At 37.7% G+C, this 72,089-nt stretch overlaps 1 protein-coding gene and 1 non-coding gene across 5 annotated transcripts; both read right to left on the minus strand.

The window, feature by feature from the left end:
- Positions 1 to 2,739: 2,739 nt before the first annotated feature.
- Positions 2,740 to 51,792, minus strand: NUP107 (nucleoporin 107). Of its 4 annotated transcripts, none has more exons than XM_061416543.1 (28): positions 50,802 to 51,792; positions 48,448 to 48,539; positions 47,646 to 47,732; positions 46,878 to 46,993; positions 44,868 to 45,012; positions 39,784 to 39,887; positions 36,174 to 36,301; positions 35,187 to 35,235; positions 28,772 to 28,843; positions 28,282 to 28,370; positions 26,014 to 26,092; positions 24,375 to 24,488; positions 21,735 to 21,825; positions 21,514 to 21,590; positions 19,359 to 19,418; positions 18,462 to 18,607; positions 18,287 to 18,335; positions 14,381 to 14,450; positions 13,954 to 14,072; positions 13,213 to 13,251; positions 12,744 to 12,894; positions 12,309 to 12,421; positions 11,591 to 11,693; positions 10,845 to 11,005; positions 10,101 to 10,226; positions 9,606 to 9,719; positions 3,665 to 3,832; positions 2,740 to 3,071 (listed from the first exon to the last, which is right to left on the minus strand). In XM_061416543.1, the coding sequence occupies exons 2-28, from the start codon at positions 48,521 to 48,523 to the stop codon at positions 2,964 to 2,966; spliced, it is 2,754 nt and encodes a 917-aa protein (XP_061272527.1). In that variant the 5' UTR covers positions 48,524 to 48,539; positions 50,802 to 51,792; the 3' UTR covers positions 2,740 to 2,963. The 4 variants fall into 4 exon arrangements, with proteins under 4 accessions (XP_061272527.1, XP_061272526.1, XP_061272525.1 ...); XM_061416542.1 differs by having other exon boundaries at positions 50,756 to 51,791; XM_061416541.1 differs by lacking the exon at positions 50,802 to 51,792 and adding an exon at positions 50,062 to 50,735.
- On the minus strand, positions 15,198 to 15,329 carry LOC133249003 (small nucleolar RNA SNORA38). Its single transcript, XR_009736821.1, has one exon. It is a non-coding gene; the product is annotated as a small nucleolar RNA SNORA38 (small nucleolar RNA).
- Positions 51,793 to 72,089: the final 20,297 nt, after the last annotated feature.

Below are 72,089 nucleotides of genomic sequence, written 5' to 3' on the forward strand. Positions count from 1 at the left end.
ATAGAAGCGCAGAGCCCTAACTACTGAGACCGACAGGAAATTGCCCTGAGTTGCACGAGTTCTTTATATATTCTGGAAACTAGTTTTTTTTTTGGCCAGTTATCCTTTGGCAAATATTTTCTCGCACTTTGTGCCTTATATTTTCTTAATGGTATTTTAAGAGTATTGTTGTTGTTCAGCCACTAAGTCATGTCCAACTCTTTGTGCCCTGGTGGACTGCAGTATGCCAGGCCTCCCTGTCCTTCACTATCTCCCAGAGTTTACTCTAACTCATGCCCATTGTCAGTGATGCCACCCAAATATCTCACCCTCTGTCGCCCCCTTCTGTTGCCGTCAGTCTTTCCCAGCATCAAGATTTTTTTCCATTGAGTGGGCTCTTTGCCTCAGGTGCCAAAGTATTGGGAGTTTCCGCTTCAGCATCAGTCCTTCCAATGAATATTCAGGGCTGATGCCCTTTAGGATTGACTGGTTGGATCTCCTTGCTGTCCAAGGGACTCCCAAGAATCTATTCCAACACCGTATTTGAAAGGCATCAATTCTTCAGCAGTCTTCTTTATGGTCCAACTCTCACATCCAAACATGACTACTGGAAAAACCTCAGCTTTGACTATATCCATCTTTGTTGGCAAAGTGATGTCTCTGCTTTTTAATACACTGTTTAGGCTTGTCAAAGTTTTTCTTCCAATAAGCAAACATCTTTTAATTTCATGGCTGCAGTCACCATCCGCAGTGGTTTTGGAGCCCAGGAAAATTAAATCTGTCAGTTTCCACTTTTTCCTCCTCTATTTGCCATGAGGGGATCTGATGCCATGATCTTCCTTTTCTGAATGCTGAGTTCTAAGCCAGTTTTTCACTTTCCTCTTTCATGTTTATCAAGAGGCTCTTTAGTTCCTCTTTACTTTCTGCCATTAAAGTGGTATCATCTGCATATCTGAGCTAAATTTTGTATTTTGATGAAGTCTAAGTAATCAATCTTTTTCCTTAATGTAACTGCTTTCTGTCTGTTGTATAGTAAAACTTTACCTACGCTCTAGGTTTCAAAGATATTCTCCATTTTTCTTAAAAGTTTTACAGTTTTAGTGTTTTTATTCAGGTTTATAATCTACCTCTAACTAATTTTTGTGTACAATATCAACTAAGGGTCAAGGTTGACTATTTCCCATACAGATATTCAGTTGTTTTCTTCATAATTTACTAAACTCTACCCCAATTTTTTATTTGGACAAATTTAAATCTTGTGCCCTTCCCATAGATTCACTGGTTAATCTTTTTTCCTATTTGTTTTATCTATGTAGACTTTTATTTTAAAGCTAAACCATTTCAAAGTAAAGTACAGACTTCATGACCTTTCACTTCTAAATATTTCAGTATGTTTCCTACCCAGAACACTCTCCTACCCAGCCACAATACCAGTATCACACCTAAGAAAATTAGCATTAATTTCACCATACCAATTTGCATACTCTGTCTCATGCTAGAATTTCATAGGAATTGTGTTAAACCTGTATACCAACATGGGGAGAATTAAAATTTTTACTATGTTGAATCTCCAATTAATAAACATATCTCTCCGCACTTATTTTGCTCCTTTGGTTTCATTAGCATTTTGTAGTTTTCTGAATAAAATCCGGTACACACTTTGTTAGATTCACACTTTCACGTCAGTTCATACTGCTCTACTGAGGTAAAAGAATTAAAGAGGTTTTGTTAGGTAAACAATTCATCTTTAGAACACTTGAACTAGCATAAATCAAAACTTCAGGCAGAGTCTGAAATCTCTACACCTCTTCCCAAGTGATGCCAGGCCAGTTTCATGGTCAACTCCTGCCGTTTGCCTTGGACACAGAAGGATCAATACCCATCTCTGATTTAAGCCAGGATGTCCTGAACTTAGATCACTTATGGTGTATTATATTTACGCCAAATACAAATTCTATGACTCCCATCCTAGGCTCTTGGGACAGCATCTGTAAATACATATAAGAAACTCACCAGACGAGTCAGATGATCAACCAGCTTTGGGAGCTGCTAATCTACATCTCGTTTCCTCTTAAGAGTCACATTCTCCCTTTTAGTTAATCTCCTATTTATGAGTGCTACATGCTAGTCAATTTGGCGCACATGCTGATTCACAAAAATGCACTCATCATTTGCAGGCCTTGCTCATACTGATTTCTTAAACTTGTAATGCCTTACCTTTCTTGATCTCTGTCTTTGCAAATTCAATGCATTACCCAGACTCCAGCTCAAATACTACTTCCTCACAAATCTCTTAGCTGGAAATAGCTCCTTCCTACTCAGATTACTTGTATTTTTAAATGGCATTTAAAGACATAATTTCCCCTCCTAGAAGGGCTAGATAAGATCTTACTCATTTTATAGTCCCCAATGTATTCAGTGTTTGCTGTGTGCCAGATAGATGCTAAGTCTTTACATGCTGCAACTTATGAGATCAGGTTTACTGAATGAGAATTAATAAACTAGAAGCGGCTTCAAAGTAAAATAACAGCATAATATTATTTTAGAAAACATTCTTGCTTTGTTCACCTAATTGTAATAGTTAAAAAACACTAAATTTTATGATGAGGAATTATGTATCTGGCTTAAAAATGTATCAGGACTTTCTATTTTTATAATTTTAAGATTTCAGAGTACTTATGATCACAGGGAAAAAGTAGAATAGAAAATTTAACTTATTACACCATAGAGGGGCATTCCTGGAATTCATATGAACAAAAATTTTAATTTTTATATAGTTTTATTAATAAACAGGGAAATTATATAATACATTAAATTTTCAAAGTCTCACCATAATATTCTTAAAAGTACAAAATTCAATGCCTAAATTTTACATTTTCCCCATGATAATGCAAAAGAAAAAACCCAGTAATTATAAATACATATATTTTACAAAAAAACTCCATTTATCATGGAAATTATCTAGACTACAAAGAATGAATGAATCATGACTGAATTTCATATCCTAATGGATCAAGGCCCTGGTCGAGGAGCATTAGAGAGGATTCTCTTAACTTCTGTAGCAATTTCCTTAATTCTTCCTTAGAAAACACCTGTTTTTAAAACAGAAAAAATGTTAAGAATGAGAACAAAGAAGAGTGTAAATTTATAGTCACCTAACCAACCTGATTAGCTTAATTCAAGAAGAAATTCCTCTTTAAGATTTATGTAGCCGGAGGTCATTATACTAGCACAGCTCAAAGCTACTTCTCTAGGCCAGTCAATATACTTCTAAATGCTTAGATATGTAAACATATTCCATATTAAAAAGCACAAACATTAAAACTGGATCATTACTTTAAGAAAATCTAAGAACACTTAAAGAATATATACATCTCAGAAAATTAAATATTACTACATGCGTGCATGCTAAGTCACTTCAGTCTTCTCCAACTTTTTGCAACCTTATACACTGTAGCCCACCAGGCCCCTCTGTCCATGGGGATTCTCAGGCAAGAATACTGGAGTGGGTTGCCATGTGCTCATCCAGGGGATCTTCCTGACTCAGAGATTAAACCCGAGTCCCTGTGTCTCCTGCACTGACAGGTGGGATCTTTACCACTAATGCTACCTGGGACGCCCCAAATATTACTACAAAGGACATCAAATCATTAAAATTTAAAAGTGCAAACACTCTGGAACTTACCAGATACAGTTTGTGGCGCTCAGAGGACACCATATCTGCTAACTGCAGGCATTCCTGATACTGACCGGTACTATGCAGTATGGTGTGAAGCAGAAAACACAACATTGGCAGACAAAGCTTTCTCAGTAAAACCATTTGATGTATTCTTTCATGGTCTTCCTCAGCATCCTACACACAAACCAAAATGCAACAAGTAGAAGCTAAAGAGTTTCTGTAAAGCTTATTAGGCCCATTAAAAATAAAACAAGGCAAGGTCTGTTGTTTTTTTTTTTTGGCCGTACCACTCGACTTGTGGGATATTAATTTCCTGACCAAGGATCAAACCTGTGCTCCCTGCAGTGGAAGCTTGGGGTCCTAACCACCGGACCACAAACATATTCCCAAGGTAAGGTTTCAATCACAGTATCGAGTAGACACGATTTTTTGGCAAAAACCATGAAGATGAACAAAATACACTTCAGAGGAGTCACAAGTCTGATAATAAAAACAAAATGCTTCTGAAACTGTATTTACTATGTCTTAAATAAACATCTACATAAAAGGAAAAACGTTAAGACTAGAGCAAAAATCAGAATAGAAAATAATAACTATTCCCCTGGATATACATAGAAGGAAACAGAGGCAGATACCGGGCAGTATGAAAGGGCATTTCATACCCTGTGATTCCTGCCGGGAAGAAGGGTCAGGATGAGGGGAGAGGTGCACAGGGAGGACAACTTCACTGCAAATATTTTTTTTAATACTTAGAATGAATTTATGATGCTTTTGTATAATTTTATAAAAATAGAAAAATTAAAAGAATGCAAAGATTTGAATAATACAGTGAATGGGACAGAACTAACATATATGAGAAAACTTACTGTAGAGAAAACAATGAGCATTTCTTTATAAGTATACAGGGATCTTTCTAAAAAGTTTTGTAGACACTCAAGAGTACAGAAAAAAGAACAGACCTCTTATGTTCACTACATTTTCTTATAACAAAGTTGAAAAGTAAAATAATTTAAATAATAAAAAGGTACCCCAATTCTGAAATAATCTTAAAACTTGAAAGGAAATCCATAGGACTAAGTGTAAAACAAACATAAGGAGTTTCCTGGTGGCCTAGTCAGGGATTTGGATTCTGGGCTTTCACTGCTATGGCCTGGGTTCAGTTCCTGCTTGAGGAACTGAGATCCTGCAAGCTAGGCAAGACAAAAAAGGTAACATGTATCATATGTTGTGTGCTGTGCTTAGTTGCTCAGTAATGTTCGACTCTAGCCCACCAACCTCCTCTGTCCATGGGGATTCTCCAGGCAATAATACTGGAGTGAGTTGCCATGCCCTCCTCCAGGGGATCTTTCCAACCCACACACTGAACCAGGTCTCTCACATTGCAGGAGGATTCTTTACCGTCTGAGCCATCAGGAAAGCCCAAAAATACTGGAGTGGGTAGCCTATCCCTTTTCCAGGGGGTCTTCCCAACTCAGGAATCGAACTGGGGTCAGCCTGCATTGCAGGCAGATTCTTTACCAGCTGAGCTACCAGAGAAGTCCTGTGTAATAGTGTGAAAGAAAACAGGACAAGCAAAAATAACAACTGCTCCTTTGAAAAGCCTAATAAGATACTTAATTAAAATTTTTCCTTATGACAATTATATTCATCATTAAAAATATGTTCACATGAGATATTAAATTGTTAAAACATTTTTCGAAGGTAGATGTAAGTAGAAGTGTGAAGCAACAGAATGTAATCTGGAAATTATACCAAAGAATAACTGTACTAACGCTGACGTACGTCAGGTTTCTATGCATAGGAAAAATTACTATCAACTTTTTGTTCTGTTTTGAGATACAGATACATGGAAGCAAATATTAAAATGCGTGCTTTGTATTTTCTTAGCTTTAAAAGGGAAAGCACCTTCATTTATTTTCTCAAATAAGCACTCATTCCCTTCAGAGGTAGATTTAAAATACCTCGAGGCCTCACTCGTAATTCACACTGGTGAGTCCCACCTGGAGCCTAGGTAAGGATGAGAGGACTGCTGCCTTTTGGGTCATGCCATTTGTGCTCCAATATACTCCTTCCCCTGTGCTGAAGAGGCAAAGTACCTGGGGCTCCTAGATCTCTTACCAACTGAAAGGAGCAGCTGGCTTTTTGATAACCTGGTCTCACAGGATGGATTCTGGCACCTGCCTCTCTTAAATCCTGTTGCTGCCAAGTATTAGGGTGTGATCTCGTCTGCTGACTGCAGGGGACTCCCACACCAGCAGACTGGTTGCCATCAAGTATCCAGAATCATGCCTGATGGGCCCAGCAGTCTCCCTCAAGGAAAACAACAAATCACTCTGCTACTACCTATGATATTTTTCTCATCTGAAATGAACAAAAGCTTTGAAAAATCCTGTAAATATGTATTAAAAAAAAAGATTCTTTCCATCAGGGATGTACAGTGCCTTATATGTGAGAAAAGATCATTAATTGGGATGTGTTGATATGTATATATACGTATGTATCCTATTGAGGACAGGGGGCAGGGCTGCAGCAGGGTCTCTGGAGTACGCTGCTAAGGAAGTAAGGAAGTCATCCGTGCAGATATCTCAGGGAAAGAGCATTATAAGCAGAAGAACAGCAAAGAGGCCGGAAAGTTAGAACAAATGAGGGGAGAAGAATAGGATACAAAGACTGGGGAGGCAGTCAGGACCAGTGTATGTGTGACTTTGTTGGTCAAGAAAAGAACTTTGGTTTTTATTCAAAGTGTAATGGGAAGCCATCAGAAGGATCAGAGTAGGAGAGTAGTATCTCTTTGATTTTAAAAGAAAATACTATACAAAGGGGCTGCATACAGAAGAGTGGAAGCAAGGCAAAGACAGCTGACACTTCAACCAGAATGTGGCTGAGGCAGAGGTGGTGAAGAGTAGATAGAGATGGCCTGCCTGCTCCATTTGCTCTGCCATCCCTGTGTGCCACCAGCCTCCAACATGAATGGGACCATTCTGCAGTTATGTAAAAAGTGAGGTGCAGATGTAAGAGCCAGCATATCAGGTCAGGGCTTTGTTGAACAGCTGCGCCTTGCACAGTGGTGCTGGACAGTAAATGAGTGGCCGCTGAAATCTAATCCGTGCTCCATTCTACAGGTCATGTGCACTTGACATGAAATCTATCTGTGTAAGAGAGTGGGTACCATTTCCTAATCCTTATACAAGTTATGTAAGTGCTAGCAGGAGCCCTGAATAATTTTCTGCTTCACTGAATATGTAAGAGTATTAAGCTAAACTCAACTCAAAATATCATCCTTTATAATTAGTTCAAGAAATCACTTCTTGTTTGGATTAGATTTGAAGAAGTGACTGACACAGAATGTTGATTTAAAAATATTTGTAAACAAAATGGTATCATTCATAATTTTCCATTCCAACTCCATTTTAAAAATATTCCAAAGTGTCTATTCTGTGACTTTCACTATCTAAGATCAATTCTTAGAATAACAAATACATAAGTATAAATATTTATGCATAAATAAGGCATTGAGTCTTTTCAAACCTTAAATACCGATAGCATTTTGCAACATTAACATTTTATCTTCATGAGCACCAACATAAATCAGGAGACAAAAGTTTAACATTAAGGAACCTGTTAAAGATTCAAAACTATTGTACTTCCTTGATAGCTCAATGGTGAGGAGTCCGCCTGCCAGTGCAGGAGACAAGGGTTTTGGTCCCTGGTCCAGGAAGGTCCCACATGCCATGAGCAGCTGAGTCTGTGTGCCGCAACTAAGGAGCCCATACACCTAGAACCTGTGCTCCCCAGTAGAGAAGCCACTGCAGTGAGAAGCTAATGCATAACTAGGGAGTGGCCCTGCTCGCCGAAACTAGAGAAAAGCCCGTGCAACTATGAAGACCCAGCACAGTAAAAAATAAATTAATGAATTAATGACATAATAAAAAGAACCCCCCCACACACATAAAATGGTTCAAAACTATGAAGTTAGCAGGGTTCTATTATGAATTTATATATAAGATGTGGAGACTTTTAAGATCATTAGCAGCAAACAGTAGTAGTAAACTAAAAAAGAGATACTGGGTTTCACCTCCATAGATTCTGATTTAATTGGTCTGAAGTAGGGCTGGCCTTTTTTTTGTTTTTAATTAAATTGCCTAAGAAGCTTTAGTATTTAATTTACCTGGGAAGCTTGAGTATTTTTTAGTATTTAAACAGCTGCTGCTGCTGCTAAGTCACTTCAGTCGTGTCCGACTCTGTGTGACCCCATAGACGGCAGCCCACCAGGCTCCCCCGTCTCTGAGATTCTCCAGGCAAGAACACTGGAGTGGGTTGCCATTTAAACAGCAAGCTGTCCTTAATGTTTTGCTTCTGGCCAGAAAACAGAAGCCAGTAAAGTGAGAAAAAGTGTAGTAGCAAAAAACAAAACAAACAATAAAAAAGAAGTGACTATATTAGGATTCAGGGAATGCAGAAGGAAAGATACCAAAGACACTCTTAGGATTTTTCTATTCAAAATAAGGTTATCCAAGAATCTAGCATTTATAATAATGCACCGTTTCTGTCACGCCCCAGGAGCGAGCCTCAATACCTTTCCCTCACAACGTTATTACTTCCAGCATTCTTCCTTTCGCCCACTTCTACTCATCCAAATCTACCCCTCATTCAAGGTTCAGTCAAATGCTATACCTTTTAAGCATTCTGTCCAGATCTCTTCTGGGTAGAAGCAGCCTTTTCTTTTCCTGAAGTCACAAAATACTTCATCTGTGCTTTTTTTTTTTTTTTTGGCATTTAGTACTTCTGTAACTGATTCTCAACCTAGGCTACACATTAACGCTTTCCAGGTAATTTAAACTTTTTTTTTTTTTAAAGCCCAGCCCTACTTCAGACCAATTAAACCAGAATCTGTGGAGGTGAAACCCAGTATTTCTTTTTTAGTATCTAAAACAAATTTTTAATTGAAAATCATTTCAAACAAACTAAATTACAACAACAGTACAAAGAATATCTCAATACCCTTTACCCTGCTTTGCTCAATCTTTACCCTGTCTACTTTATGATTTGCTTGTGTGTGTGCATCTATAAACACACTTTCTTTTTTTTAAACCCTTTGAGGGCAAGTTGCATAATCATGTTCCATTACATCTAAATGTTTCAGAGTTTATTTCCTAACAAAGAGAATTTTTTTCTAATATAGTCACAGTGCAGTTAACGACTTCAGAAAATTTAACAGTGATATAATACCTTAACATCACTGACTCAACACTGTCCTTTATAGCATCTTTTTTTCGCCAACACAGGATCCAGTTCAGAATCACATATTGTATTTAATTGTCATGTCTTTTTGGGACTCTTTAAAAGGTTTTTTTGTTTTAATACAATCTTGAAAGGTCACAATCCATTTAGCTATTACAAAATACTGGCTTTACTGCCCATGTTGTACAATATGTCCTCGTAGCCTACTTTACACCCAATGGTTTGTACCTCCCACCCCACAACCCCTATGTTGCTTCTCCTTCCTTCTCCCCACTGGTAGCCACTAATGGAATCAACCCAGTATTGTTTAAAAGTTCTCCAGGTCACTTAAATGGATAGTTCAGAGGCAAGAGCCACTGCTTTATGTATGTCTTACTCACTCTACTAGACTTACCTTCACCTCTACAGACGGAGTTGAATACATGAATAGTTGATTTTTGGTCCAGAATTTTAAAAAATTAGATTTTACTATACTATACTGAGTGAACATATTAAATATGGAGAAACAGTTTACCTAGGAATCAGACATTCATATATTCCCTAACTAGTATTTCAGGTTAGACTTAAATTATGGGATGTTCAGTTATAATATAGAACAAAGGTTATATAAGATCCGTAACTGCTCCTATTCAGAGAAAGAGGTTTAAAAAAAAAGATGTAGCTTGTTTGTTTTTGCTTTTAGCTATAAACAATGCACAGAGCTTACCTCTCTAACATCCACCATCCACCCTCCATCAACAAACAACAAGACATTGTACATTTTTTCCTTCACATCAGCAGTTAGGGCATCCAAATGCCCTTTCCAAATACCATAATCCATCTGGAAAACAGATATAAGGCAGATATATAATGGACTATATTTGCAAAGTACAAAGATGTACATATATGGAACATCATTCTAAAGAACTAACATTCAGTAAGCCAAATACAAAATAAACATCAACAGATTGAAGTTCAATACAAGACTAAAATGTTTACCATGTAAATGAACACTACTGTCACCTGAAGGTACATTTCATGTTTGGTTAATTATCTACAAAAAGGTAACTAACAGATTTCTTCCTTCAAAGTAGAACAGTAATAAGGAACATCAACTCTTATCTTATAGTAGGAATATAACTGTGGAAGAAATGATCTCCTTACATATATGACTTGTATTTTTGAGATGCAATGAGACATGTCTCATCTACATTTAACTTACTTCATATTTCTTTTCTTTGTGTTCATGAGCCACTTTCTCAGTAAAAGTTGCTTGAGTTGTCAAAGTAGGTTTTTGTGGAGCTGAATTCATATGCTTAAACCACTCATTAAAGGTTTCATGGGCTTCCTAAAATGTAAAGTAAAATAGAAAAATACAAAAAATGAAAACTTTTCACATATATTCAATAAAATTTTTAAAAATTTTGTTCTTAGAAGTAATTTTGCAGCAGTTAAGAAATAAAATTGTATGATATTTCTTTTTTATACAAAAAAATTACAGTGAATAAGTATTTTGTTTGTGATATTCACGTGCTTATCCGTGTCCTTGATGAGCCTATTAGCTTCCAGAGGGAAGGAAAGAAATTCAGACTTAGTCCTAAAACCTAGCTAATCACTTCATTATTTATTGAATGAATTTTGAATGAGTATGTTGTTATTTTAGTCATAATACAGATTATCTTGCTTTTTTTCAGTTGTTGCCAAAAGCAGAAATGCTAAAGTTGAGTTAAGAATTCAAAGAATCTTAAGGAACACATTGTGTGCTGGTTAACAATGATTAGAGGGTCTCGCACATGAAGACAAGGTCAGGACTTCCAAGTTCTTAGGGATCGGTGATTCCCAGAGTCACAAGGGAGGTAAGATAGTAAGTCAATCACCACTTTTCAAAAAAGTAGTTTAAGGTTTGAGAGTTAATCAGGAAGTCATCATAAAGGAGGACACTTCATGGTTTTCTCTACAATCTCACCAAGTAAGCTCTGATGCACAGATGTTCTCGGATAGCATTATCATCTTCAGCAGGAAGTGGGCTGTCCATTCCTTGTTCCTCCCACTGGTTATAGATCTCTGCTATTGAATCCTGAGGAATTTTCACAAATACTTCTTTTGCAGCTTCGTGCTTCTTTGAGGCTGTGAAAAAGATATATAGTTTTCCAATATATATGGATTTCTGTGTAGTAGTTTCTAAAGCAGTCAAATTATTAGTCTGTGACTTTCACAATGACCTGTAACCATTTCAGGGCCCAAGGTACTTCTGTTAAAGGTTTGGGTGATCTTTCTACCTAATGGCTGGGCTTTTCCTTATTTCAGTGTGACAGTCACATAAAGGATTAATTAAATGTAATTACTTTTGTTTTCATTGTTTATTTCAATTTTTGGCTGCACTGCAGAGCATGCCAAATCTTACTTCCCCAACCAGGGACTGAATCCAAATCCACTGCAATGAAACACGGAGTCTTAAACACTGGATCACCAGGAAATCCTACAGTTACTTTTACATACTGTCTTAAAAAAAAAATTCCATCTTTCAAAACATTGAGATTATATATAAAATTGAGTGGGACATAGTAAGTCACTATTAAATATGTTTTGTTTCACAATATCAGCCATAAGAGTGCGTATTTTGTACCTTACCCTACTGGAAGGGTTAGAAAAACAACAAAATTTAAGAACAGAAAAAAAAACTTTGAAAAAAGAATATAAAATAGAGCATACCCAAGAATTTCCTCATTATCGCATTGCCTTGTTTCAGTGCTTCTGCTCTCTGTGCTGGGTCGAATACCAACCAGTCAATTACATCAATTTTTAATCGGTCTTCCTATTCATTTAATTGGAAAAAAAAAATGTCAATTGTGCTTTTTTCCTAAGATATTCTGCACATTAATAGAATTGGCTTACATCTGTACTACTAATGAATATTTTCCTTCAGGTTATACAAAATTATTAAAGAAAATAGCTTTTCTTAGTTTATTTTCACATTTAATAGCTCTCTATTAAATTATAGAAAAAACTTACTGGACTGTCAGTCTGGAATTATATATCTGATGTGCCACCAATTTAATTATCTGACTCCTTTAAGTGCTATTCTACAACTTTTTCTTTCCTAGATAAAACTTTCTATTCTTTTCTGAAAATAAGGAATAAGTAAACTACATAAAAATTAGTTAACTGATCAAGTATCTAGAATAATCTGATGAGTAAAAATTCAATGCTCAAGTTTTTACTATTAAAGAAGCTTCCTTTAACATATAACTACTACTAAGCAATTCCTTACACAGACCTTAAGTTTGCTGTCAATTTTCATAACTTAGCTAATAAAGAAAAATTCTTAAAAAAAGAAAGAAGCCAGAGTATTTTAAAGTAGACATTTAGAAAAAGCTGAACATGAGGGATTATTCAGTTACATAATACACTTCTTTTACCCTCATATTACCTCAGTAGTACCCGTATCCAGTGCTGGGGACAGGTCATGATGACTGAATTCACCATCATCTTTCTTTCGAATATTCTCAACTACAGTTTTTGTTATAGCTGCAATATCCAAATCTAAAGAATTTTTTGAAAGGACGAAAACAAGAATTAATCATTCACACTAATATTCTTTAAATAATCACAATGATTCAGTAAATCTGGGATAACAATTCATTAAAATATGAAAGAAATTATAAAAGAAAATGCCAAAATTAAAATATATTTTACACAAGATACAGTATAAGTTATTTCATTCCAAAACAGAATTTCATTGAAAACTTCATTCCTTCTTTTCCTCTCAAGAGAAAACAGGATTTAAAACTAGAAGGATATATGTTACTAAGACAAAATGATAATCTGCCTACAGAGCCCAACAGGTGAAGCCTTCCATTTTTACCTGCCTCTTTAGCCAGCTCCAGGCAATGGTGGCGCTGTTCAAACTCTGTAACACCTTCCAAAAACAATGCATACTGGGCAACAGCAAGGTCTTGAGGCAAATGACAGGTATAAAATGCTATGAGATTTGTATGTTTCTCATTTATTAAAAGCTGAAAAATACAAAAAGATCAAAATGTTAATATGTCAATAATAAAGCAAGTTCTAGGAATAACAGCATTATTCAATTCAAAATTTTAAACATATTTAGGAGAGATGCATACAGACATAGAGTTGTACTGCTAAACAGGATTAATTTAAAATTCCAAAAGAAAGTGTTTATGATAATTAAGATATTTATGTATTTTGATAACCTTTCTGCCACTAGATATTAAAATACTATCATTCTGATTTATGTTTTCATTAAAATAGTCAAAGGAAAAAAAGAATCAAACTGTGGGTTTGATTTTACCTGTTTTACTAGAATTTACCTGTATGTATGTCTTTAAAACATCAATGGAAATTTCTTCCTTCATAGGAAAAAAAAAAGATATAATTAAATTATAAACACAGCTGTTTATATGTACCACCAATATATTTAATAAAAATCCCGCCATAATGATTTTTAGTATTTACCACTGAGCAATTACTACATGCCAGGCTAACTGCTTAACAAATTTCTTGTATTAACTTACCCTAACTCTTTGTGAGTAATTACTATTGTTGTTCACATTTCAGAGGAAGAAAGTAGTAAGACTTAAAGAGATTTTATTTACCCAGATTTACACCACTAGAAGCTTCTGAGTAAGATGTGAATCCAAGATTTTTAATCCAAAACCCCAGCTTTCAACTACTACATCATTCTGCCTTCTATGCATACTCTGCCCAAAATGTTACCAATCATTTAGGACAGAAGAGAAAGAAAGAAAACAAAGGTTTAAAACCCCACAGAAAACTTAGTCTGGTTCAGTTAGCTTAGCTGGTTGATTTAGAGTTGGGTACTGATGAGGACTGAAGTTATAAACTGTCTCCAAACTAGGTAACCATCAGCACTCTGTACTCACAGATTAGAACATTAATGAGTCATCTGCAGTGAGTTATCACTGAGCGACAATGTGAGACTATGGTCACCATTTCTAGAAAACAAAACCCCAAAGTAGCATGTTTTCCTGACAATAGATGTATGAAGCGTCAGCCTCGCAGAGAAGAGTATACAGCTCATTTTTATTTACTTTGGTCTGTAGTCCCAGAGTGCGGAAAAACAAAATGAGGTGAGTCATGAAGCGGAGGAGGTGTCCAGGTAGACTGTTCCTGCTTTTGGAAAGCCATTTGCTAAATTCATCCATCAAACCTACAAACCATTAAAGCAAAGATTTAGATGGATACAAATCAAAAAAGAGATATAAACACTATCCAAGGACATTTATTATATTCATATAGCATTCTATCAATTCACTGTCTTATTGTTATGAACTACCACATAAAACAGCCTCTGGATTAAATTAAAACTTTATTTTCTAAAAATTATATAGTTGAAGTCAAATAGGTTGAAAGAGACGACAAGATGTGGTAAGTCATATGCACTGCTTTGATAACTTTTTAGAAAATTACTTTAAAAAACCAAAGAACTCATGCAAAGTAAAATAAAATATATCTTACCATCAATGTCTCCCAGGATAAGGAATTTTTGAACTATATGATAATGTTCTTGATTCTCTTCTAGAACTCTCTGAAAAAATTTTTACATTTTCTATAAATTTATTATGGTCATTCTGTAGCATATACTCATTGGTAAGCTAAAAACATAAAGTGTTGAAGGAACATATACAAACAAAGGGCTTCCCCGGTGGCTCAGCAGTAAAACAATCACCCTGCAACTCAGGAGCCACAGGAGACATGGGTTCGATCCCCGGGTCAGGAGGATCTCCTGGAGCAGGGCATGACAACCCACACCAGTACTCTTGCCTGGAGAATCCCAGGGACAGAGGAGCCTGGCAGGCTACAGTCCATGGGGACGCAAAGAGTCAGACACGACTGAAGCCACTTAGCACACATGCATTCAGACAAAGAAAAAGCTAGAAATGAAGGGTATTAGGAAACTTAAATAAAGTATGAGAAAGATACTGCCGTTGGGACTCAAGGTTGAACATTATTTTTTGAAACAGAGAACTGTGATAAAACAATTTAATCTCTGTGAATGTTATGAAACTTTTATTTGTATTAATGTATTTTACTGTTTTCCTTGACCATCCATGATGAACCAGAAGAGAAGGGGACAGGTGACCAAAGCAAAATAAACTATAAGATTTCCTTCAACATAAACAGTGGTCTTTGAAAGCATTCATCTGCAAATGGCACCAATAAAATCCATCAAAATAGTGATTAGGCACAGAGTAGAAAAAATTTACAAGTTACCTGCTGTTAGATTTTTTTCCTAAAGAAAATAATTCCTGTATTTTTGGTCAATTTTTTTTTTCTATGTGGGATGGTTAATCTTGAGCTTGCAGCAAGGAAGCTGGCACCAGACTTCTCCAAATCCACATTTCCTTGCCTCCAGTTCTTATGTGTCCAAAAGATAGGAAACCATAGACCTGCCTTTGTAGGAGGGTTTTAATTTCTATTTGTCTAAATTTTCTCCCAGCAGTCTTTCTGTCTTTTTTACAAATATTTGCTCCACCTGGAACTGACTGTAATGCATGTCACGAGACAGAGATCTAGCTTTGTTTTATTTCAGATGGAAAATCAATTATGTCCATACCATATATGTAAATAAACCACCCCTCTTTGTCTGAAAGGAAAGGTCATCTGTCTTTTATTAGGTTCTCATATATATTTGAATCTAATACAGACTTTTATGTTCTGATGATCTATTTATTCCTGTGACAATTCCATTCTGTTTTATTAAATCTTTTTATTATTTTATTATTAAGGAACAACATAACTACTATTCTTTTCTAAATCTTATTTCTATTCTCACTTACTCTTTTACATGGAAATTTTCTGTCCAGAAATAATACCCCAAAGCAATAGGTTTCAATGTTAACTTTGGAATGACTGATATTAACAACAAATCATCTCATCTAGGAATCTGCTAAATCTATTTATTTGTGTCTTTCAATAAGATTCTATAGTTTTTTATGGAGGTACTCAAACCCTTGGCTATTTATTCCTAGGCATCTTACAGTTTCGGTCAGTAATTTAAATGAGACTTTGGGGGGATATTTAACTTACATGCAGAGTACATCATGAGAAACACTGGGCTGGAGGAAGCACAAGCTGGAATCAAGATTGCCAGGAAAACTATCACCTCAGATATGCAGATGATACCACCCTTATGGCAGAAAGCGAAGAAGAACTAAAGAGCCTCTTAATCAAAGTCAAAGAGGAGAGTGAAAAAGTTGGCTTAAAGCTCAACATTCAGAAAACTAAGATCATGGCATCCGGTCCCATCACTTCATGGCAAATAGATGGAGAAACAGTGAAAACAGTGGCTGACTTTATTTTGGGGGGCTCCAAAATTACTGTAGATGGTGATTGCAGCCATGAAATTAAAGGACGCTTACTCCTTGAAAGGAAAGTAATGACCAACCTAGATAGCGTATTCAAAAGCAGAAACATTAACTTTGCCAACAAAGGTCCATCTAGTCGAGGCTATGGTTTTTCCAGTAGTCATGTATGGATGTGAGAGTTGGACTATAAAGAAAGCTGAACACCGAAGAATTGATGCTTTTGAACTGTGGTGTTAGAAAAAGACTCTTGAGAGTCCCTGCAAGAGACTGCAAGGAGATGCAACCAGTCTATCCTAAAGGAGATCAGTCCTGGGTGTTCATTGGAAGGACTGATGCTGAAGCTGAAACTCCAATACTCTGGCAATCTGATGCGAAGAGCTGACTCATTTGAAAAGACCCTGATGCTGGGAAAGATTGAGGGCAGGAGGAAAAGGGGACGACAGAGGATGAGATGGCTGGATGGCATCACCAACTCAATGAATATGAGTTTGGGTAGGCTCCAGGAGTTGGTGATGGACAGTCAGGCCTGGTGTGCTGCAGTTGATGGAGTCACAAAGAGTCAGACACGACTGAGTGACTGAACTGAACTGAAATCCTTTTCTTACTAGCTGTAGCAAGTACAAAAAGGCTATAATTTTTTCATAACTGTATCTTGAATTTAGATACTTTAAAAATGCTCTTAATTATAGTAACTTATTGAGTCACAAATTTTCTAGATTTATACTTTTATCATATGTAAATGTTCCCCTCTTTTTAGATTTGTATTTATTCCTTGACTTTCATTTGCTGGAAAATAAAATGACTTATTTTCATTTCCTAGAATCTCCAAAACAGACTGATTTAAAAAAAAGAAAAATTTGATAGAGAAAGTAACTTTTTTCACTATACAAAGAGATCTTATACAATAAAAAGGAAAAGATAAAATTCAACAGAAAAATTAGTGAAAGTTCTAAGTAGGAAATTAAAAAATGGTCAATAAACACAGGAAAACTTGCTCAGCCTTATGAATAGACAGGGAAATATGAGAAGAACAGTGAGTTTCTACTTCCCACCTCATCTGATGGGTTGGCAAAAACAAAGTATGACATGTGGGGCTAGTGAGAAGGCAGGGAAATGGCCATATCAATAAATTATTTGTAGGAATATGAATTAATTGCTACAACCGGGGAATTAATATAAAATACATATACCCTTTAACTCAGCAGCCCTGCTTTCAGAAAACTTATTGTAAAGAAACAGGACTCGTAGATAAGCATAAATAAGACTAACAAGAACATTCATTGCAATGCTAGAAGTAACCCAAATGATTACCAAAAGGGGAATGATTAAAAAAGGATATATAATTCTATAGAATATTATATACCTATTAAAAATAATAAGTTAGGTTGTTAAATTTATATGCATTAACTCAAAGACAGTCTCATTAAACAGGGGTGGAGGGGGTGGGGCAAAGGAGGGAGCCATAAACGAATGCAGGTAGAATGACACGAAAAACAACCTCAAAAACTAAAATCCTATATTGGAATATCTACATATATTTCTAAGAGTGTGGAGAAGGATACAAAGGATACATATCCATGTTTTATCATCTCAGTGAATGAGAATAATCAAAAAGAGGCTGGGAGGAAATTTTATAAAGGTCTTATATAATACATTTTTAGATTATTTTGTTTCAAGTATATACTAAGGTCATTTTTTAAAAGTTTTAAGAATATTACTTTAAAAAATACTAGATTGTTTTGAGATCTAGGAAAATAAAGTTTTGTTAACTTTCCATTCCAATTTAATTTTTCAAGAAGAAAGAAATGAACTAGCCTACATGCATGCCATATATTTCAATGAAATAAATTCTAAACCAAATAAACAGAAATGATATATCATTTAAATATGCAATTAAATTTCTTCCTTTCAAAGCAATCTCTTACTTGAGTAAGCTGTGAGGAAAGAAAGAGAGAATATAACAAGATTCCACATACTTTTGTGCCTTTCAGCTACAGTACACAACAATGTAACATTTAGTTTCCGATTCCAATTATCCTGAAACATTAATATTTACCTTTTTATCAGTAGCTTGAAGTTCTTCAAAAACCTTTTCTAAGGTCCAACTTTTGAAAGAAAAATCAAGAAAACGGATAAAGTAACATTAATATATAATATGAACAAAGACTATAGAATAAAACTTTAGCGCATACTACAAATCCTCATGATGAAAAAAAAGCCAACAGACTCACTTTGCTTCCAAATATTCTCTAGGGAGTTCTTCAGTTTCATCCAGAGTCATGACCGATGTCCTGATCTCCTGTTCGACCAGACTGTCCACCATCACCCTAAAGTAGGCCCACACTGTGTCCTCCCAGCTGTCACAGACAGGAAGCAGCTTCACCCGTTCCAAAAGAGAAACGTGCAGACACAGTCAACAAAAAAAGGAAAAGCAGCGGAACCTCTTGATGTGAACTATAAAATCACTATAATAACATAAAACATATGGATTATAAACTATCACACCAAATAACCCTGTGTCTCCAATTTCTCCCCAAACCACAACTTTTTTTGGTGGAGGGGCACATTGGGCAGCATGTGGGATCTTAGTTCCCACATGGAAACAGTGGGATGGAACCAGCAGCTCCTATAGTGGAAGCGCAGAGTCTTAACCACCATCAGGGAGATCCCTCAAGCCACATCTTCTAAGAAGTCTGGACTCTTATAGCATCAATTTTCCATGCTGATATAAGATGGTGTTTCAACTAATTAAAATAACATCCCTCAAAATAGCTATAAAATGTAGGGGATCGAGGGGGTTGTGAGAAGCACACATACGTGAGACAATTCAAAGTCATACTGTGCCTTGGTGACACATTTCTGGATAAAGCTATGGTAACAAAAGTTATAAATGTGTATTGTAATTATATTTACAATTCTGAGAAACTGAAGTCTGACTGCACAGATTAAAACATCATATGGTATATGGGATACATCAAATTAAGTAGCTCAAGTTACCATTCTATTTCATAATAATCTTATCATTGCTATTCTTAGAAACTAGCTTAAGCTTATATGATTACTATATTAGAATATTTTATTCAGCTGATTCCATTCCATAGGAAAAAAGATTAAGATACATTGCATACCTGCTTGAGATTCCCACTTAGAGCTGCATAAATTGCTCTCTCATATCTATTAAAAAGCTCCTGAAATACAATGAATATAAATAAAATTAACTACTGTTTATCTTAGTATGTCAATTTTTTTCATAATCTGGAATTCTGCAGTATCTTCTAAACTGAACTTATTTGTTCCGGAACAGTTTCTAAACTTTAGTAAAAGATCTCCTAGGGGACTAAGAAGGAAGGATCCCTTAGTTTGATGTAGTCAATAATGAAATCTTCCAGAAAAGTCAAACAGCTAAATTTCAAATACAGAGTGAAAGCAGATTCAACTCTAATGGATGCTTTGATTATTTTATAGTCAAATTTTATTCCAGATAGAATCCGCATAGACGTTTTCTCCTATAAAATTTCTAAATACCTAACACTACCTGATACTGTTCTAAGAACATCAAACAAGGCCCTTGGAGCCTGACATGTACCAGTTTGCATCAAATTCCTAAGCAGAATTAATTATTTTCACCAAATTATCCCATTTTACTTTTGGATTCTATTAATGACATTTCCTGTTTTCTCATCATCCAAACAAGAGACTTCAGAGACTCTCACTACATAATTGAGTCTTCCTCTGCCTTCTATTTCCAGTTTCTGGTCCTGACCAAAATTGTTCCTTTCTTTTCTACTCGCCAAAGTAACCTAGGACAGGCCCTTATTTCTTAGTGTCTGAATAATTCTGACAGGCTTCTAACTAGTTTCTCAGTCTTTAGTTCATTCAATTTTAAGCCTATTTTCCACTGCCATGCTAATCTTCTTAAAGTACTGCTGTCACGTGCCCTCAAGGTTTAGATGGTTCACTACTATCTACGGTACAAAGTTCCCATTCCTTGGAGCAACATTTGAGGACCACCATTGCCTGCTCTTAATCTTTTTCAGTCATCTTAGAGCAGCATTTGAGGATCACCACTGCCTGCCCAGTCAGTTCGGCTACAGTGCTTGTTTTGAAAATGTGAATTTGTTTCAATGCAATTGATTTATCAAGGAACAATTTGAACATAATACAAACTTCCCATTTCTTTATGCACAATTTCATCCAGAACAAACACTGGTTGAATACAGGAAACAACACCTAACTGAACCAAGCCACTTAGAAATACACAAAACTGACACTCCTCAAACATCTACCAGCCCCCTGGGCTGTCGAGGTGTGTGTTAAATTAAATCCTTTTGCATCAATTGTTACAATTTTGTTTGACTTCAGATAGCAACCTCCTATCACTTCTCAGTAACTCACAAGCTGCAACCCTCTGATATCCAGTACCACAAGCTAACTCCAGTTCTTTTTTAAGGTAAACTGCCTATTGCAGTTACTTATGTATTTCCTGTTTATTTAACAGAGTGAAACTGTGTGGCTTTTATTAAGTTTTTATCTTTTTAAGCATTACTGATGGTTTTTGAGTACTGTGCTCTTAACTCCATTTTCCCTCAAAGCTCTGGATTTTCTGCACCATTTGCCCTGCTGCAATGACTGCTAGGAATGCCTGGGTCATGTCACAACAGAAATGACAATATTTCCTTTCGTGAGCTTTCTGCTCCAACCTGACAGACCTGCCTTCCCTTGAGTTTTCCCAACCTAGGCATCCTATTTAGAATTCCCTCCTCTGTTTTTCATGACCAACAACTCAAATTTTTAAAAGATCGATTCAGTGCTCTCTTGGGAACCCAGCCTAGTGCTTATTCTGTGACTTCATTTGCTACTCTTTCTTTTTTTTTGGTATTTTTGTCTTATTTCAGCACTTAACTCTTAGTACTCAGTGTCTGAATGTGAAAGTGAAGTTGCTCAGTTGTGTCCAACTCTTTGTGACCCCGTGGACTGTAGCCCACCAAGCTCCTCTGTCCATGGGATTCTCCAGGCAAGAATACTGGAGTGGGTTGCCATTTCCTTCTCCAGGGGATCTTCCCGACCCAGGGATTGAACCCAGGTCTCCCGCATTGAAGGCAGATGCTTTATACTCTGAGCCTCTGATTAATAAAGCCTACCCTATTCTTCAGTCTGATTGAAAGTTTTAAAAAACAGGAACTTTAGTTCTTAACTACTCTCAAAATTCCACAGCATTTTCAGCAGGCCTTCCGTGTATTAAAAGTAAAAATCAGTATCAGTAAATATTTTATTATATCTTACATCTTCTGCCATTCTCCAACAACTTATTTTCCAAATGCATCTATATGGATTCCCTTCAACAGGTTCTAATTCTGTTCCTATAAAATAGTAAAAGAAATAAAGTTTACAGTTTAAAATGATATCTTACTTCAATAATTTCTAAAAACAAAAGCTATACTTCACAAAATTGTTATTTACAGTTAAATATATCCCAACTCTCAGAATAAAATCTATTAAAATACCTCCATTAACATTGGGGTCATGATAGAGTTTCCAGCCTTCAAGTGTTGCAGCTCTCCATGCCTGGCCACAGCGTTTGCAGAGTCGCTGTGCCTTTAGAAACAAGAAAAAGATGGTTGGCCATATAACCAATGCAGTACCAAAGAAATACGTGTGCTTTGTAGAAAAATATAAGTGATTTAACAAAGGATTATATAACTTACGGCACAGATGTCACAAAAGGACGGTGTAGACAAATTAGTAATGGCACTTCACACATGCATGTCTTTCTGTGGTCCCTATCTTTCTTTCCCTAATAATCCTTTTGCTCTTTGATTTTGGGCTCACCACTAGATGCTCATGGTGCCCGCAAGCATTTAGTTCTGCTAAAGACAAATGGGTTAAGAAGGTTGATGACCCCTGATTTATGTAAAAATAGTCTCTATAATGACAGGGGTGCTACTGATCATTCAGGCCATAAACATGATATGTCTTTATGTTAAATGTGACCAATCAGATGCACCTGATGAACTACTGAGATAAGACACATGTTTGTTGGTCCAGAATCTCTTCAGGAACCATCTCTCCCCCATTTAGTTCACATGGTTTGAGTAGATCATATGATTCCACCTCTGAACTCAACCATTAGGCATGTGATCTAACAAGAATCACTCCTAGGACTCTTGCCAGAGATACTGGGAAAGAGACAGTCCTTTTGCTAGGGTTGTTCGCTTGCAGGAAGATATAAGGATGGAGCTGCTGGTGGCTGTTATTGACACAAATGGCTTCTTGAGAATGAAATCACTGAGAGGATGCAGAGTCAAGAGCCTGGACAGTATCTAATGACATCTTCTGAGTCCCGGGATCCTGCCAGATATAATGCTCTACACTTCTCTGTTCCAGGAACCAATCAATTCCCTGCTTGTAAGTAATCTGAGTTAGGTTTCTATCATTTGAACCTACAGAATCTGATTAATACAACCAGTTAAAAAGCATAATACTCCGAACATATTTTGAATTTATGGCTCATAAAAGTAATAAAAGCTATAATTAAAGCTACAGTGTAGCAACATGGAAAAATATTTTTAAAATATTTGGTATGTTATGTGAAAAAAGGCAGGACAAAATCTGAACGTAGAATCTTAAAAACATTTGTCTAAGTGAAATTAGCTAGACACAAACGAGCAAGTATTATATGATTCTTACTTACATCATAGCTAAAATAGGCAAATTAACAGAGACAGAAAGTAGATTAGGTTACCAAATATTGAGGGAAAGGAAAAATGGGAAATTACTGCATAATGATTACAGTTTCTGTTTGGAGTGACAAAAAAGTTTTAGAAACAGACAGTGGTAATGATTGCACAACACTATGAAAGTACTTAATGCCACTGAAATTAACATTTGAAAATGGTCACAATGACAAATTTTGTTATATATCTTTTATCATAATGAAAAAAATCAATATTGCAATATACCAAAAAACTACTGAGTTAGTCACTTGAAGTGGGTGAACAGTACAGTATTTGAATTATATCTCCATAAAGATTAAAAAAAAAAAAAAACCTGGAGGTATACTGTGCTTACAATTATGTTAAAAACAGGTACAAAAGCTGTCTCACTCAGTGCCCAGTTGTAACAAGTGCCATCAGTTGAAGGACCAGGGAAAGTCCAAAATATTTCACAAACTGAATAATTCTTGTGTGGTTCATCAAGAGTTGGCTGTGCAATAATTCATTTTATACTGTGAAAAAGAACAATCAGCTTTTCTTTTCTTTTAGAGTCAACTAGGTTCTACTTAATCATAACACAGAAACTAAATCTTCATAAACATAATTATCATTCAAAAGCAATAAAGTATAATTTTATTACAAAAAACATAGGTACAAAAGAAAAAGGGTTGTAAGTAAATTTTTATTTAAAACCTATCTGTGATTATGCAAAAGTAGTAGGACCTTAAAAGTTTTTGTTTTTCAAGCCTCTCAGTCATGTGATTATATTTTTGTTTTCTGTTGTTAAAAACACATCTCGTTTGCCATTGTGACTCCTAATATCCTGCACGTGGCTTGGCACAGTGGCTGGCCGTTAAATATTTTCTGAATAAATGAATATATGTTACTTCTTTTCTTAATTAAAAAATAAGAATGATGTTTAATAATCCAAGGGTTACTACTATAAGAAATTATTTTATATATGCTGGTGGTTTATAACAGAGAAGAACAAACAACACTTTGAACTAACATATTTCTATCTAACTATCACAAAGGAGGTTACATTTTAAAGAGGTGAAGTTAAAAGGAAGAAGTTTGAGGGCATCATAGTCTTCAAATGCTACACAGTGTCAACTAGAAGAGCAATCAGGGTCAGATTTATTCTTAACTCTTAAAAATCCCAACCAGAAATAATGAGGCTATGCTTAGAGTACAAAGTACAAATACGGGAAGCCAAAGCTTAACTTCTTATAAAGAATTTTCTACCAGAGATACGCAAACTAAAGTGCACTGCTTTCTGAAACAATGTGTTCTTTATCATCGAAAATGTTAGGTGTTAGACCCAGAAATACTGTGAAAAACATTAATGCATTGAGGAAGTATACTAAGATCCCTTCTAACTTACAGTCTGTGACTTTTTGACATTGGACAAGCAGGGTATGTATCATTTACCTCTTCTGTCATTCCAGCACGAATTAGAGTAAAAAGATATTTGAGTAATCTGACTTCATCTTCTCTATCCAGATCATCAAGTGGCATCTTCTGTCTTATGGGAGCATCAGGGTCCTACAAAAATTAATCAATCAACTATAAATCCTTGATATACATATATGATTTAAACATTATCGAGACATGATAAACATCTCCTGAGTTTATATACTGAAATAAACTAATTTAATTTAGTTAGGTAACAAACAGAATGAAAAAGTGGTAAGTGGTCCAAATAGACATAACTGTCTGCTGCCCATTCAAAACAGACTCCACTGGTCCACAAAGCTGCATGCCTTAGTCAGGCAAGGCAGAGATATCACTAGCCCAGCCCAGAAACTCTAGAAATTCTACTCATAATTAAGTAGACTTGAACTCTACCCTGCTGTAGCAACTATGTGGCCAAGTTAATCCTAAGTAGAATCAGGCCTAGATGGAGAATGAGCAGAGAAACTCCAGGAATCACAATGCATGCCGTGACTAGAAGGTACATAGCTGATTTTTCCTGAGAATATATGAGAAGAGAGCCCAGTATGGGATTAAAAGTACATAAAAATAAACCCATGTCCAACAAAAGAAATTGTAAAATAGATTTCTGATAAATACCTCTACCCTCCGACAGTTATTCCTAACTACCTTTCATGAATAGAAAGAAATGTGCATTTAAACACTAAGGATGACATTGGCCTTACTTCTGCAGCAAAGAGCACACATTATCTACATGATGAATTTCAGATGAAAAGCTATTTTAATGTGACTTAAAGGGAGGAAGTAATTCTTATTCCAAATGTTACTGAGTAATATGAGTATCAGTTCAAAAAATGGAATGCATAATAGGTCAACTGGCTAGTTCCACAAATATTTTTGCAGATATAATCATTCAATTTTGGAAGATGGTTTCTTTCTGACTAAAGGAAATCACTTTCCAGAAATTAAGGATAAATGATTTTTAGTTGTTTGTTGTGGGATAATTTTGCTACAATTTATTACAAGCACTGTCAGTAGTTTCCAAGTAATTTTTATCAAAATGCACTTTTGTTACAAAATAGTTTTACTCTATTTACTCACAGAGTAGTCCATTTTTTCAGTTCTTACTTACTTCTCTCACTCTTCACTATAAACTTTTAGTTCACATGCCTCCACCTATCACAAAGCTCTGTTTTGTCATTTCTACAATTATTAGACTCTCATTTTTTCAAAGCCACTGTTACTCTCATTACTCATATCCTAGAATGACTTTTTTCTAACCTCAAGCTAATTCACAAAGCTTTATTTTCTCTCCCTGCTTTCTACATAGAAGAACCTTCACAGGTCACCATCTTATAGTTAAAGAGTTAAACCTTGCTATAAGGTCAAAATTAATTTGTTTTAATGCTGGCAAATCAGGAATACTTTCTACACTCTCTTTTACAATTTACAATCCATAGGCCACAGATGGGCTCAATGCATGCCATTAAATTCAAATGCAACTTAGTGCTTTTTAAGAGTTAAACAGTATATGCAGTCCTTCAGAAATCTAAAACAAGGATCCAAGAGAAGAACATTCTGTCTTTAAGAAAATCACTTAACTTTGAGGGCAACTTTCATTTCAAAGAACACTTACCAATTCAGTGACAAGAGGACGGACACTTCCTATATAAGAAGAGAGCTGCCGCTGTTTCAAGGTATGCAGAGTATTTTCCCTGAAAATATACGTACAACTTCTTTTTAGAAGAACTATTTGTATAGGTCTACTTAAAGAATCAAGTCAAGTCACAGTAAGACTACCAACTCAGAAAAAACATGCACAACACTAAATACAAAGGGGCATTTTAGCTCAGATGACTAACAATGTTGAACATTTTTTCATGACTTACTGACCATTTATTTACCTGCTTTTGTAAGGTATCTGTTCAGATCTTTGTCTTTTTTATTGGGTTATCTCTTTGTTACAAGTTGGAGTTCTTTATGAACTACAGGTTCTTTATGTTTCTTCCAATCTGTGGCTTACCACCAGTTCATTTTCTCAATTACGTCTTTTAATAAGAAGTTTTTAATTTTGTTAAAGTCAAATCACTCTTTCCCCTTTACTTTCTGTGACAATCACTTATTCTCCAAGTCACAAAAATGTCCTCTTATATTTTCCTCTAAAAAGCTTTAAGTTTTAGCTTTTACAACTGGGATTATGATCCATCTTGAATTAACTATTGGGTACAGTCCAAGGGGGGCTTCCCACGTGGTGCTAGTGGTAAAGAACCCGCCTGGCAATGCAGGTTAGACCTAACAGATGCAGGTTCGGTGCTTGGGTCAGGAAGATCCCCTGGAGGAGGGCACGACAACCCACTCCCATATGCTTGCCTGGAGAATGCCATAGACAGAGAAGCCTGGCAGGCTACAGTCCACAGGATCATAGTCAGACATGACTGAAGCGACTTAGCATGCGCACACGGTGCAAGGGAGGTATCAAGGTTAATCTTTGTTCACACAGATACACAGTTTTCTCTGTATGGTTGGTTCAAAGAACATTTCTTTCCATCCTGGGCTGCTTCCATGCCTTATTAAAAATCAAATGACCATATATGTGTGGCTTTGTTTTAGGATTCTCTATTCTCTTTTATTGATTGGGAAAAAAAAGAAGACCAACAGGCAAAAACTTGCAAAAATCTTAACAGATATTTTAACTTAAAATTTTTTTTTCTGGGGCTTCTCTGGTGGCCCAATGGCTAAGACTCCACACTCTCAATGCAGCAGGGGGGCCTGGGTTCAATCCCTGGTCATGGAACTAGATTCCATATGCCACACAGTTAAACAAGCATTTTTAAAATTTTTTCTGAAAATGGAAATTTCTTTCAGAAAAGTCAACACGAATCAAGATTTAAAAGTTGTATATATTTGGTAGCATTAATTTTCTAGTTAAGCAGGAAAAAAATTGATTTGCAGACTTTATACACGTTACTGAATTCAAAGGCAAACTAAATGTTTCTCTTTTTTATATTACTTTTTATTGGAGCATAGTTGCTTTACAATATTGTGTGAGTTTCGGATGTACAGCAAAGTAAATCAGCTATATGTGTACATATATCCCCTCTTTTTTGAGTTCCTTCCCATTTAGTGAACTTTTCCTTTAACTCTTGAAATAAACTGTCCCTTTAACCTGGGGGCTGCTTTCTGGTTTCAAGGTTTTAACAATAAATTAGAAGCATTGCAGAATGTAAGGCAAGGGGGAAAAAACACACACATAAGTAGCTAGAAACACAGTAGAATTCTCTTGATGATCAAACTATGATTATTAAGAAAATGAGTGCTTGATCATGATAACATGATCATGTCATTCTTTTATTCTCAAGGCTTCCTATCACATTTAGGATAAAGTTCCAAACCCTGAGCTCAGCTGACTGTCAATATATTAGCTGGCTCTCTTCAATCTCATTAAGTACTATTCTTTTTCTTTGCTGTGTTCACACTGGCCTTCATGTGCAAATGCTTTACCTTCTTAAAGTCTCTGCAGTTCCTGCTCTTGCCCAGAGCACTTGTCACTCAAGTTTTGCATGCCTGACCTCCTTTATTTCTTAAAAGCCTCTTACTCTTACTACCTGTAACCTTATTTCCCTAGAGAGGCTTTCCTTGGTCACCTCTTCTACTTAAAATAACTCCCATTATTATCCTCTATCTATCAACTCTTGATTCCTTTTTCTTTTAAAGCTATTAACACCTAACAGGATATATTTATTTGCTGTCTAACTCTTATACAATTATAAATCCCATAAAGGTAGGGCTGTTATCTGTTTTGCTCACAGACTGAATTCAGCAAGAACTGAATAAATGGTTGTTGAAAGATGGATAAACAAAATCAACATTAAGTGACTTCAGGAATAAAAGTTTAGTAACTTACCAATACACTGACTTTGCATAGAATTCAATATTATCAGAAAAATCTCCAATCTCATCTTTGGCAATGCTTTCTAACCAGTCTACCACCAGCTAGGGAAGGGGATAAAAAAAGAGCATTAACTATAAATTTTGTTAAGGATTTTATTTGAAGTAGTACTACTCCCACAATTAAAACAAAGTTTCTCTTTCAAAAAATACCAAGTAATAACTTTTTCTACCACTATTTTTACTTTTTAAAGATGTATAAATATTATGGCAAAAGAAATTTTCTAGAGGAATATTACAGTTTTTAACAGGCTATTCCTGTAAATGCTAAGGTTATTATTTGAAAACCAAAAAACAAGGTGCTTACTTCCTTTTAATTATAAATTAAAAGATGAAAAAGAAAAAAATTTAAGGAAAAAGTTTCAAATCTAAAAAACTTCATTTTTTAAAGGTCATTTACCTTTTCTCCATATTTCACCCCTAAAATGTAAAAACTCTAGTCATACCTGACTTTGTCGGACAAGTGAATCTCTCTGAAACAATGCTTCCACAACTGCTTTTTCACTGGCATTAAGAGCCTATTTTAAAAATTTGATGGAAAAAAAGAAAAGAAGATGCTCAAGGAACATTATTTCAACAGAATGGTAAAAGAGAATCTGAAATAAGTATATTTTATCACCCATAACTATTTTAAGACAGCAAATCTGTATATTCATCTTTGAAAATTTTTTATAAATAAATTTCAAACTGCTAGATCAATGAGCAGCTACTCTTACTTGATATTTTAATTCTTGGTTACACTTAAAATTTTTAAGTTCTATTTCTCCAAAGATGTTGTTTTAGAGAACAATAAAACAAAATGAAACAATTCACAATAAAGGGCAGGATGCAGTCACGAGGCATATTAGGAAGTTAACATTTAAAATTTTTTAAATCTTTTCATTCTACACTGAAGTTGATGGACGATAAAACTTAGGAATAATCCAAGTTTCTAAAGACTGACTTAGACAACTTGACATAAATATTAACAAGTTAAATCAAGCAATACAGTAAAAGGATAACACACAATGACCAAATCTATTAATTCATCTTATTCATGGTTCAAGGAAAAGAGATACACATGAATCTAGCGAACATGTATGTGTGCTCAGCCGTGTCCAGCTGTTTGTGACGCCATTGACAGTAACCCACCAGGCTCCCCGTCCATGGGATTTTCCAGGCAAGAATACCGGAGTCAGTAGACATTCTCTTCTCCAGGAGATCCTGATAGACGCCAAAATGTCATTTGATAAAAATATCCTTGTAAATTAGAAATAAAAGAATATTTTGCCAATGTAATGGAGTATCTATTAATAGTGAAGCCTATAGCAAATATCGGAGAAGGCGATGGCACCCCACTCCAGTACTCTTGCCTGGAAAATCCCGTGGATGGAGGAGCCCAGTAGGCTGCAGTCCATGGGGTCGCTCAGAGTCGGACAGGACTGAGCGACTTCACTTTCACTTTTCACCTTCATGCATTGGAGAAGGAAATGGCAACCCACTCCAGTATTCTTGCCTGGAGAATCCCAGGGACAGGGGAGCCTGGTGGGCTGCCGTCTATGGGGTCACACAGAGTCGGACACGACTGAAGCGACTGAGCAGTAGCAGCAGCAGTATAGCAAATATCAGATCAGATCAGATCAGTCGCTCAGTCGTGTCCGACTCTTTGCAACCCCACGAATCGCAGCACACCAGGCCTCCCTACTTAACTGTAAAGAGAGACACTCCTTTTAGAATCCAGAAGATGGAAAAAAAATTGCTGAAATCACTCAAATTTACTATTAAAAGTTCTAGCTAATATATAAAACCAGAAGAAGCACTAAGTAGTTAAAAATAGGGAAAAAGAGTCACAGTCATCACTATTGGTAGATTAACAGGAATACCTACCTAGAACAGCATGATAATCAACAAAAAACTATTAAAACATATAAGTGAGTTCAATAAATAGCCAAATACAAGATAAATAATCTTCCAAGATATGCATCTCACTAGCTGGGAATGAAATAAGTATTTGTAGAATAAATAAATTAAAAGATTGAAAAAATATTTTAAAATATTTTAAGATACTTTAAAAAGATACTTGAAAAAGCAAGTTAACAAATGTGGTTAAAATCATTTATTATAAAATAAAAGTATCTTTTCTTCTTTTTTGACTATTCATAGTTGCTTTAAACATAGGTTACTTTTTGTAATGAGAACACAAAAACAGCTAAACCCTAAAAGAGCACCTGGTCTTTATGGTTTTAAAGGCATATTTTTACTAAGGATTCAAAGAACAGGTTAATTACTATAATTTTCAAACAAAGCACACACATGCGTGCACACATACACACACACACACACGCACACAAAGATGGAAGATGTATGAACTTGTTCTGCAGAGCTGGCACAATTCTAGGCACTAGAACTAGATACGAAAAAGTAACTAAAAAAGAAAATATATTTGGGAAACTTCTAAAAAAAATCAGCTAATAAAATTTAGTAGCATATTTAAGAATATATCATGACTTAAAGTTTATTCTGTTTGAGGATAGTTCAACATTAGGAGAACTATTAATGCAAACCATTATGCTAATAAATTAAAACAGTTATCTATAGGACTTCTCTGGTGGTCCAGTGGTTAAGAATCCACCTGCCAATGCAAGGGACATAGGTTTGATCTCTGGTCTGGGAAGATTCCACATGCCACGGAAAACTAAGCCCATGAACTTTAGAGACCATGCGCTGCAACTAGAGAAAACCCACGCAGCAACAAGACCCAGTGCAGCCAAAAATAAAATAAACTTAAAACAGGTATCTACAGAAGATAAAAAGCACTTGACTGCAACTCTTAGCTAGTTAAGAGAAAAAAAAATTCTTATTCTTCACTAACACAAAATCATTCTTATCAAAAGTCAAGTACAAGAAAGGAATACCTGCTATCATTGATATAATTGTATGGGAGTTCTTGGCCCATGATATAAGGCAAGTAAGAAGAATAACAGACTATGGACTTCCTTGGTGGTACAGTGGATAGGAATCCTCCTGAGAATGCAAGGAACATGGGTTTGATCCCTGGTCCAGGAAGATTTCACACGCTGTGGAGCAACTAAGCCCATGTGCCACAACTATTAAGCCTCAGCGCTAGAGCTCCCATGCTGCAACCACAGAGCCTGTGTACCCCAACTACTGAAGCCCACTGGCCTACAGCCCGTGCTCCACAACAAAAGAAGCCAGAGCAATGAGAAGCCCATGCACTGCAACCAAGAGGAGCCCTCGCTCACTCCAACTAGAGAAAGCCCACGCACAGAAAGGAAGACCCAGCACAGTCCAAAAAATTTTTTAAATAAAGAGTAAAACTTTCCTTAAAAATATACCAAATAGAAGGATTAAAAGAAATTAATTATTAGTAGATGATTTCTGCCAACAGGGAAAACCCAATAAAATCAAATTTAAAACTTGCTGGAGCTAATGTCAGGTCCAAAAGATGGTCAAATATGAGCTTTACATGTAAATCATTAGAAAATGCAATAGGAAAGGAAAGTCATTCTCAACAGGATTAATGTAAATCCTTTATAAATGACTTTTATGAAGAGCACAAATCTATATAATCTATAAAAGATCTAAATAATTAGAGATGCCATATTCATTACTAGGAAAATCCAACGTAGTTAAGACGTCAGGTCTTCCCAAATTAATATACAGATTCAATATTATTTCAAAAAATTTCCCAAAAGGATTTTTAAAAAAAGAAATGAAAAAGTTTATCTGGGAAAACGTGGGCAAAAATAACCCCAAATGAAGAGAAAACTTAAAACAGCAAAACTCCTGAGCTAGAGTGACTCAGTTGTGTAGTACTGGTTTTCAAATAAAGCAATCAAAACAAAAAAGATCTATGTATAAATATGATAGGGCTTCCCTGGTAGCTCAGTTGGTAAAGAATCTGCCTGCAATGCAGGAGATCCCAGTTCAATTCCTGGGTTGGAAGATCGACTGGAGAAGGGATAGGCTACCCACTCCAGTATTCTTGGGCTTCCCTGGTGCCTTAACTGCTAAAGAATCCACCTGCAATGCAGGAGATCTGGGTTTGATCCGGGATTGGGAAGATCCTCTGGAGAAGGGAACAGCTACCCACTCCAATATTCTAGCCTGGAGAATTCCATGGACTGTATAGACCAGGGGGTCAGAAAGAGTCAGACACGACTGAACGACTTTTACTTTCATAAATATGATAAAGGGTGTCAGGATAAATGGATATCTATTGAGGAAAAGTTAAATCTCTTGCTCCCTTCACAAACAATCTGGGTGAATTAACTTCTTGTATAGGAAAAAAAACTTCATGTAGAAGAAAACATTGAGAATAATTTTCACATAGGTAAGAAAGGCCTTCCTTAATAACATATGGTGAATGATAAAGGAAAGCAGGATAGATGTTGATCAGTTAAAGAAGGAAATGCCTGCTTGACAAAGACCCCTGAAACAAAGCTGAAAGACAAGTGACAGAAAGACTATCTTTACCATGTTGAGGAAAGAAAAAGAAAATAATGAACAGACAAGTGAGCAAAGAACAGAATTCATATAATATAAATACTTCAGAATGAAAACACTCCATCTTATTAATGATTAATGATATGCATATTAAAGTGAGGTATTTCCCCTCCAACTGGAAAAAATCAAATGATTGATAGCAGAGCAAATATTTTCACATACTATGACAGTGTGAACTAGTACATTTCATTAGGAAGGCAACACGACAATCTCTCAAACTTTGTCCCAATGATTTCACTTCCAGAAATATAGGAAATCCTCAAATATGTAGGTGCGAATGTTCATTGCATTGATTACTATAAGAAAAATACTGGAACAATTTAAGTATGTCCAGCAGAATGTCTGAAAAAAATTATGGTACATTTATACTTAAGCATACTATGAAAAAATAAGGTAAACTTATACAAATTGACATGAAAGTATATATTTATATTGATGAATAATAAAAACTCTCAGTGGACTTTCCTGGGGGATGAGAATTCGCCTGCCAATGCAGGGGACACAGGTTAAATCCAGGAAGATTCCACATGCCACAGAGAAACTAAGACCCTGAGCCACCGCTACTGAGCCTGCAGACTACAACTACTGAAGCCCATGTGCTCAGAACGTGTACTTCTCAACAAGAAAAGTGACCACAGTGAGACGCCTGTTCACCAAAACTAGAGACAGCCCGCACAAAGCAATGAAGACCCAGTGCAGCCAAAAATATAATCAAGTTTTTAAAAATTTAAATAAAAAAAATAAAAACTCTCAGTATAACGTATAAATGAGAGCATACTATATGGTAAAAAAGAAAAAAAAAAAAAGAGAACCCCCGCCCAAACCATCCCTGCCAAACGAAAGCCAGGGAGACTAGACAAAAGTTACTGGCATAATTCCTAAGAAAAATGATGAAAGTTCTGGCTTAAGTGGTGGCAACAGAAACAAGATGAGAGAGCAGAATTGCAACAGAAGAGACAGAGTCAGCAAAGTCTGATACACAACGTGCAGTTGTTTCTGAGATGAGGCAGAGACCAGTCTAGACCCCGGCTACTCAAAGTGCAGTTTACAGACCAACTACACCAGCACCATCTGGGAGCCTGTTAAAAATGCAGACTTGTAGGCCCATCCCAGACCTACCTAATCAGAATCTGCACGTTAACAAGATCCCCAGGTGACTGATGTGCACAGCAAAGTTTGAGAAGTGCTGGCTTAGGGAATGTTCATTGGTCATGGTGCTATCCACTGAAAAACAAGAGTGGGTTTGACTTCTGACAGGTTGGAGTTATTGTACTTGAAAATTATTTTGCTTTAAAAGAAAAAAAGAAATACATTTGACCTTGGAACAATGCAAGGGTTAGTCAGGGTTATCGATCCTCCTTGTACTTGAAAATCCAAATATAATTTTACAGTTGGTTCTCTACACTGCTGGTTTCCTCTGTACTGGAGGTTCTGCACCTGAGAATTCAACCAGCTGCAGACTGCGTAATACTGTAGTATGCGTTTAGTGGGGGAAAAACCGATCTGCATATTAGGTGGACCCATGTTGTTCAGGAGTTAACTGCAGAAGGTGCTGACTTCTGAAGGGGGGCAAAGTGGCTAGGTTCCCACAGGTCTGCTGGGAGGTGAAGAAAACTATGAGAAGATGATTTACAGAATGAGACAGAGTTGGGTGACTCATTCCCTTCAGGCTCTATCTTCTCTCTGCTTGGAGTCTCTAGGAGAGGACAAAATACATTCAGCACTGCAAACAAGTCTGCACAATTTAACAACCTGACTAATACCTGGCATGCTGCAGTCCATGGGGTTGCAAAGAGTTGGACTCGACTTGGCGACTGAACAACAACTAATACCTTTGCTAGGAACCAAGTCACTGCAACACCCCACCCAAATTGCACTAAAAAAAAAAGCTTCTGCTGAATGGCCTAAGGGACAACTCCTTCAAATTTCCTAGAAATTCAATGTTTCAAGTTCAGTGAGACACACCCTTCACTTAGAGGGTCCTTGGTCTGAAGGAAGGCATTTTTAGAACACTGTGACTGCTCTTCCCAAGGTTTAACTAAATATTTCAAAATGACATTCTCAACTTGATCTTAAAAAAACACCCATAAAACTTCTGTGTATATATATGTATAAAGATGCAAAGAAAATGTCTGGTAGGATACGTACTGAATTGTTAGACTGAAAAGCACGAAGGATAAAACAGGATTTACACCTTTCACTCTACAGGGTACATCAGTTTTGCTTACTGTATCTTTTATTTACTTGTAAAAATTTAAAAATGGAGAAACTCTAGAGGAGCATCAAAAATCAAGTTCTATAAAAACCATTTAAATTTTTAAGCATTTATAAGGGAAAAAACAATATAAAACTTACAGTAATTGCAAACATACTTTCATCTTCTAATGCACACTGTATTCGGTCTCTGGGGAAAAACAACACAAAATGAAAAAGCCTTATTTCACAAGAGAAAGGAAATCACCATTAAGCTAACACACGCACAAACTTGCATTCCATCTGGGGTAACTTAGCTAACATGCTTTAAAAACAAGAATCAAGTAGTAAATGCCTTCTGACTCTTATATTGAAAAAAATAAACACAATACAGTCTTTGAAGGCCACCTGCTAATGCATAAACTTAACTTCTGAATGTAACGTTTTCACATGGCCAAAATGAAAAAATACGATTTTCTCTTTAGGTATTCTCACTGGGATGAGAAAGCAACAGAATGAGAGCCAAACCCAAGGAGCATCTAAGAAAAATTTGATTAACTTCTCTCAGACTTTCTACCTGAGATACACTATCAAGTGTATCTGTCACTTTTTTCCTTAATCTATCTTCTTCTAAATATTGCTGTGTTTTTAACACTTTTCTTAAATCTTTACAAATATCCAATTTTTGATAGTTACCAACTTTATGATTTAATATTCCCCTCTTTCCTCCTAACTCACCTCTGACAACTAAAGGCATTAGACATGATAAGCATCATAAAATGGCAGAACTGCTAACTGCTAAGTCGCTTCAGTCGTGTCCGACCCTGTGCGACCCCATAGATGGCAGCCCACCAGGCTCCCCCGTCCCTGGGATTCTCCAGGCAAGAACACTAGAGTGGGTTGCCATTTCCTTCTCCAATGCATGAAAGTGAAAAGCGAAAGTGAAGTTGCTCAGTCGTGTCCGACTCTTAGCGACCCCATGGACTGCAGCCTACCAGGCTCTTCCGTCCATGGGATTTTCCAGGCAAGACTACTGGAGTGGGGTGCCATTGCCTTCTCCGATAAAATGGCAGAACGTATTTCCAAACACACCTCATTCTAACTTCTAAGTTAATCATCAGTTTATTTCTGAGTCCTACACAACTTTACCTATACAAAGAAGCCAGCAGCCTCCATGTGACCATCTCCTGTTGAAGAAGCCAGAGCATACTGGCTGTTTTTGAAAACTTCTGAAGTCCAGGTGTTGCTCGGCTCACTATTTTATTCAGTATATTTACCTGAATTAAAGACACAAATGTAAAGAGGTTTTCTGTAATTCTGAGTCACAACTTTGTATTTTTCAAGTACATAGTGCCAAAAGTATACATTTACATTACAAATTTTTCCTGTCTACTGCCTTTTTAAATTAAATGTAATATAACATTCCCACTAGAAAGGGCCTTACTTTGAAGTGAGGTGTGTCTAGGTGAGTGTGTATGTAGAAGTTTAACATATTCTAGACTTCAGATTCAACAGTAACAGTCATGAGTACATTTTTCTCCCTGTAGATCAACCCAGAAGATAGCTAAATCTAACCTATGCCTGGTAAAATCATATATCATGAACCAACAGAGCAGAATGAACATTAAAAATAAGATACTTTCAAATTATCTGAAAAATTTATACCATATAAAAAACATTAAGAAAAATTCTCCTACTGGTACAAAGACTTTTGTACCAGTCTTTTCCTAAGACTCCTTTTCCTATTTGGAACCAGGCTGTTGTTCCATGTCCAGTTCTAACTGTTGCTTCCTGACCTGCATACAGATTTCTCATTTCTCAAGAGGCAGTCAGGTGATCTGGTATTCCCATCTCTTTCAGAATTTTCCAGTTTGTTGTGATCCACACAGTCAAAGGCTTTGGCATAGTCAATAAAGCAGTTTTTCTGGAACTCTCTTGCTTTTTCGATGATCCAGCAGATGTTGGCAATTTGATCTCTGGTTCCTCTGCATTTTCTAAAACCAGCTTGAACATCTGGAACTTCACAGTTCATGTACTGCTGAAGCCTGGCTTGGAGAATTTTGAGCATTACTTTACTAGCGTGTGAGATGAGTGCAATTATGCAGTAGTTTGAGCATTCTTTGGCATTTCTTTCTTTGTGACTGGAATGAACACTGACCTTTTCCAGTCCTGTGGCCACTGCTGAGTTTTCCAAATTTGCTGGCATATTGAGTGCAGCACTTTCACAGCATCATCTTGCAGGATTTGAAATAGCTCAACTGGAATTCTATCACCTCCACTAGCTTTGGTTGTAGTGATGTTTCCTAAGGCCCATCTGACTTCGCATTCCAGGACGTCTGGCTCTAGGTGAGTGATCACACCTTTGTGATCATCTGGGTCATGAAGATCTTTTTTGTACAGTCCCTCTGTGTATCCTTGCCACCTCTTCTTAATATCTTTGGTTTCTGTTAGGTCCATATCATTTCTGTCCTTTATTGTGCTCATCTTTGCATGAAATATTTCCTTGGTATCTCTAATTTTCTTGAAGAGATCTCTAGTCTTTCCTATTGTTTTCCTCTATTTCTGTACATTGATCGCCGAGGAAGGCTTTCTTATCTCTCCTTGCTATTCTTTGGAACTCTGCATTCAGATGCTTATATCTTTCCTTTTCTCCTTTGCTTTTGGCTTCTCTTCTTTTCACAACTATTTGTAAGGCCTCCTCAGATAGCCATTTTGCTTTTTTGCATTTCTTTTTCTTGGGGATGGTCTTGATCCCTGTCTCCTATACAATATCACAAACCTCCATCCATAGTTCATCAGGCACTCTGTCTATCAGATCTAGTCCCTTAAATTTATTTCTCACTTCCACTGTATAATCGTAAGGGATTTGACTTAGGTCATACATGAATGGTCTAGTGGTTTTCCCTACTTACTTCAATTTAAGTCTGAATTTGGCAGTAATGAGTTCATGATCTGAGCCACAGTCAGCTCTCAGTCTTGTTATTGCTGACTGTATAGAGCTTCTCCATCTTTGGCTGCAAAGAATATAATCAATCTGATTTCGGTGTTGACCATCTGGTGATGTCCATGTGTAGAGTATTCTGTGGTGTTGGAAAGAAGGTGTTTGCTATGACCAGTACATTCTCTTGGCAAAACTCTACTAGCCTTTGCCCTGCTTCATTCTGTACTCCAAGACCAAATTTGCCTGTTACTCCAGATGTTTCTTGATTTAAATGCTCAAAATAGTTGGCTATTACTATTATTTCAATTATTCTTGAAGCTGTTTTCCTTTTCTTTAAAATAGACAACTTTTTGAGCAGTTTTAGATTCACAGCAAAACTGAATAAAGTACAGCGAGTTCTCATTACTTTCTGCCCCATATATACACACTCTTTCCCCCCACTATCAATATCCAGTACCTGAGTGGTACATCTGTTACAGTCAATAAAACTACATTGACATGTCATTATTACATTGACATGTCATTATTACCCAATGTCCATAATTTACAGAAGGGTTCACTCTTGGTGCTGTACATTCTATGGGTTTTGACAAATGTATAATGATGTACCCATCATGTAATATCATTATAATGTGCTCAGTCTCGTACAGCTCTTTGCAACCCAATGGACTATAGCCCACCAGGCTCCTCTATCCCTGGAATTTTCCAGGCAAGAATACTGGAATGGGTTACCATCTCCTACAAATCCTACTTCTACTCATTAAATATCACTCCCCTAAAACTCTACTGTGCTTCATTTTCTATCTTTATCTCTCCTTGAACTCTGGCAACTGCGGATCTTTTTATTCTCTTTAAGTTTTCCCTTTTCCAACATATCATACAGTTGGAATCATGCCATATGGACCTTTGTATATCGGGTTTTTTCACTTAGTGATATACATTCAGGGTCCATCCTCAACTCTTTATGGCTTGATAGCTCATTACTTTTAAGGGCTGTGTAATATTCCACAGACTGGATGAGCCACAGTTGACTTACCCATTCTCTTACTAAAGGACATCTTGATTGCTTCCAAATTCAGGTTACTATGAATAAAGCTGCTATAAACATCTATGTGTAAGCTTTTATGTGGACATAAATCTTTTAATCTTTGGGATAAATATCAAAGAGTATGAATGCTGGATTATATGGCAAGAGTATGTTTAGTTTTCTAAGAAACTGAGAGATTATGCTCCAAAGTGCTATCATTTTGCATCCCCAAAAATAATAAATGAGAATTCATGTTCCACATCTTTGTCAGCATTTGGTTTTGTTAGTGTTTCAGATTTTGCAGATTTTGGTCATTCTAACAGGTGTATAGTAGCATCTTTTTTAAATTTGCAACTCCCTAATGACACACGATGTGTTTTAAAAAATTTTTTTCAATCTTCACTTTATATTAGAGTAGAGTTGATGTTCAATGTCGTGTTAATATTAAACATCTTTTCATATACTTATTTTCCGTCTGCAGATCTTCTCTGATGAGGTGTCTGTTTACATGTTTTGTCCATTTTTTAATTGGATTGTTCATTTTCTTATGGTTGAGTTTTAAGTTCTTGGTATACTTTGGGTTTTCCTTTGTCAAAGTTGCAGAATCCTTCTGTCCTTAAAAGAAATACTGTAAGATTCTCAATGTGTAAAAAGTAGATCTGCTCTGGCTGACTTTCTAACTATCTCTAAGACATCCTCCTTAAACACAGGAAGGAAATTCACAAACTAATGTTGTTCAGAAAAAAACTTGATTACTGAAGTCTGACCAACAATGACGTGAAGTAACTTACCTGACTACTACAAATGTTCTCATACTCTTCTACAAGGTCAAAAACAGTAGTTGAAGAGTGTTTTAAAAAAGACTGCAGGAAATCAGAAAACATACTCATGGATGCTAGAACACAATAAACAGACAAATTAAGTGACATACTTCCAAGTCATTCTGTTTGTTTGAAAACTTAAAACACAGCTCTAAATACTTTCTTGAAACTACTGTGTTTTTAAAAATACATAATTGTGGTAAAATACATGTAACCAAATTTATCATTTTAACCATTTTTAAGTGTTGAGTGGGAGAAAGTACATTCACAGAGCTGTGCCACCATAACCACCATCCGACCACAGAACTCTTTGCTTTTTGCAAACCTAAAACCCCAGAGAGCCAAGGCAATCCTGAGAAAGAACAGAGCTGGAGGCATCACACTTCCTGATTTCACACTACACAACAGAAGCTAGTATTCAAAACAGACACACAAATCAATGGAACAGAACAGAGAGTACAGAAATAAACTCCTACATATATAGTCAAGAAATATTTGACAAGGGAGCCATGAATACTGAATGGAGAAAGAATAGTTTGTTTAAATAAACAGTGCCAAGGAAACTGGAAAATCACATGCAGAAAACCAAAACTGGATCCCTATCTTACACAACTCATAAAACTGAACTTGAAATGGATTAAAGACTTAAATGATGACTTTCCTGGTGGTCAAGTTAAGAATCTGCCTGTCAATGAAGGGGATAGGGATTCAATCCCTGGTCCGGGAAGAATCCACATGACTCTCGACAACTAAGGCTGTGCATCACAGCTACTGAGTCTGCACTCTGGAGCCCATGTGCTGCAACGATTGAACCCTTGAGCGCTAGAGCCCATGCTCTGCAACAAGCAAAGCCATCGAAATGAGAAGCCCATGCATCGCAACTAGAGTGTAGCCCCAGCTTCCCCCAAGTAGAGAAAGCCCATGAGCAGCAATGAAGACCAAGCACAGCCAAAACTTGGAGAGAAAAAAAAAAACTTGTATGAAACCTGAAACTGTATAACGCTTAGAAAAAAACATAGGGAAAAGCTTCTTGACACCTGTCTTGAGAATAATTTTTGGATATGACACCAAAAGCACAAGCAACAAAAGCAAAAACTCAACAGGTGGGACTATATCAACTAAAAAGCTCTGCACAGCAAAAGATACAATCAACAAAATGAACTGGCAACCTATGGAATGAGAGCAAATATCTGCAAACCATATATCTGATAAAAAGTTAATCTTCGAAATATATGAAGAATTCATAAAACTCAAAAACAAACAATACGATTTAAAAATGGGCAGAGGAACTGAACTGACATTTCTCCAAAGATGACATACAAATAGCTAACACATACATGAAAAGATGCTCAACAACACTGATCAGCAGGGAAACACAAAACAAAACCATAGTGAGATATCACCACACATGTATAAGAACAAATATCACCAATCAATAAGAAAGAAATGTCAAGTGTTGGTGAAGATGCAGAGAAAAAGGAACATTTGTGCCCTACTGGTGAGAACGTAAATTAGTTTAGCCACTATGGCAAACAGTATGAAGGTTTCTTAAAAAATTAAAAATAGAACTATCAAATGATCTAGCAATACCACTTCTGGGTATATATTCAAAGGAAATGAAAACAGGCTAACAAAAAGGTATCTATAGGAACTTCCCTATAGATACAGTGGTACAGTGGATGGGAATCTGTCTGCCAATGAAGGAGACACAGGTTGATCCCTTGTCTGGGAAGATTCCACATGCTGTGGAGCAACTAAACCTGTGGACCACAACTACAGAAGCCAATACCTACAGCCTGTGCTCCACGAGAGAAGCTGTGGCAACGAGAAGCCCGTGCACTGCAATGAACAGTAGTCCCAACTCCCTTGCCCCAACTAGAGAAAGCCTGCACATAGCAATGAAGACCCAGTGCAACCAAAAATAATAAATAAAAAGAAAAGGCAGCTGTACTCTCATTTTCACTGTGGCATTGTTCACCACAGCCAAGATAGGGAAAAAACCCAAGTATGCATCACCAGATAAATAGAAAAGCGGGGTGTGTGTGTATACACACACATACACACATACATATATGTATGTATGTGTATGTATATATATACAGGCCTGCCCTGGTGACTCAGAGGTAAAGAATCTGCCTGCTGATGCAGGAGACGTGGGTTCGATCCCTGGGTCAGGAAGATCCCCTGGAGAAAGAAATGGCAACCCACTCCAGTATTCTTGCCTGGGAAACTACACAGCCTATGAGGTCACAGAAAGAGTTGGGCATGACTTAGCAACTAAACAACAAGATATTAATACATACATAAACACACACACACAAAACCAGAATATTTTTCAGCCATGAAAAAGTGATCTGCTATTTGCAACAGGACAGACCCTGGATAAACCCTGAAGCATTAAGTAAAATAAATCTAACAGCTAACAGAGAGACAAATACTGTACTGTATCACTCATGAGCAATCTAAAAAAGCCAAACTCAAAGAACCAGAGCCTGGAACGGTGGTTCGCAGGGTCTCGAGGATAAGGGAATTGTGAGATGTTGGTTAAAGTGTACAAACTTGCAGTGAGCAGATGAGTAAATTCTGAAAATTCAACACACAGCATTGTTATCGTCAATAAATCTGCACTACATAGTTCAAAGTTGCTGAGATGAGATCCTAAATGTTCTTATCACAGAAATGATAATTATATAATGTGAAAGTATCATGGAGGTGTTAGCTAACACTAATAATTATATTACAATACGCGAGTGTATCAAAGCAATATGTCATATACCTTAAACTTACAGAATGTCTATTTCAAAAAAACAAAAACAAAAACTCTAACACTGTAAGTCTCCATTCTCCCCTGTCCCTAGACCTCTGCAATCATTATTCCACTTTCTATGTCTATGAGTTTGACTACTCTAGGTGTCTCATATAAGTGAAATCATACAGTATTTGGTCCCTGTGCTACTGGCTTATATCAGGCATAAAGTCCTCAAAGTTCATTCATGTTGTAGCATGTATCTGAATTATATCCCACTAAAAAGTATTTATCATATTTTATCCTTTACCCATCAATGGGATTTGGGTTCCTTCTATCTTTTGTTCACAGGGCTATGAACGAGGAAATACAAATCTCTTTAAAATCTGGTTTTCACTTCTTTTGGAATACACCCAGAGGTAGAACTGCTAAATCAAAAGATAATTCTGTTTTTAATTTTTTGAGGAACGACCGTATTGTTTGCCATAGTGCTGCACCATTTGCATTCCCACAACTAACACACAAGAGTTCCAATTTTCCCATATCCTTGCCAACATTTACCATTTCCTGTTTATTGGGGGATTTTTTTGTTTTTGAGAGTAGCCATCTTAATGGGTGTGAGGTGCTGTCTCCCTGTGGTTTTGATCTGCATTTCCTTAATGATTACTACCTCCTTCCAGTGCTCAGTCGTGTCTGACTCTTTGTGATTCCCTGGACTACAGCCCACCAGGCTCCTCTGTCCATGGGATTTCCCAGGCAAGAATACTGGAGTGGGCTGCCGTTTCCTTCTCCAGGGCACCTTCCCGACCCAGGGACTGAATCTCCATCTCATGCACTGCAGGTGGATTCTTTACCACTTGAGCTATACTGAGCAAATTTTCATGTTCATGATAGCTACTTTTGTATCTTCTTTGGAGAAATATCTATACAAGTTCTCTGTCCACTTTTTAGGTGGATTGTCTTCTGTTACTGTTGAGTTGTAGTTCTTTTTATATTCTGAATATTAATTTTTTGATATATGACTTGCAAATATATTCTCACATTCTGTGGCGTTTTCACTCTATTGACTATATTTTCTGATCCATATTTTGATGTAGTCCAATTTATCTATTTGGTCTTCTCTCATCTACAAGTCTTTTAAGATTCCAAAGATATATTAGTTATTAGTCTGTCAACAATTACTTCAAAAACATGAGCCAAATTTTAAAACACCTGAATTATATTATAAGTACACCATAACAAAGTAACTGGGAAAGTTATAGCAGATCCTAAAACGACATGCTTTATTCAGGGGAAATATATACATCCTACTATAATACTGTATAATATCTAAGGCCTCAGCCATGGTTCATACTAAACATGAAATTCTTATATTTTATATATTAAGTACACAGCATTTTTGATGCTTATCACCGGCATATACTACAAAGGAGTAGTAGTCACCACATTGTTAAGAGAAGGGTGCTGAAATCAAACTGCTCAGTTTTAAATCCTGGTGCCATCACTTCCCAGGGACGGGGAAGCCTGGTGGGCTGCCGTCTATGGGGTCGCACAGTCAGACATGACTGAAGCGACTTAGCAGCAGCAGCAGCCGCCATCATTTCCTAGCCAGGTGAGCTCAAATAGGTTAATTTTTTTGAGCAGCTGTTTCCTTTCCACGAAAATGAAATCGTTATTGTATCTATCTAATGGACCATGAAATGAGTTAACGTGCACACAGTGGTAGCATACTGACTAGCACTCGTGTATGTTAGTCTGTGATGATAAATTAATGAAGAATCTATGTCCTAATGTGCAGGTACAAACACACTAAAAGCAAATGTTTTTTCCCAAAAGGGAATGGTAATAACCAGCCTAAAGTCAGAATGGTCACAATACTATTTGAAGAAACAGCATTAGCATTCAGGCCAAAATAAAACATGTCAACAATGTCAGATAAAAATTAAACAAAAAGAGAAGCTCTCTCAACAGCACAAGTTTGGAAAGAATAAAAGCATTAACGACTAGTCTAATAACCTAACAGGGAGCTATTTACACTGAAATGATTAAATGGCAGGATGCTGCTCCAACTGAGAACTAAGGTGAGGTTCTCAACTTTCTAGAGTTACTATTGGGTTGGCCAAAAATTTCACTGAAAAACCCAAACAAACTTTTGACTAACCTGTTATCATCAAGTGGCACAGCCATTACCGTAACTAACAAGCATAACAAAAAATATTTTTAAATATTCAGGAATAGGAGATGATTTCCTTGATGTTAGTAAAATGGCAAACTACTGTGTTATAAACAAAGACCAAAGCTATTTTACCAGCTTCTCCAGGATCATCCTCTCGTAGCATAACAGCACTGAGGGTAACGTCCTCGGTTACACTGTGGGGCTCTGCGTTTGTGAACAGCCCTGCACGCTGTGATGAGAAAGCAGTGGCCCAGTTACTGTCATCCAGGTTAGTCACCTAAAAGATAAAGGAGACACAGAAAAGTCATGTAGTTATTGCCACTGAGTGAATAAAGACTTTAATACTATGACATTTTTTTTAAAGCACATGTGTTTTTCACTTTTAAAAGATAGCCACATGATTATGGTTAAGGATATTATGGCTTTGTTTTCTTCTTTGCACTACTCCATGCTTTTATGCTCTAGTGAAAGTGTTAGTCACTCAGTTGTGTCCAATTCTTCATGACCCCATAGACTATAGCCCACCAGGCTCCTCTGTTCATGAATTTTACTCTCTAGGACTACTTCAAATCAATTTTTTAATTTGGGGAAATATTATGGGATGAATGACTCAGTTTCTTAAACATATAAATGGTAATGAAAAAAAAGGATGATTTAGAAACTTACAGATTTAAGTACTGGAGACATACCAAGCAAATGCAATATGTTAAAAGATTCAGGCATGAACAACAATAAAAATTTCCTTTAAATTAGTCTCCCCAAGGGAAAATGCTAAAGATGGGTGCCAGGACCCTATATATTAATGAGATAGTAACTATGGGCTGAGGAGACTTTAGCCTCAGCTATCACAAGACTGATTTCCTTCTGGGTACTCATCATCATTAGCACCCAGATCAAACTGAAAATCTTACACAGTAGTGATATTCTGCATTCATAAAAATGTTTTGTAGGTAGACACATGGTGTACACATGGTGTACTTAAAATCAACCAACGTAACAAATAATTGTACTTCCTTCAAACACCTCTCATAACCGATACTAAAATTGGCAAAACAAAATCAAGAAAACATTTTTTACTACAAAGTAACTTCCAAATACTCTGTGATAATCAATACATATTTACTCTATCCTGGCCTTTAGAAGAGTAATAATTTTACTATTAAACTTGCAGTTCTAAAGCACTAAATAATAAAACTCATCATCTTATGCTGAAACCTAGAAGTAGTCAATTCACTTATGTTTTTAAGTGGAATAAGAATAATTGTTCCCAAAATAAACCAGCTTCATAACCAGAGTAAAACTGTTCAATGACTAGATCACTATCAGATACTAACCCTCTAAAATATTTCAAAGATTGATTTAACCTTCTAAGACAAGGAGAGGTTTAATATGCAAAACCATTCCTTTGAAAACACATAATTTAGACAATTTCTGGTGTGTGTAAAACTGTTTTTTCAGTAACCACAGAGCCATTCCTGGTGTGTGTAAAACTCCGTTTTTTCAATAACCACAGAGCCAAATAAAGAGCCCTTTTCATCTTGTTCTTGGAACTAAATGAGCCATAACACTCTACTAGTCCGACAAAACTCTTTCGTTTTCCTCTTCTCAGTTAGGCACAATTTGTTCTTTCTCTATAGGGTATTTTAAGCACGTAGGTCAGGTCATTCTGGATCACAGTCTATATGACATTTCTTTTGCTATTTTAATACTGTATCATAATGATTCCTGAAGAGTGTCTCACTTAACTTTTCCTCAAATTTTCTCTTTTCTCTCCTTTAATGCTTTGTTCTTCTTCCTTATGACAGTTTTCATTGATTACTCTTGGCCTCCTCTTCTATGCTTCAAAACAGGGCTCAGTTTTTACCGCCACTAGCAACCAATCAGTAAATCTGATCAGTAAACTGTCAGATTAATACATTTTATCTGCATCTAACTGCTGCTGGTGTCACAGTTTCCACCTATGACGTGAGATGCTTACGGGTCTCAGTTTTCTGGAAGTCTAACCAAAAAATGATTTCAACCTACATAACTGAGTTACTTTTATTATGAATAAGACTTCAATTCTCATAAAAAAATTTTTAAGCTAAATATCATACCATAGTTAAAAAAGGGAGAAAATTTCAGCCCCATTTTTCTACATACCATAGACAGATTTCCTAAGAACCCTGAAGACTGTGTAAGCCGGGGAGACCTCCCTCCAGTTGCAAGAATGCAGGATATATCTGGTTGCCTCAGTAAGCTCCGGCTTGGTGGAGTAACTACAAGCAAGAAGTTAGTAAAAAGAATTCGAAGTGCAGGAGCATTGATCATGACAATGAAACAAGCAAATAAAAACAAATAATTTTCATTTTTCAATTATTTAGATTCTAAGTGAATAAATACTTTCAATATTAACATTTCTATAATATAAAGATTTAACTTATTTTTCTAAATACGAACTTTCGGCACTACTGAGCCCACCAAAAAAAACTTTACTGCAAACAGAGATGCTTTCATTATAACATAACTGAACACTAAAAAAAAAAAAAAAAGACACTCATGAGTTCATGAGTTTATCAAATTCTAATTTTATAAAGCATACTATAGTATAGAAGACATGGGCTCTGAAGTAAGCAGATTATGATTTGCATTTTGGTTCCATTACTTACATTCTTACCTAGCTATTTTATCTGCTTTAATCAACTTCTCTAGGTCTCACGTTCAGATTTGGCAAAATAGAGACAATATCTACTTCACAGCTATCATGCAATTAGGTAAAGGCTTACACATGGTAAGAGTTCAACGAACAGTAAGTGCAATCCCTATTATTTGCTCTTAATTAAAAATAACTTAAAAATATAATATATATTATAGTATTAGCTGCTATTACTCTTATCATTATTAAATGCTTTAAAAGCAAAAAAATCTTACAAGGTTGTCGAAATGAGCTGGGAGTTCGGGGCATAACCTGGTTTCTTGGAGTGGTATTAGAAAAAATTTCATCTTGGGCTGCCCGAACTACAGGAAATGTTAAGGAAAAGTTTTTCGTATAGAAAAAAACATCATTAAAGTTAGAATGAACCATATTTCAATTCAGTTCAGTCGCTCAGTCGTGTCCGACTCTTTGCAACCCCATGAATCGCAGCACACCAGGCCTCCCTGTCCATCACCAACTCCTGGAGTTCACTCAGACTCACGTCCATCGAGTTGGTGATGCCATCCAGCCATCTCATCTTCTGTCGTCCCCTTCTCCTCCTGCCCCCAATCCCCCCAGCATGAACCATATTTACACTATACAAAATATGGGAATGTTTTTCAAAGACAAGGTATTTTATAGCTACCATATTTTCTAGGCAAAGAGTAAATAATTCCTTTTCCCCTTTAAATTCTAGTTACCAATTACTACAGTCTTGAACTAAGAGCTCAAGTCTTAGGTTACCACACACTGAACTAAGAGTTCTTAGATCTCAAATAATAAAGAAAATCTAATCTCAGCAAAAGCTAACCACAATATGATAGTTAGCAGTAAAATGGAACATCCTTATTTTCAAGGAAATATGAATCTCACTGAATTTCAGCATTATATTTACCAAATAACACATGGGGAGAGTTAAAAAAATTATTTTCCACAGTATTTTATTACAGTTAGTGTTTAACATCGCTCATGAAGTCTATAATGCTAATTCCAAACATGTTACAATTTCTATAATGATGCTTAAAATGCAAAGGATACGTAAAGCTCTTTTTTGGGCACTCTGTTTGCGTGCAGTCCGAGTCACCTCTGCCTCCCGGATCACAGGAGATGACATCTCTCCAAAGCCACTCCTAAAATGGCAATAACCAAATTCACGTGAATGAAATGAGAATGGAGCATTTGCAAAAAACTTTATCATTATGACTGAAGCAAAGGATCCTAAGTCAGTTAAGGCGCAGATCATCACAACTGCCAAGTCTTTGTTTTTTTGTTGCTAATACTTCTCTGACTCCAAATCCAGCTTCTCTCTCAAAGTCCTGCTTAAATTTTACCTGCATAAAGTCTTCTCTGACTTACCTGTTAATTTTTTCCTCCTCTGGAATTATTTTAACACTTGGAATCTAAATCTATATTCTAACAGTGCTTTAAATAATTGCTTCGTGAAGATAAACCTTTCTTCGTTGGATTGAGGAGGTTCCTAAAGTTGCAGGAACTCTTAAAAGTATGTTCAGTAGTCTCCAAAGTACTTCAAACCATGGATACTTCTATTTAAGCTGGTGACTTGGGAGACTAAGTAAAAAATAAATAATATATTGGAAAGAAATGATCCTTCAAGCTTTTCTTCCCAGAGAACACTAAGGGTGTCTCCTGTCTCAGCACTATTATAGTCACAGACGTATAGCCCAACGTCTAGAAAATAAATTGTATTATGAGATCTGTATCATAAGAATCTAATGTGTATTTCCTCCACTTAAAATCTTCAGATAGATATCTCTGGCCTACAGAATCAACTCCAAATTTCCTACAATGGTTTTTATAATCTGACCCCAGCTTACCAATTCAGCCACAAACATCACTTCCATACAAACACACACTGCATGTGATCATTCAGCTACACGTTCATATCCTTACACCTTTGTACCCATGCTTCTTTTCAGAGGCCTATATTCACCTCTTTGGTCTATCTGGTGAATAAGTCTTACTCATCAAACAGCTCCCTAGAATCTAGAAACACATATCCAGGTTGGCAACTTGGTTCTTAGCTTCCTTTGTTAGCTTCCTAACTGATCAAGTTCCTTAACCTCTTTTAGCTTCAATGTTATGTGTGAAGAGAGGATCACAGTAGCTACCCTCATAGGATTGTTAGAAGGATTAAAATAGCTAATATAGCATCACAAATGCTTACACACACACACACACACACACAGACCCCCCCCCCCCCCCCCCCCCGCCGGCAAAGCAGGAGACGCGAGTTCGATCTCTGGGTCGGGAAGATTCCCTGGAGGAGGACATGGCAACCCACTCCAGTATTCTTGCGTGGAGAATCCCATGGACAGAGCAGCCTGGCCGGCTGCAGTTCACGGGGTCGCAAAAATCGGACACCACTTAGCAACTGAACAACAATAATATATTTAAAGTGGCTAAGGCACTCGACGTAGGCTACTGCCACTATTCAAAGACCACCTAGAATGTACTCTCCTTTGAGAGGTCTTCTTGATACTTTCCATGACAAGGAGACTTCATTGCTCCATTTGTTTCCCAACAAAGTAGTACAAAACATTTATCATTCCGCACTGCTCCGCAATGTCTCCTTCACTATACATTCCCCGAGGCCAAGAACTTTGAATAACTCATCTTTATGCAGGAGCCTACCATAGTTCCGAGGTCACATAAAGATTAACTATCCGGTGTTGAAACCTGTAATCAGGAAGCCTAGGGTGAGAGCCCGTTCCGTCGCTGTCTTGTGATCTCGGGCAGTAACTCAGCATCTCGAATGCCGGGCCACCTCCGACCTCGCCCACCCCTGGAGCGTAAGGTGTTGCGTGAAAAAGAGTAGATGGCAGAGTTGCCGTGGGAACCAGACTGCTATGCTATGCTATGCTGTCACTTCAGTCGTGTCCGACTCTGTGTGACCCCATAGACAGCAGCCCACCAGGCTTCCCTGTCCCTGGAATTCTCCAGGCAAGAACACTGGAGTGGGTTGCCATTTCCTTCTCCAATACATGAAAGTGAAAAGTGAAAGTGAAGTCGCTCAGTCGTCTCCGACTCTCAGCGACCCCATGGACTGCAGCCCACCAGGCTCCTCGGTCCACGGGATTTTCCAGGCAAGAGTACTGGAATGGGGTGCCATTGCCTTCTCCGGGGGAACCAGATTATCATTAACTATATCCGTCCCCGGCCCAAGCAGCCTTTCTCCCTTAGCTGCAGTCTCCTAGCCGGAAAAGGAGGCCTAGGGTCAGCTTCCAGGCCCTCGTCTGCTTCCTCTGAGTCGGGTTTCACCTGTTTCATTCCTCCAACACGCTAGAGAGGAAAGTGACCGACTTCAGCCGTCACCACCAGAACTTACCTGTCCATGGCTACAGCCTTCTCCACCGAGAACTTCGCAAACTCACCTCCAGTTTGGCAACCGCGTTTCAGTCTACCCGCTCACCGGAAGTAAACCCTTCGACCCGGAAGCAAGTTTTCACGTTCTCGCGAGGGGTGGGAGGGGAAAAGAACCAACTTTCCCTTTAGGCGCATGCACAAATTCTTTCGCCGGCAGCCGCACTTTCGGTCTGCGCAGGCGCAAAGTTGGGTCGGCGATTAATGGCTCCGGGCTGGGCAGAACCGGATCAGGGGCGGGGTAGGAGTGGGGTAGGAGGCGGGGCCTGATCGTTTACCCGTGCTGCGCGGCTGCCACTTTGCTTGACTGACACTTGTGGGCGTGGTCCAGGCGCCGGGGTTCTACTGGAGGTCCTGATGTATATTGATGGTATAGAAAAACGTGAAGCCATTTCCTCATACCCTGGACGTTGAATTCAGACGTGCCGGCTCTGCCCTACATCTTGGAGGTTCTTATATCTCTGACTGTATGCACCTTGTTTGAGCTGTAGTGTAAACCGCTTAGTTTTTGAAACTGTTTTCCATAGTGGCTAATTATTCTTTACTTGGTATATTTCCCTATTAAGGAGAAAATGATTAACCTGACTTAAAAAGTATAAAAGGTGTTGGTATCGCCCTCTATTTCAAAATGCAGTAGTCAAAAAGCTGTATATTCTAGCCCTAAGGAATACATTTGCGTTTTCCTTAGGCATTTGTTGATATATTCCACCCTAATCCTGGGCAATGGCGTTCCAGGAGGACTTCATACCTAATTCCTGCTGAGACAGCGTGGGGTTTTGAAAAAACGTGGCGTTGAGCTCCATCTAGGTTAGAAACCCCGGCGCTGCAGATTGCTTGCCTGTAAAACGGAGATAACGCGTTCATCACAGAGTTGTTGGGAGGATTAAAAGGAGATGTCAAATGTGCATTGCACATAGTAGTCATCGAAATGTTAATTTTCTCCTCCATCAATAACTATTTGAGTCTCACTCTAGTACCCTCGTTTTTCCCCATATTCTAATTTTTCTTGTACAAAAGAGTACTTGTCTCTTAATGGAAAATGAAATGCGGCCTTAATGTTTTTTTGTCAGTACTGGAATCAGGTTTATTCAAAGTAGGAGCCTGTTTCAGGTTCTTGCCATGTGTCCCCTGGCAAATGAATTGTAAAGTGTTTTATTTGTAAAATGTATTTGCAGTGATTGACCATAAGGCACACAGTAAAAGGGAAGAGCAGTTTGGAGCAAAGGATTACCTCCAAGGTTCAGTTCATATGTAAAGAGGGATCAGATCAGATCAGTCGCTCAGTCGTGTCCGACTCTTTGCGACTCCATAAATCGCAGCACGCCAGGCCTCCCTGTCCAGAACATTTGTGTAAAAAGTGTACCAGGAAACTACCCTGGAGGTCCAATTGTTAAGACTTTGCCTTCCACTGAAATGGGTGTAGTTTTCATCCCTGGTCAGGGAGCTCAGATCCCACATGCCTCTGAGCCAAAACAGCAACAACAAAAAAAGCCCAGAACATAAACAACAGAAGCAACGCTGTAACAAATTCAATAAAGACTTTAAAAATGGTCCACATCAAAAAATTAACAATTAAAAGTGCCTCATTCAAAAGGCACTAGGAAGCCCAGAAATAAGGAATGATTTCTGTGGGCTGGGTAATTTCATAGACTGGGGCTTTCCAGGTGGCTCAGTGTAAAGAATCTGCCTGCTAAGCAGGAGACGTGGGTTCTATCCCTGGGTCAGGAAGACACCATGGAGAAGGAAATGGCAACCCACTCCAGTATTCTTGCCTGGAGAATCCATAGGCAGAGGAGCCTGTAGAGCTATAGTCTATGAGGTCCCAAAAGATTCAGACATGATTTAGTAACTAATCAGCAGCAGTAATTTCATAGGCTAACAAGTGGAAGAATTATTTCAACTATTTTGGGGAAGGCAGGAGGATTTCGAGGAATTAGGCCACCACCACTTGATGGCCTTTTATGGTGGGTGGGCCTCAGAACTGTCATGGCAACTGTTATTTAGAGACTAATATATCACAATGAGCTTATAAGGCTCAGGCTTCCCTTGTGGCTCAGCTGGCAAAGAATCCACCTGCAATGCGGGAGACCTGGGTTCAATCCCTGGGTTGGGAAGATCCCCTGAAGAAGGGAAAGGCTACCCACTCCAGTATTCTGGCCTGGAGAATTTCATGGATTTGGCCTGGAGAATTTCATGGATTGTATAGTTCATGGGGTAACAAAGAGTCAGAAAAAACTGAATAACTTTCACTTCACTTTATGAGGCTCAGTGTCTACGGGAAATTGAATCTTCTGTCATCTTGGACCTAACTGGTTCTAACAGTTTATGTCATATTCTCAAAGGCTATGTCATTTTTTTAAACAATAATTTTGTTTATTTTTGGCTGTGCTGGGGCTTCACTGCTGAGCAGGATTTTCTCTCTTTGTGGCAAGCAGGGACTGCTCTCTAGTTGTGGTGTGCGGGCTTTCCATTGCAGTGGCTTCTTTTGTTGAGGAGTACAGGCTCTAGAGCACGCCAGCTTCAGTAGTTGGGGCTCCTGGGCTCTAAAGCACAGGCTCAGTTGTTGTGGTGCATGGGCTTAGTTGTTCATGTGGGATCTTCCCAGACCGGGGATGGCACCCAGATGTCCTGCATTGGCAGGTAGATTCTTTACCACTGAGCCACCAGGGAAGTTCAAAGTCTATATCATTTTTTAAAAGGATGTACCCTGCCCCATTCTCTTCTGTTTCAGTTTTACACCACTACATTTGGGGGTTGCTTGTTACATAGCCATAGATAACTGGAACAAATGGGATTAGACTATAACACTGTTTTATAATCTGCTTTTCCACTTAACAGTGTGAACATTTTATCATGTCAAGTATTACTCATCTCCATCATTCTTAAATTAGCCAAATATTTTAAAAGAGGAAACTTTGTCTCTATTTACATTAAAAATACAGCTTAACATAGTCTGACTTCAACACTCACTGCTAAATGAAAACTGCTCCAAGAAAAGTCACCAAAGCTCTCTTTGTCAGTAAAAGTTTACTTTTCATCTCTCATCATCTTGGGTGCATCTGACCCTGTAGACCACTTTCTTGTTTGCCACCTTCTTTACTAATGGGCTTCTCCGGTCTGAGTCCTGTCTGGCTTCTCTTAACTAGTCTCCTATGTGGGCTTTTGAAATCTGCCTTTCCCTTAAATGTTGATTCATTTTCTTCAGAATCCTAACCTAAGCTCTCTTTTTTTCAACCCTGCACAATCCTCAGTCTTTAAACTACCAACTTTTCCCTCCAAGATTCTCAATCTATACTTCTTGTCCATATCTTGCTTTTACTGAACATGTCCACTTTGAGGATACAGAGTACCTGAAATTTAATATGTTCTGATTCTAAGCTTGAACTCAGCAGATCTGCCTCCTTGCTCACGTCCCACCAAAACAACAGAACTACAACCCTATCTCTCATATATTTTGCATCTTCGCAAATGGCCACATGCAGTTGCCCAGGCCAAAAGCTGGGGTTTGATTTCAGTAGGAGGGAAGTTTCACAGGGCAGAGGTATTCATCTCTTCACTGTAGATCCTCCAGCTGAACTTATTTCTTTCTCTTGCTGGGAGAGTGATCTTCTAAAAATATGTCTGATCATGTCACTCAAATTTCAGTTTCTATGTGATCTCAATTTTTAACTTCAAACTATTTGACTCAGCCTTCTGGCATCATTTTACCACTCTCTTTATCTCAAATTCTGTGTTGTAGGCATGTTCAGATACAATTCCACACATTGCCATACGTTCTCCAGGTCTACCAGCAGAGGCAAATAAGGAGTAATCAATGCCCACATCACAAATGCTATGCAGTCATAAAAGGATGTTTAGAGATAGTTCATAATAACCTGGAAATGTTTCTGTTTTAAGTCAGTAAAGTGGGTGGACATGTATTATACATCAGTATGTTCAGAAACAGTGTAAAAATACTAAATAGGGGCTGGGATGATAGTGATCAAGGATGAACTGGTCACAGAGGTTTTTTTAGGGCACTGAAAATATTCTGTATGATAATATAATGGTGGACACGTATCATAAATACTTGTCCAAACCCATAAAATGTACAACACCAAGAGTGAATGAACCTTTATGTCAATATCAGGAGTAAACCCTTTTGGAAACTCTGTGGATGTTGAATGATTATGACGCTAATGCAGGTTCATCAATTGTGAAAAAAATATCCCACTCTGGTGATACAGGCTGATAATGGGAGAGGCACTACATCTGTGAGCGGGGGTCAGGGGGAGATATGGGAAACTTGTGTATTTTCCTCTAACTTTTGCTATGAACCGAAAACTGATCTTAAAAAAAAAAGCAAGTCATTAAAAAAATATCTGAAAGATCACATGAAATGTTGATAGTGGTTGTCTTTGGTGAGATTTGAAACTGTCTTGTTTTTATTGTCTAGTTTACTGTGCCTTTTTATAAAAAGCAGTTTATTTTCATAACATATAACATAGTTGAATTGAAATTCAAAGGAATATTTTAATAAATTCATTAAAAATTCAATAAAAAAACAAAAGGAAAAACAAAATTCCAGTGAGTCAGATATGAATCAGGTGAATTAAACTATGGTAGGTGCTGAAATTTTTTTTGCCATATCCAAAACAGTGAAGAATTTTGAATATAGGTGTAAGATACACTATCAGTCAGTCAGTTCAGTCACTCAGTCCTGACTCTCTGCAACCCCAGGGACTACAGCACGCCAGGCTTCCCTGTCCATCACCAACTCCCAGAGCTTGCTCAAACTCATGTCCATTGAGTCAGTGATGCCATTCAATCATCTCATTCTCCTCCTGCCTTCAATCTTTCCCAGCATCAGGGTCTTTTCCAATGAGTCAGTTCTTTGCATCAGGCAGCCAAAGTATTGGAATTACAGCTTCTGCCTCGGTCCTTCCAATGAATATTCAGGACTGCTTTTCTTTATGATTGACTAGTTGGATCTCCTTGCAGTCCAAGGGACTCTCAAGAGTCTCTCCAACACCATAGTTCAAAAGCATCAATTCTTTGGCACTCAGCTTTTTTTACAGTCCAACTCTCACATCCGTACAAGACTGCTGGAAAAACCATAGCTTTGACTAGATGGACCTTTGTTGGCAAAGTAATGTCTCTCTTTTCTCATATTCTGTCTACTTTGGTCATAGCTTTTCTTCCAAGGAGCAAGCATCTTTTAATTTCATGGCTGCAGTCACCATCTGTAGTGATTTTGGAGCACAAGAAAATAAAGTCTATCACTGTTTCCATTATTTCCCCATCTATTTGCCATGAAGTGATGGGACCAGATGCCATGATCTTAGTTTTCTGAATGTTGAGTTTTAAGCCAACTTTTTCTCTCTCCTCTTTCACTTTCATCAAGGGGCGCTTTAGTTCTTCTTTGCTTTCTGCCATAAGGGTAGTGACATCTGCATATCTAAGGTTATTAATATTTCTCCTAGCAATCTTGATTCCAGCTTGTGCTTCATCCAGCCTGGCATTTCTCATGATGTACTCTGCATATAAGTTAAATAAGCAGAGTAACAGTATACAGTCTTGACGTACTCCTTTCCTGATTTGTAACCAGTCTGTTGTTCCATGTCCAGTTCTAACTGTCGCTTCTTGACCTGCATACCTTACCTGCCTCATGAGAAATCTGTTTGCAGGTCAAGAAGATACTCTGTAGCTTATATAGAACAGTAAGTAATTAACAGGATGTTCAGATATGGTTCAGATAATGGTGGCTTTTGTTTTAATTTTAACATTTGGGGAGCAGTTTTCTTCTCTGAGCTCAAAACATTGCCAGTTCAGTTCAGTTCAGTTGCTCAGTCGTGTCCGACTCTTTGCAACCCCATGAACCGCAGTATGCCAGGCCTCCCTGTCCATCACCAACTCCCAGAGTCCACCCAAACCCATGTCCATTGTGTTGGTGATGCCATCCAGCCATCTCATCCTCTGTCATCCCCTTCTCCTCCTGCCTTCAATCTTTCCCAGCATCAGGGTCTTTTCCAATGAGTCCGCTCTCCGCATCAGATGGCCAAAGTATTGGAGTTTCAACTTCAACATCAGTCCCTCCAGTGAACACCCAGGACTGATATCCTGTAGAATGGACTGGTTGGAGCTCCTTGTAGTCCAAGGGACTCTCAAGAGTCTTCTCCAACACCACAGTTCAAAAGCATCAATTCTTCAGCTCTCAGCTTTCTTTATAGTCCAACTTCACATCCATACATGACTACTGGAAAAACCATAGCCTTGACTAGATGGACCTTTGTTGGCAAAGTAATGTCTCTGCTTTTTAATATGCTGTCTAGGTTGGTCATAACTTTCCTTCCAAGGAATAAGCGTCTTTTAATTTCATGGCTGCAGTCACCATCTGCAGTGATTTTGGAGCCCAGAAAAATAAAGTCAGCCACTGTTTCCCCGTCTATTTGCCATGAAGTGATGGGACCAGATGCCATGATCTTAGTTTTCTGAATGTTGAGCTTTAAGCCAACTTTTTCACTCTCTTCTTTCACTTTCATCAAGAAGCTCTTTATTTCTTCTTCACTTTCTGCCATAAGGGTGGTGTCATCTGCATATCTGAGGTTATTGATATTTCTCCCGGCTTTGATTCCAGCTTGTGGTTTCTCCAGCCCAGCGTTTCTCATGATGTACTCTGCATAGAAGTTAAATAAGCAGGGTGACAATATACAGCCTTGACATACTCTTTTTCCTATTTGGAACCAGTCTGTTTTTCCATGTCCAGTCCTGACGGTTGCTTCCTGACCTGTATACAGGTTTCTCAAGAGGCAGGTCAGGTGATCTGGTATGCCCATCTCTTTCAGAATTTTCCACAGTTTATTGTGATCCACACAGTCAAAGGCTTTGGAGTAGTCAGTAAAGCAGAAATAGATGTTTTTCTGGAACTCTCTTGCTTTTTCGATGATCCAGTGATGTTGGCAATTTGATCTCTGGTTCGTCTGCCTTTTCTAAAACCAGCTTGAACATCTGGAAGTTCACAGTTCACATATTGCTGAAGCCTGGCTTGGAGAATTTTGAGCATTCATTACTTTACTAGCATGTGAGATGAGTGCAATTGTGTGGTAGTTTGAGCATTCTTTGGCATTGCCTTTCTTTGGGATTGGAATGAAAACTGACCTTTTCCAGTCCTGTGGCCACTGCTGAGTTTTCCAAATTTGCTGGCATATTGAGTGCAGCACTTTCACAGCATTATCTTTTAGAATTTGAAATAGCTTAACCGGAATTCCATCGCCCACACTAGCTTTGTTCATAGTGATGCTTCCTAAGGCCCACCTGACTTCACATTCCAGGATGTCCAGCTCTAGGTGAGTGGGAGTGATCAGACCTTCGTGATTATCTTGGTCGTGAAGATCTTTTTTGTACAGTTCTTCTGTGTATTCTTGCCATCTCTTCTTAATATCTTCTGCTTCTCTTAGGTCCATACCATTTCTGTCCTTTATTGAGCCCATCTTTGCATGAAATGCTCCCTTGGTATCTCTAATTGCCAACATGCTATTAAAATTTCCTAATAGTCTTTTTATCTAAAGTAGTAGAATTACAGAAAGATGGAGTGATTTATTTCAGGTCATGGATTTGAGCTAAATTGAATCACAAACCAAAAGTATAGTAAATAACAATGAATCATTAATTGAAGACAAATATCAGTTTTTGGCTGAACCAAAACCACATGTATAAAGAACCCACCTGCCAATGTAGGAGACATAAGAGATGTGGGTACAATCCTCAGGTTGGGAAGATTTCCTGGAGGAGGGCATGGCAACCCTTCTTGCCTAGAGAATCCCACAGACAGAGGAGACTGGCTGGCTACAGTTCATGGGGTCACAAAGAGTTGGACACGACTTAAGTGATTTATCACGCAGCACATTTGCTGTCAGAATGTATATCAAAACTGTGTGCAGGTTTTAAGATCTAGCTCGACTCAGGAGACAATATTGCTTAGAGGAATCAAGAAGGGTCTTGGAATTCAGGTTTCCCAGGTTTGGATGTCAGTTCTGCAATTTATCAGCTATTTTTTCTAACTCTCACCTCTGGAGAAGGAAATGGCAACCCATTCCAGTATTCTTGCCTGGAGAATTCCATGGACGGAGGAGCTTGGTGGGCTACAGTCCATGGGTCACAAAGAGTTGGACACAACTGAGCGACTTCACTTTCACCTCTGAAAATGAAAATATTCTCTTAGGGTAGTTGAGGACTAAACACAAAAACAGCAATAGAGCAAAGTGGTCAAAAGCTCAAATTTGAGAGTTGGATTGCCTGGGGTTACATCCTAGATCCTCTAAGTACTAGCTACGTGACCTTGGGTGCAAGTGTCTGCCTCCATTTAGTTTTTTGGGGTGTAACAGTATACAAGATCATAAGGTTATTAAGAAAATTTAGTGAGTTGGTGACTGCAGCCATGAAATTAAAAGACACTTGCTCCTTGGAAGAAAAGCTATGGCTAACCTAGACAGCATATTAAAAAGCAGAGACATTACTTTGCCAGCAAAGGTCCGTCTAGTCAAAGCTATGGTTTTTCCAGCAGTCTTGTACGGATGTTAGAGTTGAACTGTAAAAAAAAAGCTGAAGAATTGATGCTTTTGAACTGTGGTATTGGAGAAGACTCTTGAGAGTCCCTTGGACTGTAAGGAGATCCAACTAGTCAATCATAAAGGAAATCAGTCCTGAATATTCATTGGAAGGACTGATGGGGAAGCTGAAATTCCAATACTTTGGCCACCTGATGCAAAGAACTGACTCATTGGAAAAGACCCTGATGCTGGGAAAGATTGAAGGCAGGAGGAGAAGGGGACAACAGAGGATGAGATGGTTGAATGGTATCACTGACTCAATGGACATGAGTTTGAGCAAGCTCTGGGAGTTGGTGATGGACAGGGAAGCCTGGCATGTTGTAGTCCCTGGGGTCGCAGAGAGTCGGACATGACTGAGCAACTGAACTGAACTGAATATGTGTAAAGCCTTACAATAGTAGCAGTCATTATATGTGTGGCATGTTATACATATTAAAATTTTTCTTATTCTTACTGATAATAATTATCCATTTGTTTTACAACATCAAACTTGAGATGTAGTGATAGAGGCATTAGTAACGTAGACTGAACTGAACCAATTCCAATCTTTTTTTTTTTCTTGTGATGCATTTTTTTGTGATGCAAAAGAGTTTTCCCGTTTATATAAAAAGCTCAAAATACTTTACATTGATACTTTATATTTAATACTTTATATTAATAAATATGGGCTTAGATTCAGTAAAGAATCTGCCTGCATTGCAGGAGACCCAGGTTCGACCTCTGGGTAGGGAAGATCCCCTGGAGAAGGAAATGGCAACCCACTCCAGTATTCTTGCCTGGAGAATCCCATGGACAGAGGAGCCTGCAAGGCTACAGTCCATGGGGTCTCAAGAGTCAGACACAACTTAGTGAGTAAACCACCACCACCACTGATAAATATAACTGCAAAGCTTCCTTTTATTCTCTGTATAAAGAAGTTCAATAGACATAATCTTGAAGAATCCTTATTCATTCATTCACAAATAATTATAAAGTATCTATTATGTACTAGCACTATGCTTATACCTAGAAGATATTGATTGGGAGATAAAGGACTTTGCTGATTTTTTTTTTTTAAATCATGCAAACTTACCTATTCAAACATCTTTAATTGATAATAAACTTGGAATACATAAATATTTTAGGTCACCATTGTAGTCATAAAATTTGGCCATTATTTTCTTAAAATAGCCTCAAAACCTATTATGAGGTAAAACTGTTAGATCTTGTAAATTGATATTAAGGCTTGGTTGGCAATGTTTTATTCTTTTTTCCCCCTTCTTGACATTGACTAGATCTTTTAGCTTTTATTTATTTTAAAAATTGTGGTGACATACATATCACATAAAACTTAACATTTTAGCCATTTTCATGTGTTCAATTCAGCGGCATTGAATACATTTCACATTGCTGTGCAAAGAAATATTTTAGCCTTAAACATATACACCAAACTATAAGCCAAAATGAACCTTAAATTATTTTTAATTTGGCTTCCTGCTCAAGCTGCATCTTGGTGGTCAGAATCAAATTCTGACACACATTTTATGCATAAGTAGAAGTGATATTGTAAAGCAGTTAAACACTAGTGATGGTAAGCAAAACAGAATTTGAATGGATTTTAGGGAGGAATCTGCAAGATACGAATTTGTTCTGGAGAGATCATGGAGCAAAAAGGACAGAAAAAAAATGTTAAATTTTAAGAAGTTCATAAGTCAGGGAAGGAAAAATATACTTAAGTGTGGAGTGTAAACTGCGTGTGCTCTCGAAGATTCAGATGTATTATTGGAATTTCATGTATAAGAGAAATGCTAATGGAAGGACTCCTTGAGACACTGACAGGAGGCCAGGAAAGGATGTGGTCATTGTGGTGATCATAGAAGCTACGGTTTGAGTACATTATGTTTTTCAGGTATGAATTTTTTTTTTTTTTTGCAGGAGGGGAGGGGTAGTGGTGGTATCTGGTTCGAAGGCAAATGCTTTACCCTGAGGTCAAATGGGGTCAAAGTTTAAATACAGAGCCTAGTTGACCCTTGTTTGTCCATCTTAGGAATGCCGTGTGTGGTGGGTAGGATCTTGTCAGTTAACATTTGATGAGTTATTTCACCTCTTCAGACTTCAGTTTCCTCTTCTGTAAAATTGAGTATTGTCCTCAAAAATTTGCCCTGGTGATTAAATATTATTTGTGTAGCAATTTGAGAGGTGGCAGAGAACACAAAGACTTCTTGGGTTGAATCCTGGCTCCCCTACTTACTCTGTGGAGCTTTGGACAAATTACCTCCCTGTTTCTGTATAATAACAGTACCTACTCAAGAATTCATCATGAGGATTATATAAACTTACATAGACAAGTCACTTAAAACAGTGTTTGGTATATAAAACCACTCAATGCTGTTGCTGCTTAGTTGCTCAGTTGTGTCTGACTCTTGGCCATCTCATGGACTGTAGGCCACCAGGCTCCTCTGTCCATGGGATTTTCCAGGCAAGAATACTGGAGTGGGTTGTCCTGTCATAAGTGAAGTCGCTCAGTCGTATCCAACTCTTTGTGACCCCATGGACTTTAGCCTATCAGGCTCCTCCGACCATGGGATTTTCCAGGCAAGAGTGCTGGGGTGGATTGCCATTTCCTTCTCCAGGGGATCTTCCCGACCCAGGAATCGAACCCAGGTCCCGCATTGCAGGCAGACGCTTTACCTTCTGAGCCACCAGGGAAGCCCTGTCCTTTCATAGGGTAATACAATAACGGATCACATACAGTATTGAATGGATACCATATATGTAGCTATACAAAGGTTCAGTATGTTCAGCTCCAAGAAGCCAGGGACTGTATCTGTTTCATTCATCTCTACCTTTTGTCACTTTGTAGGTGCTCAAACTTTTCTTGAATGAGTGGGTCATCTATAACTGATACAACTACATTCAAAGTCAAAGTGGAAGCTGTTCAGTTGGGTCCAACTTTTTGCGACCCCATGGACTATAGAGTCCATGGAATTCTTCAGGCTACAACTCTGGAGTGGGTAGCCTTTCCCTTCTCCAGGGTATCTTCCCAACCCAGGGATCAAACCCAGGTCTCCCGCATTGCAGGTGGATTCTTTACCAGCTGAGCCACAAGAGAAGCCCAACTGAATGCACTACATTCAATCCCTCAACAAAGAGTATCTACCTTTATATAATCAGACTGAACTTACTTGCATTTATATTATTTTCAGTCATATACAGATATCTCACAGTACTCTCTACCACTTCAAAAGATTTCTTTATCATCTCAATCTTGTGGAGCTTAAAAACAGGAAGAACTCTTGAATAATTTATGTTACAGCTTCTTCTCTTAATCCTTTCAAATTGTGTGCAATGTGAAGAGGAAAATGGAATGGTGAAATGTAAAATTTTGTAATTTCAAGTTACTGGTATTGCTGAATTGTGATTTAAACAGTGATGTCTGAGATATTTTTAACATGAAATCATAAATATATTATTGCTTCTTAGAATTCTGACAGTAAGGGTGAGCTCAGTACAGGTTTCATTGTGGCTTGTGCTTGAAGGCATTGAGTCGTCAGTGACATTTTGAAGGTAGTGGTGAATTTGCTGACAAAAAGTTTGCTGGACAAATAAATCAATTTCAGTGATTTCTTACAGACATCTCAGGCATCAATAGAGAACATGATCTTGGGGGTGATTGAAAAACTAAAATCATTGTTCCCTGTTGATACGGGACATTCTCCAGCTAAATCACAAATTAGTATTGCAGTTTATGCATTTTGCTTTGCTGTTTTTGGATACTTCTCTGCTTGGCATAGAAATCCTGTAAATCAAATACACACTCTCATTTCTGATGAATGATTTCTTAGGGCCCTTGAGACAGCATTGCTTTGTTCTGTTTTCTCTAAATAGCATGATTTACACGCTGTTTAGCTTTTATTGTAAAAAGAAGGGAGCTAGCATGAAACCTACCCCATAAATTTGACTAAGAAAAGTCACGTTAAAATTTTTTTCTTATATGATCTTATTTCTAACTGAGCCCTCATCCTGCCTGGTTTGGAGGTTTGAAGGCAGGAAATTCAACGTCACACATTATAGGGGTTCTTTCCTCTTCTCTAGGGTTTGCATCATCCATAGGGTGGCTTCTATGGTGCTAGGCACACAAATAAAGATATCTAGCCCTCACTCCACTTTACCAAATGCAGGTCACTGTCCAGATCTCTGCGTCTGACAAATTTCAGAAAGATGGGAGGCATATGCAGCATACCCAGTCGAAGAGGGCAAGGAGGGGTTAAAAGAAAACAGGGAAAACAAGCACATTATTATTATGTGACTAAATGGTAATTTTTTTTTAAGAAACAATGTAGCAAATAATTTTAAAATTGTAATGGACACCATATGTGTACAGTTATCTTTTCCTGTAAGTAAATACCTTATTAGTTGTTCTATGGAAATGTATCCTCAAGAGGATGCATCATGCACCCACGATGCTATGAATCTGTTAACAACACAATTTTCAAGGGGTTATTTTCATGACTGAAAATGTAGCATATGTAGTTCATAAATCAAGAGCGGGAACTGACTTTTAAAATACTTTAAGGATATTTTGAGCCACAAACATATTGTCATATAGGAGCCAACTATGCAGGTTCTATAAATAGAAGAACATTTAAAAGCCTAAAATGATATAATGTAAGTATTGGCAGTGGGATATAATGCCAAGAAAAAGCTGTGTCAGTCTGCCCTTGAAATTCGTTAGGAAGCTGGAGTCTGTGCCACAAAAGGGCATTAGGTACGTCTGTGCTTCCAAATCCATCCTGGTTTCCTATTTGCCATCTTTAAATGATTGAGTTTAATTCTTTAGGAAACTGCCTGCCATCCTAGGGGAGTCCTTCTGCTTCTTTGTCCTTCACAAGATCAACTGAAGTTCTTCAGCTATGTAAGAAGGTTGAATTTCAAGTAATAGAAGAAAGCTAAACTCCTTTGGCTTTTTGAACAATGACTTTTTTTTTCCTGATTTAGCTTCATAAAGTTATGACTTTACTCAAATTTTTAAAAATTTATCTTTACTTAGATGTAGCATAAGAATGTTAGGGGGAAAAGGAATAATTTAAGTCATCCATATTACAACTGCTTAGGACAATAATTTTTATTATTGCATGTTATCTACCACATGTTGACACTGATGTTTTACATACAGTAATGATATTCAGATAGCTTTTATATTCCAGAAATTTATTTATGTATTACTGACAATAAGGAATTCTCTATGTCCTTGTGATCCTGATTTGTTTTCCCATAGGTATGTTTTTGCTTTTCTTCCCTTACGTACTCAAATCTCCCTAGCTCTAACTTCCTTAACCTTCCTCTCCTCTATAACCATGTTAACAACCTGGAAGGTATTTTTCAGTACCTTTTCCAGGCTCATGTAATACACACACACACACACACGCCTTCCCTGCATTTTACTTTGTTCACTTTCAATACCTCAGAGAAATCCCTCTAAGTCAAATGAATGGATCAAACATCACATTCATTTTTAATGGATGTATAATATTCTATATGATGAATGCATCATAATTTATTCACTTTTGATGATCATTCACCCTGGTTCTGTTTTTTCTACTACACTGTATCAGCCTTGTATGTGTGTGTGTGTGTGTCTTTGGTGTAGTTATCAGGAATAGGATTGCTTGGTGTAGTTATCAGGAATAGGATTGCTGAGTCAAATATGCCTAGTTTGACTTGTAATAGATAATAGCAGACAGCAAATTAAGATTTTTGCTTACCAAAATCTCTACAAGGCACATTTCCATCAGCCATACATGACTCCTTTCTTGCCCTCTCACCTTCCTTCTCGGATTGTTATCTCCTTTTCAAATTTTGCCTGTGTTTGGGGTTCTTTGGTACATGGTTTTGCATTTCTCTGGCTACTAGTTCCTTTGAGCCACTTTTTATGTTTATGGGCCATTTGAATTTGCTTTCCTCTGAACTGCCTATAACATCTTTCACCCATTTTTCTTTTGGACTGTTTCTTCTCCATTCTTAAGAACCTTTTGTATTTTATAGATATTAACAACTATATATACGGAGAAGGCAATGGCATCCCATTCCAATACTCTTGCCTGGAAAGTCCCATGGACGGAGGAGCCTGGTAGGCTGCAGTCCATGGGGTCGCGAAGAGTCAGACACAACTGAGCGACTTCACTTTCATGCATTGGAGAAGGAAATGGCAACCCATTCCAGTACTCTTGCCTGGAAAATCCCATGGACGGAGGAGCCCGGTAGGCTGCAGTCCATGGGGTCGTGAAGAGTCGGACACGACTGAGCGACTTCACTTTCACTTTTCACTTTCATACATTGGAGAAGGAAATGGCAACCCACTCCAGTGTTCTTGCCTGGAGAATCCCAGGGACCGGGGAGCCTGGTGGGCTGCCGTCTATGGGGTCACACAGAGTTGGACACGACTGATGCGACTTAGCAGCAGCAGCACCAACAATTACATATTTTGTTGTATTTTCCCAAATCAATTGACTTTGTAATGTATTTTGCCAAATTTTAAATTTATAAATTCTTTAATTTCATTAATTTAAATGTATAAAATATTTTCATTTAAAGTAGCTTCTGAGTTTCTTAAATGTGCTAATAAGTTCTCCCTTATCTCCAGACTATACTTCCAGTCTCTTAGCTTTGTTTTACTTTATACTTAATTTAAAAAATTTAATATATCTGGAATTTGCTTTTTGTGTGATAAAGGGGTTGCACTTTCCTTTTCTTCCAACAGATAGCTAGCTGTGTTAGCATTTTCCAAGTAACATTCTTATTGAAATAAAATTTTGTCATAAGAGTAACTCGTTGTATACTAGAAGCTACTTCTGGATTCAGTTCAACTCTACCAATTAAGGTTATTTCTCCTTTCACCTGAACTTTTAAGATCATTTAGGTCAATTTCAATAGTTCACCAGTTGAAATTCAAATTAGAATCGTTATTACATTAAAATGTTAATATGGGGAAATTTTATGATGCTGTCTCCCCATTCAAGAATAAAGAATTTGTTTAGATTTATGATTTATGTTCTTTTTAATAAGCCTTATTTTTTAAAATAGTTTTTAATTTCCTTTTGGCTGTGCTGGATCTTTGCTGCACGGGCTTTTCTCTAGTTGTGGGGAGTGGGGGCCACTCTCCAGCTGCCAGGTGCAAGTCTTATTGTGGTGGCTTCTCCTGTGGAGCACGAGCTCTAGGTGCACGGGCTTCAGTAGTCGTGGCTCGTGGGCTCAGTAGTTGCAGCTCCTGGGCTCCAGAGCACAGTTCTGGAGTTGTGGTGCACCAGCTTAGTTGCTCTGTAGCTTGTGGAACCATCCCAGATCAGGGATTTGAACCTGTCTCCTGCATTGGCAGATTCTCTACCACTGAGCCACCAGGGAAGCCCCAGTAAGACTTTTATATAACTTTGTTTGCTTTATTCCTTGAGACATTTATAATTTTTGTTATAATATTTACCCTCATATCAACTCCTAAGTTGATATGACAGGGATTCCCTGGTGGCTCAGTGTTCTTGCCTGGAGAATCCCAGCCTGATGGGCTGCCATCTATGGGGTCGCACAGAGTCGGACACGACTGAAGCAACTTAGCAGCAGCAGCAGCAGTGAAAGTCGATGAGTCATGTCCAACTCATCGTTACCCTATGGATTATACAGTCCATGGAATTCTCCAGGCCAGAATACTGGAGAGGATAGCCTTTCCCTTCTCCAGGGGATCTTCCCAACCCTGGGATCGAACCCAGGTCTCCTGCATTGCAGGCGGATTCTCTACCAGCTGAGCCACAAGGGAAGCCCTACTTTCCTAAGTTCCTGAATAATTCTAATAAACTTTTTGAGCCTTTAGGGTATTCATTTGTAATACTTTCATTTTCTAGTGTTTCTAATGTTTCAGTCTATTGACAAGACATCCATAAGCACTATTAGGGAACACTAATATTTTATACCATTTTATAGCATTGTTCAAAAAGCTAAGATAAACACCTGAAATTGCTTAGAGCAGTGGGTGGCACATAGTAAGGGGTCCAAGAAATAATTAATAGTTATTACTTCTCAACTATCAAGAGTTTATGAGTTCTTCAATCTCAAGTTTCTCATGGGAACATCATGCCAAAGAATAAGAATTCAGCTATCGCTGATTTTTCTTATTCTTTCATCATTCTCCATTTTAATTGGTTTTGTGGAGCTTGATAACAACTTTCTTAAGCTTTTATTTGTGGTTCTTTCATCATGATACAATGACAGCAAGAGAGCAATTTAGTCTATGTATAGATTGTTATTATGTAATAAATAAAAATTAATACATACTTTTTATAACAACTATCTCAGGAAACATTACCACTTCACAGTTATCTTCCTTTCAAAAAGAGAAGTTACACACTAGGTTTAATGCTAGATATTGAATATATTTTAACTCATGGGGTGTTTTTCAGTTTATTGTTTGCAGGTCAAGGAGACCTGTCACAAAATCTATGGCTTCCTAGAATTTGTTCTCTCTTCTTCAAAGTGAGAGAGAGCAGTTGAGCCAATTTTGACTAATTCTACTGCTCCTCTCAGTGAGTTTCACAAGTAACTGAGCTAAGAAAAAAAGTCCTCCCTTATGCAATAGCCTTGGGGAGATGAGCTGTTGGTATCTTCCAGCAGACAACTGGGGGGAGGTGGCACTGCAAATTGTCTTCACTGTCCAGGGGTGACATGGTTTGACATTTTACTTCTCTCCTATTTGGATGACATCCTGATCTGTTCTCTTTACCCTCCCTGCAGGGAGCCCAGGGCAACAAAATCATTAGTTCTGTATCCAGCATTAGCCACATCCTGACAAGGGGAGGAAGCCCTGACCATCAGAATATCCTATACTGGCTCAGAGGAGAAGGATGAAGGGAGACATGCTGGGTGCCTCTTTCTTCTGTGGTGCCATCCTCTATGACTTGCATGATCCAAGTCATGCTTTAGTGAAGTTTGAAGATCCAAAGGAATAAATGAATGAAACGAGAACATTTTCCACAATAGTTCTGGTAGAGAATGATTCAATCAACTTCTGGGAACTCTAAGTTTGTAAATCTTAAACGTGTAAATCCTACAGATGGTTACTCTCATTTTACCATTACCTCAAATAGTTACCAGAAATAATAAACAGATAAAGCCTATCCGGAGAAGGTCCAAATTCATTTTTGAGAAACCCTGCAGAAACTCAATGCAGTATGTCCTAACAAATATAAAACCCCAAACCCTACTGGGCTGAATTAATCCCTACTTTGCTTGAATGTTCAATGTAGTTTACTCCAACCAAATGAATTTTTACCATTTAATTCTTGTGCCCATCCATTATTCTCATTTCTAAAAACAAAGGCAGTAAACAAACCATTCAATTCAGTGTGGGAGTTGAATAAAACCTAAATCATGACACTGGTTTCAGAAGCACTCATTTTCTTCTCATATGAATCATTCAAGTCTGATTAAAGGTGAGAGGGTGAGGTGGAGGGAAAACCCTTTTTGTTGTGTCTGGAAATGAAAAGCAGAGAAAATAAAGTTTGCTATTTATATCACTCCTAAATCTAAGTCAGTAGAAGGGGGAAGTTTCTGTCATCATTGATCAATGAATAATACAAAACATGTTGCACAGACAGGATGTGTGCTAACCCAAGTGGAAGGTAATTCAGTAATAAGTAATAAAGTAATTCAGGGATAATGGTTAACAGAATTTCACTCTATTGGTTCTAGAATTGTGGAAATAGCCCAGACTGGACCTCGTATTGATTCCTGAAGGTCTCTACTGACTCTCCAGGTTTCCCTTAGAAGGATCTCTGCAGAGTAGCTTTAATTCTGAAGCTTTCGTAGGTAGGATCTCTCTAGAGACCCTTGGGTCTGTTGACTCAATTCGGTACATTTTGGATTATCCTAGAGTAGACCTATGCTGATCTTTGTCATTGCAAAATTAATAACACTGTGTGGTAGGCGGATAATGGCTTCCAAAGGCATGTTCACGTCCTAATCCCCAAACCTGTTAATTTTATCTTTATTTGAAAAAAAAAGGTCTTTGCAGGTGTGATTTAGGATCCTGAGATTATGCTGGATTATTGAGGTGGGTCCTGAATGCCAACACACGTATCTTTAAAAGAGAGGTGAGACACATACAGATATACGGAGACAGAGGCAGTTTGGAGAGACCAAGGCCTCATGCCAAGGAATATGGGCAGGAACGATTTCTCTCTTGGAGCTACTAGAGGGAGCGAGGCTTGCCAACACTTTGATTTTGGACTTTCGGCCTTTAGAACCCTCATAAAGTTTCTGAGTCACCAAATTTGTGGTAATTTGTTACAGTAGTCCTAGGAACTAATATATACTGCCTAGCTAGGACAATAGTATCTTTTTAGAAGATATTAAGAAACATGTTGTAAAAATAATGAGAACCCAGTTAACAGTAATTTACCTTCCTAAGATATTTTTATGGGGTGAAGCACCAAGTTGTCACATTAAAAAAAAATGTCACAAGAAGTCAATTCTGACTCCATGTTCAAACTATTTGACTTGCTTTCTGTTGTTTTTGTTACTATAATCATACATAAAGGTCTGCCTCAGAGAATCCTGCCCCTTACCTGTTCAACTATAGTGCTTTTGTTCAGAACTCTGTCCACCTGTAGATGGCAGGAAAGAAGTAAACAGATTCCCTGGAGAAGGCTCACCATTCTAGAAGGTACCTGCAAGATTAATGGCCTTACTTCGCTTCCTCATCTCTGATCCATAAAAAGAAACCTGGCATCCAGACCCAAATAAGATGGTTAAGACATTAGTCTGCCATCTTCTCAGTCAGTTGACTTACTGAATAACATTGTATTTCTTAACACTTCAGCTCTTGCTCTCATTGGTCTGCTGTGCAGTAAGCAGAGCAAGCTTGGACTTGGTAACATTAAGAGGAACAAAAATGTATCATTGCAAAGGAGAAATATTTCAATGATACATATTTGAAAGATGCCTTGTGGACTTGGTACAGCTGTCAACACTGGTTCTGAAACAGACTTTATACATGCCTCACTTTATTGCAATTTTGCAGATACAGAGTTTCTTAGAAATTGTTTTTGGCAACCCTGTATCCAGTAACTCTAAGGGCACCATTTTTTCCAGCAGCATTTGCTCACATTTTGCTTGCTGTCACATTCTGATAATTCTTGTAATATTTAAACTTTTCCATTATTATTATATTTGCTACAGTGATCTCTGATGTTAGTATTGTAACTGTATGGGATGTCTGTATATGGCCTCAAACTTTGTGCATGGTTTTCTGTTCCACTGACTGGCTATTCCTGTCCCCTGCCCTCTCCTCAGGCTTCCTTATTTTGATACACAACAGTATTGAAATTAGGCGAGTTAATAACCCTACAATGGCCTCTAAGCATTCAACTGAAAGAATGAGTTGAATGTCTCTCATCTTAAATCAGAAGCCAGAAATGATTAAAATTAGTGAGAGAATCATGTCCAAAGCCTCTTGTACCAGTCAGCCCTAGTGTGAGTCTAAGGAAAACTTCTTGAAGGAAATTAAAAGTGCTACTCTTTACTGCTGCTATGGAGAAAGCTGTAGTGGAACTACTAAACCAGCCACAATATTCCCTTGAGCCAAAATCTAATCCGCAGCAAAGCCCTCTGTTCAATGCTACACAAGTTGAGAGAGATGAGGAAACTGCAGAACAAAAGCTGGCACAAGTTGGTTCCTGAGATTTAAGAAGCCACCTGCAGAACATAAAGTGCAAGGTGAAGCAGCAAGTGCTAATGGAGAACCTGCAGCAAATTATCCAGAAAATTCAGCTAAGATAATTAATGAAGGTGGCTACACTAAACAATAGATTATTGATGAGACAAAACAGTCTTCTATTAGAAGATGCCATGTAGGACTTTTATAGCTAGAGAGGTCAATGCTTGACTCCAAAGCTTTAAAGGACAGGCTGACTTTCTTGTTAGGGTGTTAACATGACTAGCAACTTTAAGTTGAAGCCAATGCTCATTTGCCATTCTGAAAATCCCAGGGCCCTTAAAAATTATGCTAAATCTACTATGATTTAGCATAATTTAGTGGACTTCCCTGGAGAAGGCAATGGCACCCCACTCCAGTACTCTTGCCTGGAAAATCCCATGGACAGAGGAGCCTGGAAGGCTGTGGTCCATGGGGTTGCTGAGGATCGGACATGACTGAGCGACTTCACTTTCGTTTTTCACTTTCATTCACTGGAGAAGGAAATGGGAACCCACTCCAGTGTTCTTGCCTGGAGAATCCCAGGGACAGGGGAGCCTGGTGGGCTGCCGTCTATGGAGTCGAAAAGAATCGGACACGACTGAAGCGACTTAGCAGCAGCAGAAGCAGCGGACTTCCCTGGTGGCTCAGACGGTAAGGTGTCTGCCTACAATGCGGGAGACCTGGGTTCAATCCCTGGGTTGGGAAGATCTCTCGGAGAAGGAAATGGCACCCCACTCTAGTATTCTTGTCTGGAAAATCCCATGGACAGAGGAACCTGGTAGGCTGCAGTCCATGGGGTCGCAAAGAGTCGGACACGACTGAGTGACTTCACTCACTCATTCCCTCCTGATTATGCACTATAAATAGAAAATTAAAGCCTGGATGACGGCACACCTGTTTACAACACAGTTTACTGAGATTTTCAGCCCACTGTTGAGATCTACTGTTCATAATATAAGATTCTTTCAAATTCAGTACTGCTCATTGACAAT

The sequence above is a fragment of the Bos javanicus genome, chromosome 5 (assembly GCF_032452875.1).
Source record: "Bos javanicus breed banteng chromosome 5, ARS-OSU_banteng_1.0, whole genome shotgun sequence".
NCBI lineage: Eukaryota > Metazoa > Chordata > Mammalia > Artiodactyla > Bovidae > Bos > Bos javanicus.

What these genes read in the sequence shown, in the direction of transcription:
- NUP107 (XM_061416541.1), bottom strand. Translation starts at nt 50,177, where the DNA reads ATGCTGAGTTACTGCCCGAGATCACAAGACAGCGACGGAACGGGCTCT. An exon ending in CACTTGTCCGACAAAGTCAG is followed by an intron (nt 28,371 to 28,771) that starts GTATGACTAGAG and finishes CCCCTTCCCTAG; the next exon opens with CTGGTGGTAGACTGGTTAGA. An exon ending in TATCCTGGGAGACATTGATG is followed by an intron (nt 14,073 to 14,380) that starts GTAAGATATATT and finishes AATGGTTTGTAG; the next exon opens with GTTTGATGGATGAATTTAGC.